The sequence below is a fragment of the Periplaneta americana genome, chromosome 8, assembly GCF_040183065.1.
Source record: "Periplaneta americana isolate PAMFEO1 chromosome 8, P.americana_PAMFEO1_priV1, whole genome shotgun sequence".
NCBI classification, from domain to species: Eukaryota; Metazoa; Arthropoda; class Insecta; order Blattodea; family Blattidae; genus Periplaneta; species Periplaneta americana.
The window spans coordinates 24,313,453-24,385,541 of record NC_091124.1 but is presented as its reverse complement, the minus strand read 5'-3'; the positions used below and the strand labels follow the sequence as shown (position 1 = coordinate 24,385,541).

Sequence of the window (72,089 nt, the reverse complement as noted above, 5' to 3'; positions counted from 1 at the left end):
TGATCTAGAGGATGCTAGTCTGTGAAGAAATTTAGGTCTCAAATTTCGCCCGTTTACCACAAGATTTCCTATTCTTTATGTACGTTCTCTTAATGACTATATGTTTACCATTGCCACACAACTGACAGAATGGACGACCTGCTCTTGAACAAAATCAAAATGAAGTCACCTGTAACCATCAAATGAGCATATTCCCGCCTAGAAGCATATCCATGGCAACTTCTCAGATAGGTGGTCGAGCAATTTCCCAAGCTAGATGACTCAGATGCACTGTAGAATCAAAATACTCAGGCAGAACAAAAGAGCATACCTGTACAAAATATTGAAATTAAGAAACATTCATTTCGCTTGAATTTCTGTATCAATAAATACTAAATTATTTTCAGACTTTTAGTCTAATAATTTGGCCAGAGTATAATGTAAGAATAGAATAAGACGTTTCATGAGATATTAATTCTTGTTAAATACAGTACACGACTTATGAAATCGTTAATTTCCTTAAAATTCTTGCCATAATCATTGCATTCCAAACAACTCGTTCTTGTGTATGTGTAAATAAATGTGAGACCTGAGACGTGTTAATCTTCATCCCATACAAGAAGACTCCGCATGTAAACTAATGTGTCTGAAGCTCTTCCCAACCTCTTTATTGCGCCTAGAACATGACATTAATTAGTTCCTTGTCTGGAAAAACACCTGTCATATATTTTTGAAATCTTAATGGCACACTTGCTGTTTTCTACACACAAGAAGGAAATACGATATTTTGAGCAGTTGGAAAGCTAATTACGGCTATCAAAAATTAGTTACTTTCAGTCATCACAGCTTCATAATTACTCATAAGCACGATACTAATCACATCTCAATCATCTTACGATCTATCATCAAACTTGATTCGTAAGTTCTCCGATCTTTATTTCAATGGACTTCATCTCCTCAGTTTTTTCTTCCAATAACATTAATTGTTTTTGCAACTGTAGCGGTTTTAGTTCCACATAAACAAAGATTAAAAATTAAATAAGTGAAGCAGAACAATATGCGCAATTTCGTTATACCCACAATCAAGCGAGTTAAAAAAAAAAATCCCGCATGCATTGGATGCTTATGTTAGATTGTTAGCTTAACATAATTGTATGTCACGTCATCTGGCATTACTTCACTTGTGTTGATGCACACTTCATTTTCCAGTACAAACACAGAAGGATTTTGCGATATGTTTGTTGATATCAGAGTCTTTTTGTATAGAATGAGGATGTCTGAAAACTTGCCACATATTATCAGTATAAATATTTATCAGTGAGTGTCCATGTGCATCTGAAGGTGACGATTTATAGTAAAGGATTGCCCACAGATATGGCAAAGGTATGGTTTCCAGCCTGTATGTTTGCGACTGTGTATTATCAGCAAACTTTCACGGACGAACTTTTCTCCACAGAAGTCGCATTTGAATGGCTTCTCCACTGTGTGCTTTCGTAAGTGCACTTCCAGATCAGTTTTATTGTAAAAATATTTGCCACAGATATCACACGTACAAGATTTCACCAGCATATGCAAACGCATGTGGCTTTCCCAAACACCGTGGAACGTGAAACGTATTCCACAAATGCCACATTCGAATGACCTATCATTTATGTGTAGCAGACTATGCTGCTCCAGCTGAACGTCACTTGCAAATTCTTTCTCGCACGAAGCACATTTGAAAGGCTTTTCTCCAGTATGATCAAGCATGTGAAGTTCGAAGTAGCTCGTTCCTGACACGAGCTTGCCGCAAATTTCGCAAATGAAACTTCTAAAACACTTCTGTATGCGCTCATGAGCAACGTAAGCCATGTAATTCCTGAAAATCCTGCCGCAATTGTCACATACATATGATTTCTCGAGAGAGTGTGTAGCCAGATGATTTTGGCAAGTACTGAATTGTGTGAAACATTTGCCACAAACACCACATTTATATAGCTTCGGCTCTGTGTGAAGAAAGATATGTCTCTTCAGATCACAATTTCGTTGAAATGTTTTACCACAGAAGTTACACTTATGTATGGAATCTCTATTCCGTTTGCGCGAGTGTTTCATTACATATTGGTCCGAAGTTAAGGGTTTGGACTTTTCTTCAGTTTGAACACAAGCATCACAATCCAAAGAGAAGTCTGTAGTGGAAGTCCTGACAGCGCTAGCAAGATAGTCACCCGCAGATTCTTCACACGAGTCGAATATTTGGCGCTTGGTACCACTCCAGAGCTCTGGTTCCCCAGTACTATGAAACAACAATATACAACTGCGAGTTTACTATATTTAAAAAGAAACATATACAGTGACATGCCCAACTTTACCTACTTATAATGACAAAGGCAGGTTGTCACAGATTTGTTTGGAAATTTCTATGGTGAAAATACATCGAAAATAGGAAGTGGATTCGTATCGAGTAATCTTTCACATAGATACTTGCTGTCCTCTAAAGAAAGCTTTTTTTTTTAAATTTAAAAAATCTGTAATACTTCCCACAATCCAGCTCATAATTTTGAAACAAAGTGTATTTACAGATATTATGGGTAGCTCAGTTGGTAGAGCAGCTGGCTACGGACTGGAAGGTCCGGGGTTCGATCCCAGGTGGTGTTAGGATTTTTTCTCGTTGCCAAACTTTCAGAACAGCCCCGAGGTTCACTCAGCCTCCTATAAAATTCAGTACCGGGTCTTTCCCGGGGGTAAAAGGCGGTCAGAGCGTGGTGCTGACCATACCACCTCATTTTAGTGCCAAGGTCATGGAAAGCATGGGGCTCCACCTCCATGCCCCCCAAGTGCCTTCATGGCATTTTACAGGGATACCTTTACCTTTTACTGGTATGTTACTTTTTTGGCATAAAATCAATACCGTTTTACCTTTAAATATTGCACAAATTTAGTAACATCAGGCCGCAGCGTCAGATTTAATGTTTTTTCAAAATGTTTAGTGACGAATTGTTGAAAGTTATGTTTTATTTAACGACGCTCGCAACTGCAGAGGTTATATCAGCGTCGCCGGATGTGCCGCATTTTGTCCCACAGGAATTCTTTTACATGCCAGTAAATCTACTGACATGAGCCTGTCGCATTTAAGCACACTTAATTTCTGTGACGAATTAGCAAAGCAAAGTTGACAATTAAAGAAAAACAGTATAATACTACACTCACCTGTCAGTACTGCCTTTATAACCATTGACAATTAATCCCAATCTCTGTTCACCTTCTATTGGACTCACATTATACTCTTCTTCCTAACAAAGAAGTGAACAATTAAATTACAGTAAATATGACATAGTCATTTGGAAATTGAAAAATGAAAGGCTACAAAAGTAAGGATATTTTTAGTACTTTTTAATAGTTAAGCAGCTTTCAAAAACCTTTAATATTGTATGGCATGAGTAAATGGTGTCATGGAATGCTTCCAGTTACTCACGGTACTGAACAAACATTATTAAAACTTATGTGCGTGACAGAACATCAAGAAATTCAAGAAAATAAAAAGGATATGAAAAATGGACTCAGAGGACTTGAAATCCGTGTTTCGTTTGTCTAGATTTGAAAAACAGGATGTTAGTGAATTATTAAAAAGCACACAACACTGGAAAACTACTAAAGGCTGCAAACAAAGTTTCTAATCGAAGAACAAAATAAGATACTGGGGGTGAATACAAGTATGAAGTTGTAATTTGGAGCGCTGTTTTATGGACCTACAGACATTCTAATTAACAGCATAGTAACCTTTGTTAAAGAGGCTATTTGTTCATGAATTAAGAACAGGAAGCACCATTATCTTCAAGGTCACAGTGGAAGAAGTCGGTTATTGATTATCGCCTTTATAACCTAATCCAGTCTAAAACACGCTCATGCCAGTACTACATCTAAAAACAGAAAATTAATGCTTATTTCACTGTTATCTATAATATTGAGGTTAGTTTAGTGTTTAAGAAATTACATGTAAGATAAGAGTGCCACTAATACAAATGCAGCAAAAGAAACATAAAAAGCCAATCAAAAATCACTTCAAATTTAAAATTGTTATAAAATATATTATAATATTCGAGGTATAAAATAACGGAGGTGGCTCTGTGATGACGCACTAGATTCGCATTTGGAAGGTCCCGGATTCGCCAGCCAATCTAGGTTTTTCATGGTTTTCCTCAGTCACAAAGGCAAATGCTGGACTGGAAATTTATATACCATGATTCATCACTGACTTAATCGCCATTATCATAATCATTAAAATTAGAATCAGCTAAATGAATTTAAGTCATTAATAACATATGACAATAGCCTAGAAACAGAATCATAGTAATAGTTCACGGCCTACTGATATACCGAAAAATCCCACACACGTGATATGATCTAGATGTTAAAGAATGCATAATTAAAAAAAAAAAATTGTGATGGTAAAAAAAATGGGGTTTTTTCATTTGTTACCTTTTGCATTTTCATAATTAACCATTAAACATTAATGATTTTATTAGTATTATTACAAGAATTTTGAAGTGTCAAGTAAGGATTCTACCATTAAAAAATGTTAGGATACTGTATTATGAAAGCAATATGAATCTTTCTAATTTCATTATGTATGAAGTTTCTGATAAGCAAGTTATAATCTTAAGTATTGAATAAATTAAACAGTCTGTGCTTATCTAGTATTACATTTATAACATTAACGTTTTCAGTACGTGTGTACCATTTTCAAATGCGAATACCTGCTACATTTAAATAGGTCTGCTTGACTGTGGAATTGGAACATTCATGAACATCATTGATGCTGTTAATAAACTACATGAAAACACAACTTGAGGATGAAATAGATAAAAATATATATGTTAACAATAGTTCACGTGATCACTTCGATGACATGTTGTTAGAGTAGTCTTCTCTTAATGTGGATCATCGTGGTTAAATATTATAAAATATCCAATAAAATTGTAAATGTTAAAATTAACTTGCACTGATAATCACTATAAAACACTGTAGTCTTGTTGAGTTGTTTTAATGTTCATTTATGTTCATATATGCTATATATTGCACTATTTCCCATTAGATACGTCGTACGTAATGTAGGTTTTGTATTACCTGGTTGTAGCTTGGTGGAAGAGTTGTTAAACAAGTACAGAATTCTTATTGACCTCGTGCGGTTTTCAGTCTAGCCATTGTGCAGTGCATATATGAACATAAATGAACATCAAAACAACTCAACAAGACTACAGTGTTTTATAGTGACTATTACACTCTTACTACGTCATACTACTTTTGACCAATAAAACGGTACGAAAGGACGTAATTCAACCAATCATGGCTGCTTATCGCACAATTTTATCGCGTCCCTAGCATTTGTTTAATTTTATCGCGTCCCTAGCATTTGTTTCTTTGTTTGCCAACATTTGAAACTGCGCTGGTCTGGACGTCAAAAAAAAAAAAAAAAATATATATATATATATATATATATATATATATATATATATATATATATATATATAATTACAAATCACTCCAGTCGATGCACAGCAGTTTCAAATATGACTCGCATTGGCATTCAAGAACAAGAATTACCGGTAATAAAAATCACTGATCATACCTATGCATCTTCTGAAATCCGATTTACAAATAAATGAAGAGCACCATTCGGAAATCCTGAATAAGTTGAATAGGCTATACCATGTAGGCCTAAATCAACGAGTTCCACTTCTATTATGCACACGTCCAATATAACATCAATTGAACCACCAACCACATTCAAATTTGAAAATTGTACATTCAATAATTATTCCTTTTAAAATTATTCATTCGGAAATTCTGAATAAGTTGAATACACCATGTAGGCCTAAATCAACGCGTTCCACTTCTATTATTCACACGTCCAATATAACATCAATTGAACCACCAACCACATTCAAATTTGAAAATTGTACATTCAATAATTATTCCTTTTAAAATTATTCATGTTTATTTTTTATGTAATCGTCGTTAATTAAAACTTTTCTAACACTTGTGTATATTAGGTTATGTTATAGCTTCTGCTCTGAGAGGATAAAAAGAACTTCTGCTATATGATATTATGGATAGTCACGTATCAGAGATTGTTTAATATTAAGATTTATTGAATAGTAATCATTACAATGTCTGTATAAAGACACTACTGCCATCTAGCATGCATCTAGCGTAATATTTGTAATGTTGAGATGGTACAATAATACATTTGAAGACAGTTGTATTTTCGTAGGTCAATTAATATTTTATTGTATTGGAGTACTTCGTTACTTCTAATCTTTATATACTTTTTTCTAATCGTGTAATAGTCAATTAAATCCCACTCGAGTTTTGATTTTCTCTAGATAAATCAAAACGTCTAGTGAGATTACTGTTGATTATCAGTGCAAGTTAATTTTAACATTTACCATTTTATTGGATATTTTATAATATTTAACCACGATGATCCACATTAAGAGAAGACTACTCTAACAACATGTCATCGAAGTGATCACGTGAACTATTGTTAACATATATATTTTTATCTATTTCATCCTCAAGTTGTGTTTTTATGTAGTTTATTAACAGCATCAATGATGTTCATGAATGTTCCAATTCCACAGTCAAGCAGACCTATTTAAATGTAACAGGCATTCGCATTTGAAAATGGTACACACGTACTGAAAACGTTAATGCTATAAATGTAATACTAGATAAGCACAGACTGTTTAATTTATTCAATACTTAAGATTAAGAATATGAATCTTTCTCAAAGTCTGAGAAAGATGGCGCACTGTTTCACAACAAAAATAATTAGGCCTATCTACAAAGAAAGTGGCGGTTCGGACTTCATAATCATTCAACAAAAGGAGCGATGAGGCACAATAAGCCCATGTGAGGCTAGGTGCTACCCTTTGGGCTCCTCCCCCATGCAAAAGGAAAAAAGAAAAAAAAATCAAGAAGAAATACAGCCTAGGCAGAATAACGATAACTTACCTCAATTTCATGCTTTATAATTGGAAATAAAACTGAAGCTGGAGTTTCTTTGCTTTTGACTTCAACTCCTTCATCTTTTACTTTTGATATGAGATCATGGTTAGAGTCACTGTGTTTAATTTTTATTTCACTGACTTGAAATGTCAAGACAATTCCTTCCTGCAGAAAATGTATACATGTAATGAAATTCTAATTTACATTTGAACATGAAAATATATTAGTTTCTGAATTTAAATACTATTATAGTCACAATCATGCCATGGTATGAAAGAAAAATTACACAACCTCGAGCGGGAATCGAACCTGCGACGATTCCCGCTCGAGGTTGTGTAATTTTTCTTTCATATCATGGCATGATTGTGACTATAATAGTATTTAAATTCATTAATATGTCACATCAACGGATGTATACACGTCACCAAACATCGTAAGATGAAGATTATATTAGTTTCTATTCAGGGTGAGTCAGAGAGTCTGCGAAAAACTCTGAGGAGCAATATATCTCACAATGAGGATAATTTTTTTAAACTACCCATGCTGTCTGGCAAGTCATTTATAAGCTACGCAACACTGAAGAAAAGGCTGGTTTTTGTGGTATTTACAATTGTGAAATGAATTATTTTAGTTCATAATTATTGTAAATGTTCACCACTGTGAAGTAAATGTTAGCATGTCTGACCGTGAGACGAATGGACACAAGTTCAAAGACAAGTTACCTGGTTGAGGTTTTTCTCTCAATCCATTAAGAGTAAATGTTGGGTAACTTTTGGCACTGGACCCTGGACTCATTTCTCAGGCATTATCACCTTCATTTCACTGGGATCTTAGATAAGTTGCAGTTAATAAAGTGTCGTAAAATAAATCAATTACAAAATTATTGTAAATGTCATAAAATCTGTCTTTTCTTCGATAACACAAAGCTTCTAAACGACGCATCAGAGAACTTGAGTTGTTTCACGAAAAATGATCTTCATTGTGAGATATAGCACTCTTCAAAGTTTGTCACAGAAAGCCTGATTCACCATGTATATGTGCTAAATAAGATTTACGGTAATTGAACAGTGATGATTGTTCAGCAAGTACTAACTGATTGGATCATCACTTTCTGTCCAACCATTCATCCACAGTTCATTATTAAAGAAATGCGAAGAAAATCAAGACTGAAGGAAAACAATAGTTGCAGGAAACATCTGAATCAATACAAAACTACGATGGGGATCCAGGAAATAACGACCGTTTGCACATACCCACCGCGCAGCTGACTCCCCTTCCTTGTTTGAAGGTCAACTGGCTTCCTTAACATGTGTTCCCATAATGTTGTGAGTACTGGTTGCAACAAGTCGCCATTGTGCATTTTGTGTTACTTCAAAATGAACGACGTGATTGATAATCCCGCTGACTGTGAGGTGAGGAGTGTGATTCGATTTTTGAATGCCCGACATTTGAAACCTGCAGAAATTTACCAGCAATTGAAAGAAGTGTATGGTGATACTGTAATGAATGAAAGAAATGTGAGAAAATGGTGCAAAATGTTCAACAATGGGCGAACAAATGTCCACGATGAAACTCGACCCAGACGCCCATCACTCTTCACAGAAGACCTGAAGACTAAAGTGAACGGCAGAATCTTGCAAGACAGGCGCACATCACTCGACGAATTGCATATTGCCTTTCCTGACATTTCTCGTTCTTTGCTTGGTGAAATTGTGTCGCAACATCTTGGCTACCACAAAATCTGTGCCCGCCCGCACACTGCTGCTTCTGCTGGATCAATTCAGTTGGGAAATCTTTGATCATCCGCCCTATAGTCCAGACCTTGCTCCTAGCGATTTTCACCTTTTCACTAAGCTGAAAGACTTTCTGGGTGGCACGCGTTTTGGAAGTGATGAAGAGTTGAAGAAGACAGTGAACACATGGCTCAATGAACTGGCGGCAGAGGAGTATAACACGGGAATTCTAAAGCTAGTGAACAGATACGACAAATGTTTAAATGTAGGTGGTGATTATGTAGAGAAGTAAAGGAAGCTTCAGTTATGTAACAGACTTTGTTTTTTCAAATAAATATATATTTTCTTAATTATTACAACAAAACGGTCGTTATTTCCTGGATCCCCCTCGTATAAAACATATAATTCCAAAATCTTTATCCCATAAAACATACGATGAAGAAAATGTTATTACTTCAGTTTTCACTTTCTTTTTTCTGAGATACAGCTCCTAATGGATGTTTGATTCATTGCAAATCAGTGTTTGAAAGAAAACAGCATTCTTTCCACCAGGGTTGGACAGTATAAAATACATAATCTACGTGTATGTTCTACTGTAGAATATATGTAACCTAAAATACTGCTTACTATAAAGTGACAAGGCATCCCATTTTTAATGGGACTGTCCCTTTTTTCAGCCTCTTGTCCCTGTCCCGGGAAAAGTATGCTTGAGGCTCCAAATGTCCTGTTTTTTTAATGACGTCCTGTTTATCATTGAAATATTTCTTTTATTTTATTTAATAATCACGTAAAACATTGATAAATTCTATATTGTTTCCATCAGATATCATCGTAATGAATTCAATAAAGGCTATATTAATCACGAAATATCATTTCAAAAATGTGTCTTGCATGGACTTCTATAGTTTCCTGAAGGAAAGACCAACACTTCTAGAGCAAATTCACTCATCAAAGAAATATGATGCTGATTGTACAGTTCATCTTCATGGAGAATGTTAAAATAGTTAAAAGGTAATAGGATGCAAAAAAATTTGTTATGAAACAAGAACAGAATAAAGTGACATGGATATAATGTAAGGTCCAATTAACCTGAAGTATTTTTAAACAGAAAAGTTAACCTAATTAATCCAGACTAGTTACAATATAAAAAAGTGGTTAACAATGACGTAAGCCAAGTATCCACTATTATGTATAATTATTATGACTATAGCCTAGTTATTGTAAACAGTGCAGTATTTATTACTTTAAAATAAATAAAACTGGATCTTATTACTTACTGACATTATATAAACACAAGTAATAATGAATGTTTAGATAAAATGTTTTTTTTTAGTTGGTTATTTAACAATGCTGTATCAACTACGAGGTTATTTAATTATAATTATAATTATAACTTCGAGATTTTTTGACGGAAGATTAGATGACAAGTTTCTCAACCGACTAATAACAGGCATTTCTCATATTTATTCTGCATTTAATTTTCTCCTGAGTATCATGTTACTGTTGCTCCAAGATATTTGAATTTTTCCACCTCTTCAAACGATAAACTTCCAATTTTTATATTTCCATTTCGTACAATGTTCTGGTCACGAAACATAATCATATACTTCGTCTTTTGGGGATTTACTTCCAAACTTCACTTTACTTGCTTCAAGTAAAATTTCCGTGTTTTCCCTAATTGTTTGTGGATTTTCTTCTAACATATTCATGTCATCCACATTGACAAGAAGCTGATGTAACCCATTCAATTCCAAACGCTGTCAGTTATACTGAGCTTTACTAATGGTATATTCTAGAGCGAAGTTAAAAAGTAAAGGTGGTAGTGCATATTCTTGCTTTAGCCCGCAGTGAGTTGGAAAGACATCAGATAGAAACTGGCCTATACGGACTCTGCTGTACGTTTCACTGAGACACATTTTAATTAATCGAACTAGTTTCTTCGGAATAAATCGTAAGTACAAAAAAAAAATACACATTCTTGTTACTTGTGTGGGAGTAGGCTATATCACGTCACATCCCCCATTTATGTCTGACACAATCTTCCATCTCTTGATCGACCTGGTTGGCGAGTTGGTATAGCGCTGGCCTTCCATGCCTTCTATGCCCAAGGTTGCGGGTTCGATCCCGGGCCAGGCCGATGGCATTTAAGTGTGCTTAAATGCGACAGGCTCATGTCAGTAGATTTACTGGGAGGGTAAAAGAACTCCTGCGGGACAAAATTCCGGCACATCCGGCGATGCTGATATAACCTCTGCAGTTGCAAGCGTCGTTAAATAAAACATAACATCAACATCCATTTCTTGTATTAGGGTGTACCAGTCAGATGAATCACTATGTATTGGCAGAGCCCATATTTGTTCTCATTTTGTATGTAGCTTAAAAAGAATTTAGAATAACATTTTTGCTAAATAGCTTTTTCGTAAATAACTGCAATATGATAATAAACAATCACTTTACCTCACAGATAGACATCATATTGTTATCTGAATCATGCGTTGTGTCTGTAGCCAACAATTCTACAGCAGATTCCTCTATCCCCTCGATGTGAGTGATAACTGAAAATGTACAAATGAAGAATAATCAACCAGATTGTTGCATTCTAAGAATCTGCCACTGCCAGAAACTAATGTACACTATTTACTCCCGGTATTACGAAATGTGTATTTACATGATATCACTGGTTTGTTTTGTGATGAAGCATATCGTGTACCACATTAGCCTAATTAATATAGATAATTACCGATCAATCTACATAAACAAGAGAAGTATCCTGATCGAATGGTTCGCAAAGTAAATTAGTTCTGGTTAAGTACCGGTACTAAGATTAGCATTTTAGGGTGCTATTCATAGACATTTCGCAGCACGCGCTATGAGCGTACTAAGCTAGCCCCGGCTATCCACTGGTTACTACTATAGAATTCAAATCATATCCTATCGCTAACACTGGTTTATGAATACGAAAAACGCTGATAATCCACTGAAAGCCCGCGCTAAAAAGTCTATGAATACGGCCCTTAAAGCTTAAATGCCTATGGAAGAACAATTTTCTCTCACGAGAGCAAATTTAACCTTTTCAAGTCCAATGGAAGACATATATGGTATAGTGACAGTAAAATTGTTATGAATCATAACAACTTGTTGCTTTCATATTGTAGAACACTGAAGTGGATCAGTGCTTGTTTGGAGTTATCTGAATGCCTTCAAAGTGGGTCAATTGCATTTTACTGCAGGTTGCACACAATGTATGTGGATATATTATTAAGGAAAGATCTTCATGCTAATGCTGGAAAGATAGACATTTAAAATAATTTCATCATTCAGCAAGATAAGGACCCGAAACAATGCCACATTCATACTCGTCCGTGACTTCTTTACAACACACCAAAAAACTTTATATGTCACTCTCTCCCCAATCACCAGACAAAAATGTTGAGTCAAAACCAAGCAATTTTTTCACAAAAGAAAGTAGAATTTCTAAATTAAGGCCGTGTCTCAAAGCTACATTTTCAGCTGAAGTGAACTAGATTGTTGACTAAATAGCCGGATGTGATGTCAGAAGTCATGATCCAAAGCTACATAGTGCATAGCAATCAAGTCCGTAGTAGCTAGTAAACGAAAATGCTTGCTTGATTGATGACTTGTTCACTAAACAAACATGGATACCTCATCAGCAATTGGGGTTATGAAATCTGAAAATGCTTTGGAAGTGAAATAATGTAAATGTAATGTAGAATAACACGTTAAGTTTGAACACTAACATTGTTAGTATCTTCTGTACAATGTTTTAAACTTTACTGTAATATATTAGGCCCTTATCATTTCCACATAACTCGTAATGAAACTGCATTAGGACACTGCCTTCTTAATTTAGTGCTGCACCGTGATGTCATGGTTTTTAGAAAAAATAATCTATGAAGAAGGCCATGTTTCAAGCATACATGTCCAAAGCTTCCTAGTGTGTAGTTTACAAGTCACCTAGTTGATAGTCACTAGTGTGTAGTATGGACTTGAGCTTTGAGACACAGCCCAATATTGTTTTTTTTGTTTTTTTTTTTTTTTTTTAACCACGTTAAGGTACAAATGTATTTCCATACTTGACTTCTAGTCAAGTCATATGTACCGTAAACAAAAGGGAAATTGAGTGCCAATACCAATTTCGCACTGAAATAAGGGTGGAAAACTGCTATGAAAGTGGGGGCCATTGGAGAGATGCAGGCAAGCGGAATTGCTCAGTCAAAATGGAATGGGTAGGTGGTAGGGAGGGACAGAACATGCATCTCATTTCTGTGTGTTTCCTTACTGATCACAGAGAAAAAGCGAGTTTTCGTAAGGTCGAATCAGTAACTTAGATTAGGTTAGTTTAGGCTTTTGGACTGCCTTGCATATACTCACAATTTTCTTAGAAATTTACTACCTCACAAAATCCCTCTTTCCCAAGCTATTCTACACTGTCTCTGATGGGGGGGGGGGGTATGTCTTGCTATCCGCCTTCCTTTTGGTACCAGTAACGCTAATGTAAAGATTTACCTCTATTTGTGTACCTATCTACCAAAATGCGTATATGCAAGTCATACCAAAAGCCTGAACAAACCAAACCTAATCTGTCACTGTAACTCGACTTTACGAAAACTCTTTTATTTACTTTCCAAATATAAGCAACACAAATCAGACATCAGTTCTGTGTGTAATGCGTAGCAAGATCGAAGATTCTGTAAATTTAAATAGCCTAAAATATAAATGTACCGTTATGTATGTACCCTGGACCTCTAATGCTGGAAGATGGTATGGTCGATGCTTACAACATAATTACCACAAAAGGTTCTCAGATACTTTGGCTAAATACCTACTGGTGTACGTACTTAAGAAGGAAACCTTCTTCCTATAGCCCTAAGATTTAAGAATGAGACTACTCCAGCCATGCACAGAGAGGTACAAAGTCGTGATTGAAAACAGGTTGCGAAAAAGGGAGAAAATAGGCTATAAGATGATTTCTACATATCAGGCACCATTAAGAAATATGAGTGGCTGAAGCAGGCGGCATGCAGTACAGTCATTTGGGGTAACTTTGTACTAGTTCCCAATTTTACTAAAAGATTTAATTTCGTATTTTCTAAGTGTGATATCTTTGACTGAGACTATATTCATAACCTACGACGTCTATGTTTTGCTTTCTATCATTTCCGGTCCCAGAAGAATATTTAAGGCTCCACATGGTTAACTATTGCATTCTATTTACAGCAGGTGGTTTATAAACGATTTTTAACTTTATATTGTATGCATATAATTTTATCTTACTTGTTACAATTATTGTAAACGTTAATGCTTATTCACTCTTCTTTAAAATATAATAACAAATTAGTGAGATACATAATCCTATGTTTTGTACATTATAAAATTAATCCGACAGTGCTGTTTTGGTTCGATTTCAGAGTTACTTTGTACAGCTACAAAGTTTGCATGATAAAATTTATTACCGGCATATTATATTTAAATCTGATTATGAATAAACATACCAGTAATTAGTTTATTAAATAACATGAGACAATTATTACATAAATTTAATATAAAATATAAGTAGGCCTACTAGATCTACTACAGGCACATTTGGAGTTTATGTTGAAGAATTAATTTTTTTTTATTAAGTTCCGCTTAGTTGGCTTATTAATGAAATTTCTTTGACCTTGTTTATTCAACTACTTTTTTCTAATTTTTACACTTGTCTTGAATTTCCATAATGCGTTCAAAATTTTATATGGCAACAGGTCAAAAGGATTCTCCAGAGAGAAGACAGTAGGCTATGCAATACAGGCTAGTCCCTATTCCAATGAAACGCTTAGCAGACACTACATGATATAAATAATGCAAATTTGGTCAACGAGAAGCTGCAAGTTTGTATTCCATCCCAAGACAAACACCAGTGAATAAATTGAGAAATAAACACAGAAATAATTTTGCCAGGCCAAATATGTTTTCACCGAGAATGTTTGTACTTTGTGCTATGACGACTTTTCTGGTAAGACTACAATCAATGCCATCGAACTGCATGGTCCCATCTCCAGATACAAAATCAGTTGTAAGGTCAAGAAGGCAAGGCATTGGATGTTGCCTGACCAGTTTGAAGTAATAAAAAGTGTGCAATATTCGTTCAGTGGCCGGTGGATAGTCTACCTTGTCCTAATTGTTACTCTTAAACATAAATTTCAATAGACACTATTTTAAGTAGGCTAAGTATAAAAATATGATAAAAACGGTACAAAGTTAACCCAAATGAATGTAGCGGGCCCTGCTGTGCACGGCATTTTAAGATCTAGGCCTAAAGAGGAAATGATGCCACGAACCCAGTTATCGTTGTGTGTGTGAAATATGTGACAAAGAGTGCGACCTGTATCACATATTTATCTGTGAACGAAATACCGGTAATCAAAGTAAGATAAACATGCGCACTGCGCGCAACACTCTATTATTGTTAAATACCATACAGTACCTATTTCAATCAAACTTGATACTTACAATCCATTGTCGAAGTTCCGTACACAAAAATGAATGCTCTACCATTCACTCGACCTCTGTCATCTCTACAAACGTCTAGACACGGTACTGCATGCTAAACAACACAGAATCTACAACAGGTCTAGACAATTACATATGGTCATCCAATAAATGGACCCCAATAAATTTCAAACCCTTTCAAACTCAAAGATGTCTGCCACTCACAATATTTGCAGTAATGATTAGTGTGGTGGCAATTAATCAAGAAGGCCATGATCACCAATCAGGTCTGGATTGTGAAATTCGAAATTGTCTCCATACCGTTCTGCATACACATCTTTTGAAATGCTTATAATTATAACAATTACCGGTATATAGGCTAACTACTGTACTACCAATAGCTTTTTCCATACTCATCGCTTAGTGACTAAATATCATCTTCGCTCAACTAGAACCCTTTAAGCCTATACCTGTACTCCTTTTATAAGATACAGTATGTTTGTTCTGGACATTTTAAGAAAGATTATACCAGGGAACGAAACTTGTTAAACGACGGGAGAAGGCAAGTGGTTTCAAGTTAACCATGTTCTAGGGTCCCTCTGCTCTCTGGTCTCTACTGTGTGCAATTGAAGGCGTCGTTGATCTCCGAGACATCCACACAATTTTTTTACATCTGCGAAGGAAGTAAATTCTTTGTTACACAGTGCAATGATTCTCATATTACGGAGTGAATTTCTCGTCATAATAAATTTTCCAACAGCTGTTCACAATATGGGGCTTTGTTCTGTAGGCTAAGTATTATTGCATCAATTCTCTTCCAAAGTTAAAAATCACAAGGCATTAGGTCCAAGGATTGAAGTGGCAACATATTTCTGCTTACTAATCTCTTATTGCGGAGATGAGTACTGTCTATATCTGTTTTGCGAATTCCCCAACAGTTGTTCAACAATATGGGAACCTATTCCGTAAATATTATTACATCACTTCTCTTCAGAAGCTAAAAATCTCGAGGGGTTAGGTCCAGGGATCGAAGTGGCAACAGATTTCTGCTTTCTAAATCTTATTGCGGACATGGGTACTGCCTATATCTGTTTTGAGAATTCCCCAACAGTTGTTCAACAATATGGGAACCTATTCCGCAAATATTATTACATCTATTCTCTTCCGAAGTTAAAATCTCGAGTGGTTAGGTCCAGGGATCGAAGTAGCAACATATTTCTGCTTACTAATCTCTTATTGCGGACATGAGTACTGCCTATATCTGTTTTGAGAATTCCCCAACAGTTGTTCAACAATATGGGAACCTATTCCGTAAATATTATTACATCAATTCTCTTCCGAAGTTAAAAATCTCGAGTGGTTAGGTCCAGGGATCGAAGTGGCAACATATTTCTGCTTACTAATCTCTTATTGAGGACATGAGTACTGTCTATATCTGTTTAGTGAATTCCCCAACAGTTGTTCAACAATATGGGAACCTGTTCTGTAAATATTATTACATCAATTCTCTTCCGAAGTTAAAAATCTCGAGGAGTTAGGTCCAGGGATCGAAGTGGCAACATATTTCTGCTTACTAATCTCTTATTGAGGACATGAGTACTGTCTATATCTGTTTAGTGAATTCCCCAGCAGTTGTTCAACAATATGGGAACCTGTTCTGTAAATATTATTACATCAATTCTCTTCAGAAGCTAAAAATCTCGAGGGGTTAGGTCCAGGGATCGAAGTGGCAACAGATTTCTGCTTTCTAATCTCTTATTGCGGACATGAGTACTGCCTGTATCTGTTTTGCGAATTCCCCAACAGTTGTTCAACAATACTGGAACCTATTCCGCAAATATTATTACATCTATTCTCTTCCGAAGTTAAAAATCTCGAGTGGTTAGGTCCAGAGATCGAAGTGGCAACATATTTCTGCTTACTAATCTCTTATTGAGGACATGAGTACTGTCTATATCTGTTTAGTGAATTCCCCAACAGTTGTTCAACAATATGGGAACCTGTTCTGTAAATATTATTACATCAATTCTCTTCCGAAGTTAAAAATCTCGAGGAGTTAGGTCCAGGGATCGAAGTGGCAACAGATTTCTGCTTACTAATCTCTTATTGCGGTCATGAGTAGGCTACTGTTTATATCTGTTTTGCGAATTCCCCAACAGTTGTTCAACAATATTGGAACCGTGGAACCTATTCCGTAAATATTATTATACATCTTGATTACACAACTTTTAACACTGTATCACTTCGGACACAAAAAATACATCACACTAACATACGAAAACAAAAACACATATAAAATTGCAACCTCATTCAAGAAATTAAATTACAACATCGCATACAGAACAAATAACACTCTACAAAAACATCTCAACACACAACACAAACAAACAAATACAACCACAAAGGTGTATACAAACTCAAATGTAACACCTGCAACAACTTCTACATAGGACAGACAGGCAGATCATTTCAAACACGTTACAAAGAACACATCACAGCCATAACAAAATTACAAAACACCTCCACATATGCAGAACACATCACAAATGCCAACCACACCTACAGAGACATCAACACAGACATGGAAATACTGCTCATCCAACCAAAAAGCCAGAAACTCAACACACTAGAACAATATGAAATATACAGACACACGAAAACACACCCCAACGATATTCTCAACACACAACTCAATTTCAAAACACATACACTCTTTGACTCTACACTACAAACGCACCCTCACAGGAAACAAGAGGCGCCAAGACCAACAACGACCAGTTCTGAAGATGACCCAAAATAGGTCGAAACATGTTAACAAGGTACGTTAAAATTTAACACAAGAAAGTTCTTATCATACATATTCCGAAATATTATTATATCAATTCTTTTCTGAAGTTAAAAATCTCGAGGAGTTAGGTCTAGGGATCGAAGTGTTAACATATTGCTGCTTACTAATCTCTTATTGCGGTCATGAGTACTGTCTATATCTGTTTTGCGAATTCCCCAACAGTTTTTCAACAATATTGGAACTTATTCCGTAAATATTATTACATCACTTCTCTTCCGAAGTTAAAAATCTCGAGGGGTTAGGTCCAGTGATCAAAGTAGCAACAGATTTCTGCTTTCTAATTGCGGGCATGAGTACTGCCTCTATCTGTTTTGCGAATTCCCCAACAGTAAGTTGTTCAACAATATGGGAACCTATTCTGTAAACATTATTACATCACTTCTCTTCCGAAGTTAACAATCACAAGGGGTTAGGTACAGGGATCGAAGTAGCAACAGATTTCTGCTTACTAATCTCTTACTGCGGCCCATATCTGCCTATATCTGTTTTGCGAATTCCCCAACAGTTGTTCAACAATATGGGAACCTGTTGTGTAAATATTACTACATCAATTCTCTTCCGAAGTTAATAACCACAAGAGGTTAGGTCCAGGGATCGAAGTGGCAACAGATTTCTGTTCATTAATCTTTTATCGAGGACACGAGTACTGCTCATATCTGTGTTGCGAAATCCCGATATATAGGTCTGTGTGCTATCTGGCTATGATCAAGGTCTGATATAATTTTAAAGATAAAAAGTGATAAATACAAGATAATGTATTCACTCAGTTCGTGGAATATAATTAATTTTATTATAAGTAATTAACTAATTTAATGAGTTTTACAAGACAAAGGTGTTATTAAATCATGTAGTTACGTTAAAGTAATAAATTGTAGCCTATAGAAGTATTAATTTTATTTTATTAAATATTTTTAAATTGAAGAACTGAATTGACAAACATCCCAAGTCCATTGAAATAAACTGTTTAGGAGAGCAAACAAAAAAAAAAGTATGCAGGCTTGCAATACAAGAGCACTGAAATAAATATTTCTATGGTTAAAAAATATAGACTTACTGTAGAGTCGAATTTGATACATTCTTTTTTACAGAATTGTAGCCTATATACAAAACAACATGTTGGGTAAAAAGTCGAATTCAATAGATTTTGGGCTTGGGATGTTTGTCAATTCAGGTCTTTAACTGCATTATTGTCCCTGATTAACTCGCACTACCTAATTGTAATTTAAATAAGAGCGATCAATGTTTTATGAGGTTTAGCTTCAACTCTAGCAAGCTCAAAGCTTGTATTGTATTATATTTATTTACATTCCATAGTATTCGTACGAATCGATGTTTATATTCTAAAATGGAAGAACAGTTGGAAGAAGAACAGTTTGGCTTCAGGAAGAGAAAAGGTACGAGAGATGTATCGGCGAAAGATACCTAGAGAAGAATAAAGAAGTGTGCTTTAAATAATATTTGTGGACCTAGAAAAGGCGTTTAACAGAGAGTATTGGAATAAACTGATGGGGATCCTAAAGAAAATTGGTGTGGATTGGAAAAAGAGGAGGGTATTCAGTAACCTTAATATGAAATAACGAGTCAAAGTCAGGTTAGGAGAAGAAATGTCAGAAGGAAGCGAAATAGGGAGAGGAGGACGCCAAGAATGCCCTTTATCACCTACCCGTTCAACATATACTTGGAGGATTTAGTGAAGAACTGTTTTCAGAATATGGGAAGTGTGATAGTAGGAGGAAGAAGAATAAAGTGCATAAGATTTGCTGATGATATGGCGTTGTTAGCAGAAGAGGAGACGATAGTAAGGGATATGCTACTGGAGTTAAATGACATCTGTGAGTAGTATGGAATGAAGATAAATGCCAACAAGACGAAGACCATGGTCATAGGAAGAAAAGTAAAGAACGTAAACTTGCGAATGCTAAATGAGGCAGTAGGGCTGCAGCAAGTGGGCAGCTTCAAATATTTGGGGTGCACTATAAGCTGTAACATGAGCTGCTGGGAAGAAGTCAAAAGGAGAATAGCAATGGCAAAGGAAGCTTTTAACAGAAAAAGGAGCATCTTCTGCGGACCTCTGGGGCTAAGATGAAGTTACAGGAGAATGCAGAAAGTTACACAACGCAGAACTGCACGCATTGTATTCTTACCTGATATAATTAGGAACATTAAATCCAGACGGGCAGGGCATGTAGCACGTATGGGCGAATCCAAAAATGCATTTAGAGTGTTAGTTGGGAGGCCGGAGGGATAAATACCTTTGGGGAGACCGAGACGTAGATGGGAGGATAATATTAAAATGGATTTGAGGGAAGTGGGATATGATGATAGAGACTGGATTAACTTGGACCGATGGTGGGCTTATGTGAGGGCGGCAATGAACCTCCGGGTTCCTTAAAATCCATAAGTAAGTAAGTAAGTAAGTAAGTAAGTAAGTAAGTAAGTAATAGTAATAATATTATGAAAGTAATAATAATAATAATAATAATAATAATAATAATAATAATAATGATGATGGTAATACCATCAAGGAGTAGAAATTAGCCTACGTCAGTCATGTCAATTGATGCCCATAGGAGCAAGCGCGCGCTTTAGAGCTCAGGAGAGCCTAAGCGCTTTACAGCGGAAAGGAAAGAGACAGACGAAAGAGGTATTACAATATATGCCGCTTTGTCGAGCTATATTTAGGGATGGCCAGCACTGATTCAAAAGATAAAGGGAAGACAACTTATTAAAACTGTTCCCATGTTAATTTTTAGATTTGTCTGAGAAGTATAAGTGCATTATAAGAATGTAAGTTTTAATTTTTCACAAGTTCGATTTTTTTATTCAAAAGAAATATTTTCTCTTTTTTTTTATAGAAAAGTGAAATTTTCAGATATAGGCCTATTTATTTAGTAGTATTACAGACTGTTTTCGTAAATCTAATAGGCACTATACCGTAAATACATATTACTGAAGATAGTGTATTGAACATTTTGAAAATATTCGCATGGAAATGAATTGAAAAAGCAGCTGCTGTTACATCATAAGCAAAATATACGTGCCCATGTGTTGTAAAAATGTCAGCTCTATAGCTTCAGCACATTTCGAGAAAATAATTTAATATTCTGATGATAGAAAGTTGCTCACCAATATCACCTTAAAAGCATAATGCGGTAAGAGTTTTGTTATGGAATATTAGTTACACTTAAAACACATAAAGCACCTAGACATCTTTGCTTTATACTGTAATATTGTTTTGATTAGTTTATTGATTACTTTTATAAGGCTAAAAGTACCATCAATATCAATTCCAACTTATCATGTCACATTCAATCTCTTTTTTTTTTTTTGGGATTTCACTTTCTTTATGAATGATGTGTTTCATCCATTTAGTACAGTATAATTGTACTACTATGGAATTTATGTGAATATTCCTTCTTAACTATTTGTTATGTTATTAAGATTTAAAACACAACTGCTATATTAAGAAATTGGTTTTAGTACTTTTGTTTTACAGACAATATAGATAATATCAAACAGAAAGAAACCATATAAAAATAACGACACAAAATTTCACGTTCCGTTTGAAGTTTGTGCACCACTGTTTTCATAATCCAACAGGCTGCTTATTCATACATATAACCCTTTCTCTTTCCATACTTAGCGCTTGATGCCCGCGCACGACGTCAAGGTCAGAAAAATGCGCTTGCTTTGACATCACTGGCCTACATGAGCGAGTATGCTCAGCATGCCCACTTTCTTTCCAGGGTATGCCCGAGTGATCGAGCGTGCTACGGCGGCGCACCAAGCATTTGGTTTCACGAAATAACGAATGACCTATAACGTGATATTTAAGCCGCGGGAAGTCTAGGGGTAAAGACAAAAAGATTTCCATCACGATGATCATAAATTCAACTGGGAAAATTTCCCGCAATTTCTAAATTCCCCTTATGCCACGGCCCCACTGCACCCCACCCCCTGGAATCCGCGGCCCTGAGCCATGACCTTGATTGGTCTAGTAATTAATCCGTCACTGAACAGTATCGGTATGCACGTGGTAGAGATATCATATCTCATCAGCTACTTGAATACAGATAAAATGGAAACAGTGATTTGCAGACATTTCTGCTTAAAAAATTGGGAACTCCAGTCTTCAGAGCGTAATCTTGCATTGAGACATCTACGTACCGGGTTCTTTAATACAAATTAGTTCAAGGGACATAGTACAAGGATTTTCATAAGAGAGAAACCATGATTGATGATTGTTGAGAAAGAAAGCGAAATTACAATATTGGAAAGATTAGACAAGAACCAAACACGTGTAGACTAGAGTTTTCATATGTCCCGTAAAATAGGAAACATCCTTTTTTTAGCTAATGTGTTTCATTGTCACGAAAAAGGTGACACGTTTCTGTCCCGTGCTTAAAAATTAGCTACTGAAAAATCAAAACTATTTTATTAAATATCAGTACCAATATCATTGTTGATATAGGAATTGGCAACATTGGAGGTAATACCAGCGAATAGGGATTATAAAGAATGGAAACTGAGCGAATTTTCCTGTGTTTTGTTTCTCTGTGCGCCGGCGTTTAGTTTCACTTTCAAACGCTAGAGGTTAGTGTAATCGAGCATACACTAAGATAATAATTGAGTATAGAGTTGAGACACAGGATTCAAACATCGCCTACCTTATTGCATAATCCAGTAACGCTTTGCTTCAAATAAATTCAAATTAACAGCTTTTCCTTCTTTCTCAGTAACGCACTAGTTGTAATAATAAAATTTTTTATATTTCAGATATAATAAATTATATTATAAAATAATATAATACATGATAAAATTAAGTATCGAATTCGTTTAATATTTGTATATAATATAATATAGGTATATGGTTTTACTTCTCATAAGAGTTTTGTTTTTCCATTTTCAGTGCTATGAAATCATTACATACTGTATTTTAATTGTTGTCGGGGTCAACGGCTCAACACTCACTGTAAAGGAACTCTAGAGTCTAGACAGTACAGTTAATGACGGATTTATTATTTTATGAATCCAATTTATTTTATTTGAGTACATAATGCACTTAGATGTATTAATTATGTGTGTTATATTTCCGCTGTGTCGACTGCTAGCTGGTGTGATGTCAGCGCCAACTCTAGGGAGGGAGCAGAATCTCACGCTTTAGCTGGCTTGAAGGTCATTGAAATCAGTCCGGCTACATCAAAGGTACCGACGCGAAGTGTCCATTCTTTATAATCCCTATTCGCTGGTAATACTGTATATAGCCTATAAAATGTTCTTAATTGAGAGAGTTCATAATCATACTATAAAACAAACTGCTACGAAATGAAACACTGCTGAATCTCATGAGATGAGATCGTAACAGTGTAAAATGTTTTGAATTCCAAAGAAGATAGTGAATTAAAGAAAATTCTTAAATCAAAACATATGCGAGTAGAAGGAAGTCTTGCTGAATCTATTCAGAATTGTCGATGAAAAGCTTCGCAGTTTAAAAAAAAGTGATCGAGTTCGTTATATTATGATAATAAATGATTAAAGAATTTTAATTTTGCCCTTCAAATGTGCAGAAATTTATTCGAAAAATGTAGCATTGTAAAATTTTTTGCAAAACGAAAAATTATATTTATTCGGATCAAATTTCTGCACATTTAAAGGGCAAATCTAAAATTATTTCTATCTTCTATTACCATAATACACTATTCTCTTAAATTGACTTGTGGGAATTAAATCAATGGTTTTCGCAGAACACGGTATAGTGTGTTTCATTTGAAACAATTTTTATCTCGGAAAGGAAATAAAAACTACCAAAATTGTATTATACTTTTTTGTTTGAAATATCTCATGGAATAACCTCCTGAAATAAATGATTTACTTATGTTCCACTTTGTAAAGGAATTAAGGTATTGGGATTGGGAAAAATTAATACTCGTACAATTTTCTCTAAAATTTAAGTGTGTCTAATGAACGAAATGAAATAATTTATGAATAACAGTGAGTCCAATAATAATAATAGTAATAATAATAATAATAATATTAATAATAATAATAATAATAATGCATTGCAACGGAATGTATGTACAGGGACATCATTTTATTTTTACTTCAATTTTTATTGTACCTGAGTTTTTGAATGTACTTCACTCCCACCCCCTCTACTAGTAAATATCCAACCGTTCTCCACACAGAACCAAGCGTATACAGTTAAAGTCGTCTTACGGTCATAGTAAACACAAACAGTACTGAGTTAGTGAGCATAGTACGTTCCAGAAATATGTTCGCTTTCAATATTGAATCATATTCTCGCACAGGTACTGTCGTCCGTTTGCCTATGTCGCATCCGGTTTCCCCCACCCACTTCTGCCCGTCCTTTTGTGGCTGGGCTGTCTTACCTCTTTTCTGAAAACATTAATTTCTCTTAGGAATTGGACATCTACGTAATATTATACAACTGTTTAAAATAACTTAAATAAGAGGGCCTCGTTAAGTAATTAACTGTCACGTGATTTCCCCCCTTTCTACGACCCTGTGACAAAACCACTTGGACGGACAGTAGATAGCATGTCTGAATAATTTTACCTTTTCGGATTGGGCAGAAGTGAAGATTGAATTTACAGTACGTAAGGTACTCTTTTATAGAGTACGTACACAATTATTTCAACATGAGTTACTAGTACGAAAGACGAAACTGGTAATTGGAATTAGGTATAATAGTCTATGTGCGATAATATGCAAAAAAGAACTGAAACCTGTATATAAGTGAACGACCATCATTTTCAAATATGTGTTTAAATACCCATATTATGATTATTTTTCAATTTAACTTCATTCTCTATATTGTACGCTAATGTGCTGTAGACAGTATAATATGCACTGCATAATGAATATGTCCGAATGGACAGCTCAATTCGAGAGTAAAAACATTTATTGTTAATACTGTACTTATTTTGATTAAAGAAAAACCTAATGAAAATTATCAAACTCAAAATCGCGATATTTTCTACTTTACGTAAATGGATGAACTACTTTTCATCCCTCCTATACCTAGTAATTTGATTTGTTTGTATCTTACGCCAGTATCATCGAACTCCAGCCGTGGAAGGGGGTAGCAAACGGTCTTTCCGGTTCACAACTTTAAGCCAAAGGTATAGCCAGGTTAATATTAGAAATGTTAGTAAAAATAAAATTATGTCCCTGTATTATTAAGAAGACAAAGAACTTTTTAGAGCCACAGACAATAAAAATTAACTGATATACTTTATCGCATATAAGGACATGAGAATATTCCGTAAATATTGATAATGCTATTTATCCATCTGTAAGCTTATGTGAGTAATGCTAAATTTATATTAACTTTCTATAGTTACGGATCTATTGTGCTCGTGTGTTTGGCGTCCGTGTCAAAGGACAACTGAATAACATTATTTGCTTTTTAGTATATTGCAATTCCCCACCCATGGACTATAATAAACTCTTCCAAGAAGATTAAAAATATATATTCGAACTCCATATATAGGAATGGACTCATTCAAATTGCTGTTTATCGGATATGACGTTAACATTTCCATGGCAACGTCGGTATGATTTCCGTCGTACAAAATTCTTTAATATTTTTTTCTATTAGCGCAGGCTATGTCGAATATAGACGTCACATGTAAAAAAAAAAACTTTTGAATCTCACGTTTATATTCTTTAAAGTAAAACTGTCCAATTATGAGAGTGAACCAATCTGCATCTTAGTAATAAAAGTAAATACTTGTTAACGAGATGTGATCTTTACTTAGAAATTCTGCTCTAGTTTGTTCATATTGATATCGTATAACCACAGTCTAGTATATATACAGTCACGAAGCTTGATTTGTGAGGGTGCTAGGAACAATAGACTGTGCTGGTACTATTTCGCATTGTCTGTAATGATGCGATATTAGCGATCCTAGTGGTTAGCAACTACAGTATCTATGGATGCATATTTATGACGTAATGAGCTTCGTGACTGTATATACTAGACTGTGGTATAATTAGTGTTGGATCTAGCTTGTTCAAATCGGCATCTCTCCTTCTCATACGACTTAGTATATGGAAGTCGCGAATTTTAGCCACCCAAAACAACAGGAACCATTTGCGCTTAAGCAATGCTCTACTACTACTACTACATTATTTAACCCTCGACATTTACCCGGGTTTTTTTCTGACCCCACACCATATTTTATTGCTAATATCTATAATATTCATATACTCCGAAACGTTCCAGTAACCTAGATATGCTATCCTTGGTTATTTTAGTTTCCTTTACAATTAAAATTATTATTACATAATCACATATGGATTTTTTTTTTCATATTTATTGCTTGGGTTCGTGGATAGTCTCAGGTAAAGAACATGTCTTCATTTTGTAGTCACAGTATATTTATTTTGCAGTGATAGTGTTTTATTTTCAAGCAAAGTGAACATGTAGTTTGAAAATGAATATCTTAAATAAATACGGCACAAACTGCCATGTAGGATATGGGTGAAAAGTTGTAGGTTCAAGAGTAATAATTTTTTGTATTTGTAAAATTAGGGTCTTATTTTTTCTACTGTAGCAAGTGATGGGGCTAAATTAATCAATTAATTGTCTAAACATAATTTAATACTTGATGTAATAACTATTTCATTGTTGTGTTTTATTTCACGGAAAGTGAAAGTGTTCCCTGATAAAAATATACAAAAACAGATACAGAAAAACTACTCTCCCATTAAAGTAATGTAATGTAATGTAATTAATTCTGTATATATAGTGAGTATAGTAAATGCAATAAGAACTTTGAATTCGCATATATATTAAAATGCATTAAGCTATAAAATATCCTACTTATTTACAACAAATATTTTTTGGGTCAAAAAAGACCCCAGATAAGTAGCATGAGATTCTAGAGCAGCTAAGTTACGAGAGTTAAATAGCAATCTAAATACATATTTAGCAATCATTTATGCACAATTTGTGCGCTTTATTATTATTATTATTATTATTATTATTATTATTATTATTATTATTAAATACATATTGAACTGTATGGCAGTTTATATTGCTACTGTGATTCTTTATTAGCAATTATTGTAGTACAGTAAAACCCTTCGTAACGGCACCCAAATAACTGGCAATACCAAAACAACAAAACAACGGCACTTTTGGCTGGGCAAAAAAAAAAAAAGTTTAAATCTGCCAGAGTAAGTTTTGCCACATTAGGAAGTATGCACGAACTTTCATTTTTAGTGAATATTCGAACCTAAAATTAGTGTATTATTTGTGTTGTGTTTTTAATAAAGTAAATTCATACAATTTTTATGTTTATTTAGTTATGTTCGGGCCGTCAGTGTTGCCACATTAGAAACTTCGCATGAACTTTAATTTTCAGTGAATATTCGAAACTAGAATTAGTGTATTATTTGTGTTCTGTGATGTGTTTTAATAAAGAAAATTCATACAATTTTTATGTTTAGCCTATTTAGTTATGTTCGGGCTGTCAGTGTTGCCACATTAGAAAATTCGCACGAACTTTCATTTTCAGTGAATATTTGAACCTAGAATTAGTGTATTATTTGTGTTATGTGATATATTTTAATAGGGAAAATCCACACAGTTTTTATGTTTATTCAGTTATGAGCAAGTGGTAGAGAAATAAGCTTCATATGGCTGCAGTTTCAATATTTGGCACCATGAAATACGAACTTTTTATGTATATAGCGATATTTATTCAATTATTCGGAAAAATATCACATCCGGAACTAGCCTGGCCCCTTCAGTGTCGGTTAAGAGGGATTCTATTGTAGTTTTTGTTCTGTTAATGTTAAATTTTAAACAGGATTGAATTTTTCGCCCATTGTCAGCTCATATAATTTATGTTTTATATTTTTACCGTTAACTGTCCAGATTAACAGTTCTTCATAAATTGATAAGATATCAGTGCGTAATAATACTACGTAACTAATATAGTATATCTACGTACCTTACAAATTGTCTAACGAATAACTAGTCTGAATTTCTATTAGCCTAATTGTCCACATTATATTGATATACAGTCAATTTCGGTTACAGTGAATCTCTGCGGACCAGCATATTTCGTTCACTATATCCGAGGTTTACTAAAACCGAAGTGTCTGTTTTTATACTACTGATGTTGCTGTATACACAGTATTAATGTCCTTTTGGGTCAGACCACGTTCAACATCAGTACTAATGTTTGCTATATCTTCTAACTTAAACACTTTACGCTTCAACATCCTGATATTCACACTTCGAAACTTGAATCTAATCTGGCCATATAGGCAGCAGGCACTGACCGATTTCGCACCTCTTCCGTCTAGACCTAGAGGCATGCTACTGTGTACTCGGCCTTGGAATTTCCTCGGATTCACTTTTACAAAGATGCAGAAGGAAGTGTTGAGGACCATTATACTGTAATCCTTCTTGTGTTTATCCTTTGGTCATCACTCTACTCCCTTTTACTAAAGAAAACATTTCTCTTCCTATTCTTCTAATAACCTCTTTTAAAGGGATCAGAACTAATCCTTCCTTTATCCCTCACTGCATACACTATTCCCTTTAACATGTTTCAAGCTGTCCAGGAAGCTGAACGAATCCTTTGTCTTTCAATGCGCTTAAGGAGTTGAAGGTTGAGATTTTGTTGTGAACATATATTCTTGGAAGGTATAGGAGAAAGAGTTTCCTAAAATACAATTTTGGCCATTTTAAAATTACATTTCCTTGGGAAAGTTATAGTTATAGGTTCACTATAACCGAAGCGAGTGTTCACTATAAACGGAAATATTAATGTACTTTTTAACGTATGTGGGTCGGTATCAACAATTTAGTTTCACTATAGCCGAATGTTCACTATAACCGAGTTCACTATATCCAGAGTTGACTGTATGTAAAAGAAACTGACAACAGCGTACATTTACAATGAATATTATATTAGGCTTAAGTATAATGTAGTCTAAATTATTTTTCGTCTGAACTGCAACTGGACATTAGTACAAATAGCACTGAAATACGCTGAGAAACGTACTTCCCGATAATAAAATTATAAATTTCCCAAGTACATCTTGAATTTTGTTATCTGCAAGGACAACTTTGTCGTTGAAAGATAAATCACATGTATAACAAGATAGAATTCCTTGGTCGATATTGTTTGTTGACGTAAGTGGTTCTAATTGTTATCTTAAAATTTAAAATTAACAAAACATATTTGTCACATATAATTATAGATTAAGCATTATCTGAGAAAGCGACAGAATATCATGATATTGGTACAGTGATTTTCAGATTAACGGTATATTTTATCAAGATGACTTAGTAAAAGTAGCTGAAGTGCTCTGATAAAGTGGGTTTTTTAGTGCTATATCGTGAATGAATTACTACAAGCTATAAATTGACCTGATTCAATTTTCTAAGACATTCTGTCGTCTGTCAGCAACATGAAGACATTTGTGGCTTTGGCTCTTCTGGTAACCTTCGGCCTTATGGTAAGCAATACTAAGTCATTTTGATTTCGTAAAAAAATATTTAGTAAACAGTATTTCACATTTCAACTTGTAACAATTACACTTATTAAATTTGTGAATTAAATAAGTACCGCACCTTCAAATTTTGTGTCCAGGCCGTAAAGCAATAAAAAGGAATAGGCTATAAACCTTAAGCAAGAGCTCAGTATTGTTTATTCGAACAATATATGTGAAAATAAATATTATTAAATATAAAATTTTAAAACGTCATTTACGTACCAAAATTCAGAAAGATTATTCTGAAATTTTGCCCGGTCATTCTGTAATCAGGCATAAAATTTTATGGTTAGATTTCAAAAGAACAGGTATAAACATATGATACTTTTCATACTTTCATTCTATAATGCAGGGCCGTCCATAAAGGAGGACGGAAACCACTCGAATTGGGAAGACCGGGAGCGAGAGATCCGGGCCCATTTTTTTTTTTAGGGAAAGAAGACGCAAAATATTCACAAAATTTTTTTACATAAAAGAAGAATTCTGCTAAATCGTATATTTCTGAAATAGTAATTATGTTTGAACAAGCTTTAAGAAGGAGGTTAATAACATTTTCTTAGCTTGTTGTCCTAATAGTGTATTTGAATGATAGAATTTAAACTTTCATTAAAATATTGGCAAGGGGGAGGTCCCTGACAAATGTTCGTGGGGAGGGGATGGCACAATTCCTATGGGTGACCTGTATAATAAATGTGAAATAATATTCTGGGACAGTTCATCTGAAGTCAAACATGTTTTTAATTACAAAAGAAAGCCCTAAGAATAATGACAAGTATGCATAAAGGACTTCATGTAAAACGATTTTACAAATTTTAGAAATATTAACCTTAGTTTGTGATGATATTTAATACTAATAAAACATTCATAATTTTAATACATGACATAAATCACATCTCGATCTACCTTCTGTCAGTCTTAGCTATTATAAAAATAGTGTTTCCTGTTCATGTATTACGGTCTTCAATGCACTGCCTAATAATCTTAAAACTCTGAAAATGCTCAGAACAGAATTAATCACATTTCTGAATATTCATACCTTCTAATCAACTGATGAATAAATTGTTGATGCTTGTAAATTCAATTACTCTACTTGCTATGTACAGTATATTTTTGTATAGCCACTAACATAGCTCAGTCGGCAGACTCACTTGCCTATTGATCCGGAGCTGCGCTCGGGCATGGGTTCGATTCCCGCTTAGGCTGATTACCTGTTTGGGTTTTTTCCTGAGGTTCCTCCCAACCATAACACAAATGTCAGATAATCCATTGCGAATTTTATGCTTCACCTCATCTCCCGCACCCAAAAAAACTTCAAATCTTGACTTGTTTCACATCTTAAAACTTCAAAGCTGAAGTAGATCAATAAATTAAATACAATGAAAACATTAATGACGGTGTAGGCTTATTGACCTTAATCTAGTTCTGTTATCGAAAGAGGCTTGGTTTTATCTCCATGAGTATGGAAAGACTAAAACAACATTTACCGGTACTGGAGCTCCGAAAACTCAACCCTCCGTGATGAGAAAATGGTATGTTACGTTATGAGAGGATAATACAGCCCATTTCTTAAACTCTTTAACATTCTGAGTATTTGGAAATGATTTTGCGTCTCCCTTTTTGTGAGTTAAAGGCAAGGGATTGTACTTTAACGGTTTTCAACAATATCGCAGCAGCATAGACGATTATTCTATGGACAGAGTTTATACAGAGTACGAGGACAGAATTATCTGCAGGAATGTGTGGCCACCTCGATCACCCGGTCTAAATCCCTCCACGCCAGAGACTTTTCGGAGTTGCCCGATTCTCTCCTAAATGTAGCCCCATTCTGTCTCATCTAAAATACAATTCATGGATGTCATGCACCAATTCCCTCAGGATTTAATTGTAAACACTGGTGTTTGGTAGCTCTGTTCCTTTCGTGCAATGGAAGTACAACTCCTTGTCTCACTTACAGACTGCGGACTGACTTAAATTCAAATTACACACACACACACACATACACACACACACACATATACAGTGTTCTGCCCAAGGGCAAGTTTTCACTGCAAACCCAGTTTTCTCCAATGCCTTCCACTTAGTCTTCGTGTATGATCCACATATCTTAATGTCGTCTATCATCTGATATCTTCTTCCGCCACGAACTCTTCTCACGTTCACCATTCCTTCCAGTGCATCCTTCAATAGGCAGTTTCTTCTCAGCCAGTGACCCAACCAATGCCTCTTTCTCTTCCTGATCAGTTTCAGCATCATTCTCTTTCCAACACAGCTTCATTTTTCATTCTGTCTATCAATCCTTCTCCATATCTACATTTCAAATGCTTCTAGTCGCTTCTTCACTTCGTCGTAATGTCCATGTCTCTTTCCCATACGATGCCACATGCCACACAAAGAAACTTCACTAGTCTCCTCTTCAGTTTTTTGTCCAAGGTCCGCAGAAGATGCTCCTTTCTCTATTAAAAGATTCCTTTGCCATTGTTATACTCCTTTTGACTTTCTGGCAGCAGCTCATGTTATTGCTTATAGTAAACCCCAAGTATTTGAAGCTGTCCACTTGCTCTACTGCCTCCTTTAGTATTCGCAATTTTATCTTCTTTATGAATTAATGTTACAAAATTTTCTCTTACATGTCCATCTTTGTATACCACCCTTTAATGTCTTTTGGGAACCGTATTTAAAACCATTACATATATTAAATCATCATTACTCTTCTAAATTAAAGCTTTCACTAGTTCAATCATGGTAGAAACTGCTCCAATGCGGGGAATGATTAAGTTGCCCAATTTCGACTTCAAGCTATAAGTTATACAACATCGATGATGCTGCAATCTTGTGGAAGTTTATTATTAATGAGACGATGTAGCTTACATCATCTTACATTTTACAAAGCTGGGATCGGAGGACTAAGAACAGAGGAGTCATCATATTCAATTGAGGTGGTCAGAAACAAAGAGATACAAGTGATACTTCTAAGAAGATGAATTAAGTGCATCCAGGGCAAGTTGAAACATCTAAAATTTTAGTGGCAATGAGATGTCTTTTTAACCACATCACACACTAAATTTTAAATAAAGAATTTAATGGAAATTACGAAAGCTTAAGTATTTTCAACCACATTTTCTAAAAAAAATAATTTAAGACCACTTAAACCACTTTGCTTCGGACCACCTCTATTAAAGTATAATACCGTACTTTATGCGAATGTAAATATCACAGACTTGTTGATAAATTTGCTTATGCCTATTCCAAGATAAACTCCATAAAATTGTTATTTTTAAGATTTCATATGCCGATAACTTGAATCTGATCTGATGTTTCAACAGGCCGAAGCCCGACTCTACCCAGGATTACTGAAGGGAATCAAACCAGGTAAGTTGATATCGTGGCTTCAGTTTTCAGTATTGCTAACTTAATTGTAAGAATATTATGAGGACTATAAAGTTGAGCTTTCCATTAATTAATTTTTATTTCTTCCTCTTTGTTTCAAATTCAGTTGGTAAAGTGCACGTGCGCGACGCAAGTTCTAGAATCACTAATGGTCAGACAGCAAGCCGTGGCCAGTTCCCCTGGCAGGCCGCTCTCCATGTTGACAACTCCTGGTTCTGCGGAGGATCTCTCATCTCAAACGAATGGGTCCTTACTGCAGCGCATTGCATGTTAGTACAGACAGCCATCAATTTTTAAAGTATTGTTTTGATTATTCATTTGTCTTGTAATTGCATATTAAAACATGAAATGATCACTTATCACATAAACAAAGTTTTTACATATTCAATGACGTTTTTAAAATAATATATACGTTTGTTTCTGAAATAAAGGAGAACAGTTCTCATTCTTACAGGCAAAGTAAGGCAGAAACAAGGGGTGGGAATATTTATAAGGGCATTCTTTAGCTCGTGAAACCAAATGTATGCGTGCGCTAATGAACATAATAAGAACCTGCTGGTCTTTTTTCCGAAAGTAATTTTCTCCTACTTCCTGTTTACCGAATACAAATTTTACGAAGGAAGATTTTCGAAAGGCAATAAATCCGAATTTATTAGAACTGCATTGTATTCACTGATATATTTTATAAGAGTTTCTACATATCTGCAAAAGCTGAATTACATTTCAACAGTAGTAACTGATAAAATCATTACAGCGTAAAATTGTGTCCTAACTGGAGAGGGTACTGTAATCGACGCCCTTCTTCCTTATAAGCTGGATATGCAAAAACTATATATTTTTTATCCTTTTCTGAATTTTTAGTTACTTCTTTCGCGGCGTTGCTTTGATTCTTCATACCAATCCGAATTCATATATCACGACTTCCGAATCACCCTGTTCTTCCTGTAATTCTAGCAGCAGAATAAATGTCTGGAGGATGTCTCTTCAATACTAATTGAAATCTATTGGTGAAGAATGGGTAGAACGGAGAAAAATTCGGGTTCGAAACCGGGTTTTCAGCTCTACGTGTTGACGCTTTATCCACTAAGCCACACCGGATTCGAGTTCCGATGCAGGATTGAGTCCCGGTGCCGGAAAGAATGTGTCACTTAACATAACTTTTCATACACGAAAGAATAATTTTGTGAATATTTCGTGTCCTCCTCTGCATAAGAAATAACTCAAAATTAGCCTAATCCCCTACCCCATTCGATTGGTTTTCATCCCTCCCTTAGGACGGCCCTGTGTGGAGCTATAATATTGTGTAAGTTCTTTTGTTCTAAATAAAATCGTAACGAGAAGATTAAAAAGTATTATCTCCGAGTCATCTTTAACACCTAGGCAGTATATTCTCTCCTTAATCTATACTAATAATAAATCTGTAGCCGAAATTTTTCTGGTAATTTTCGATTTTCCAAAACTGATTGGTCCTAACATATATAATTAACCACCCTGAAACCGAAAATCGCTTTTGCGAAATTTTTGTTTGTCTGTCTGTCTGTCTGTCTGCCTGCATGTTTGTTACCTTTTCACGCGATAATGGCTGAACGGATTTCGATGAAAATTGGGATATAAATTAAGTTCGTTGTAACTTAGATTTTAGGCTCTATGGCATTCAAAATACATTATTTAAAAGGGGGGGGGTTATAAGGGGGCCTGAATTAAATAAATCGAAATATCTCTCTTATTATTGATTTTTGAGAAAAATGTTACATAACAAACGTTTCTTTAAAAATAATTTGCGATAAGTTTTATTCCCTGAAAAATTTTGATAGGACTGATATTTAATGAGATAAATGAGTTTTAAAATTAAAATAACTGCCATCTAAGGGCGTGTAATGAACTAAAAAACAAATGACTTCTTCTATAAGGGGCCTTGAACAGCAACAATCGAAAGCTATGAAAGATAGCCTACAGAGAATGAAGTAATATCGGAAGCTAAATTAACCGATTTGTATAATTAATTATTATTTCACCATTGGAAAGTGTAGTTTCTCTAGATGGACATAATATAATATATATAATATAATATAATATAATATAATATAATATAATATAATATAATATAATATAATATAATATAATATAATATAATATAATATAATATAATATAATATAATATAATATAATATAATATAATTTAAGTTATTTGAAGGGTTCACAACCATAGTAGGCCAAGCGCCATTTACTGAATACGTAGAAAACAAGGGTTAAAATTAAGTTATTACCATAATTCAATGGAAACCTATAACAAGTAAAATAAAATATACACATTAAATCTAAATGATGTCAATCTTCATTAAACTATGGTTGCATGTAATAAAAATTAAGAAACATGTTAATGGAATTGTCATTGCACCAAATGAGTGTCTCTGGACCAAAATGATCGCATTTTAATTATTTGGATGCAATTTAAATTAAGTAACATATTAAACGATTTATCCTTCTATCAAACACGAATGTTCCCTAGATCAAACGTCCTATTTTAATTATGTAATTACTTTATATTTATTTCTAACGGGTACAGCGGAGCGCACGGGTACGGCTAGTTTATAATATAGCTAGAATTGATATTAACAATACATATTTATTCCTTATGAAATATAATTTTCTTGAACAAATTAAGCCATGAAACTAAACTACCATGTTTTTCCTGCTTAAAAATATTCAGTACACGGGTATCATTATCTTCTCTAATAAATTTATTGTAACAAAGAAACCAAACACCATTATTCCTATTGTTTCAGTGGTTCTACATATCGAATCACTCTGGGAGCTAATAATGTCAATAGCCCTGAGTCTGGTTCCGTAAGTGTCAGTTCATCAAGCAGTATCAGACATTCGGGTTACAACAGCGACACTCTTGCTAATGACATCGGTCTAGTGAAAATTCCTTCTGTGAGCTACAGCAGTAAGTATTTTAATTCTTACCCTATAACACACACAGAACGCAAACAAATTTAAATAAATAAGTTCTGAAATGAAGATCATGGTTAAAATGATTTCAGGTACGACAATAATTTAACTGCAGGGTTTAAAAGCATAAATATATTAAAAGAAATACATTTCAGGGACGAAAGTAATTAAACAGGAGAGTGTAAAAGAATAAATATAGCAGAAGAAACACATTTCAGGACGAAAGTAATTTATTGTAAGTGGAGAATCTAAAAACATAAATATATTAAGAAATACATTTCAGGAAGAAAGTAATTTATCTGAAGAGTGTAAAAGCATAGATATATTAGAAGAAATACATTTCAGGAAGAAAGTAATTTATCTGAAGAGTGTAAAAGCATAGATATATTAGAAGAAATACATTTCAGGAAGAAAGTAATTTATCTGAAGAGTGTAAAAGCATAGATATATTAGAAGAAATACATTTCAGGAAGAAAGTAATTTATCTCAAGAGTATAAAAGCTTAGATATATTAGAAGAAATACATTTCAGGAAGAAAGTAATTTATCTGAAGAGTATAAAAGCTTAGATATATTAGAAGAAATACATTTCAGGAAGAAAGTAATTTATCTGAAGAGTATAAAAGCTTAGATATATTAGAAGAAATACATTTCAGGAAGAAAGTAATTTATCTGAAGAGTGTAAAAGCAGATATATTAGAAGAAATACATTTCAGGAAGAAAGTAATTTATCTGAAGAGTGTAAAAGCATAGATATATTAGAAGAAATACATTTCAGGAAGAAAGTAATTTATCTGAAGAGTATAAAAGCATAGATATATTAGAAGAAATACATTTCAGGAAGAAAGTAATTTATCTGAAGAGTGTAAAAGCATAGATATATTAGAAGAAAAACATTTCAGGAAGAAAGTAATTTATCTGAAGGGTGTAAAAGCATAGATATATTAGAAGACATACATTTCAGGACGAAAGTAATTTACCTGAAGAGTGTAAAAGCTTAGATATATTAGAATAAATACATTTCAGGAAAAAAGTAATTTGTCTAAAGAGTATAAAAGCATAGATATATTAGAAGAATTACATTTCAGACGAAAGTAATTTATCTGAAGAGTATAAAAGCATAGACATATTAGAAGAAATATATTTCAGGAAGAAAGTAATTTATCTGAAGAGTGTAAAAGCATAGACATATTAGAAGAAATACATTACAGGAAGAAAGTAATTTATCTGAAGATTGTAAAAGCATATATATATTAGAAGAAATACATTTCAGGACGAAAGTAATTTATCTGAAGACTGTAAAAGCATAGATATATTAGAAGAAATACATTTCAGGAAGAAAGTAATTTATCTAAAGAGTGTAAAAGCATAGATATATTAGAAGAAATACATTTCAGGACGAAAGTAATTTATCTGAAGAGTATAAAAGCATAGACATATTATAAGAAATACATTTCAGGAAGAAATTAATTTATCCGAAGTGTGTAAAAGCATAGATATATTAGAAGAAATACATTTCAGGACGAAAGTAATTTATCTGAAGAGTGTAAAAACATAGATATATTAGAAGAAATACATATCAGGACGAAAGTAGTTTAACTGGAAAGTCTGAAAGCTTAATTATATTAGAAGAAATACATTTCAGGAAGAAAGTAATTTATCTGAAGAGTGTAAAAGCATAGATATATTAGAAAAAATAAATTTCAGGAAGAAAGTAATTTATCCGAAGTGTGTAAAAGCATAGATATATTAGAAGAAATACATTTCAGGACGAAAGTAATTTATCTGAAGAGTGTAAAAACATAGATATATTAGAAGAAATACATATCAGGACGAAAGTAGTTTAACTGGAAAGTCTGAAAGCTTAATTATATTAGAAGAAATACATTTCAGGAAGAAAGTAATTTATCTGAAGAGTGTAAAAGCATAGATATATTAGAAAAAATAAATTTCAGGAAGAAAGTAATTTATCTGAAGAGTGTAAAAGCATAGATATATTAGAAGAAATACATTTCAGGAAGAAAGTAATTTATCTAAAGAGTGTAAAAGCATAGATATATTAGAAGAAATACATTTCAGGACGAAAGTAATTTATCTGAAGAGTATAAAAGCATAGACATAATATAAGAAATACATTTCAGGAAGAAATTAATTTATCCGAAGTGTGTAAAAGCATAGATATATTAGAAGAAATACATTTCAGGACGAAAGTAATTTATCTGAAGAGTGTAAAAACATAGATATATTAGAAGAAATACATATCAGGACGAAAGTAGTTTAACTGGAAAGTCTGAAAGCTTAATTATATTAGAAGAAATACATTTCAGGAAGAAAGTAATTTATCTGAAGAGTGTAAAAGCATAGATATATTAGAAAAAATAAATTTCAGGAAGAAAGTAATTTATCTGAAGAGTGTAAAAGCATAGATATATTATAAGAAATACATTTCAGGAAGAAAGTAATTTATCTGAAGAGTGTAAAAGCATAGGTATATTAGAAGAAATACATTTCAGGACGAAAGTAGTTTAACTGGAAAGTCTAAAAGCTTAATTATATTAGAAGAAATACATTTCAGGACGAAAGTAATTTATCTGAAGACTGTAAACGCATACATTTATTAGAAGAAATATATTTGAGGACGAAAGTACTTTAACTGGAGAGTCTAAAAGAATAAATATATTTGGAAGGACCATAATTTTAATTAATGGAAACAAATAAAATTTATATAAGAATTAAAACCAGTACCAACTTTGTTAAAACAGCGAAGAGTGTATTGTTAATTGGAATTCCAGATATTCCAGATTTCGGTATTCTTGTTATTATACAAAGGGGAAAAGTGGAATTAACAGTTTTTTGATCACGAAGTCACTTTTCCTCTTTCCTGAAATGTAATATAATGTGTATATTATGTATGTATGTATTTATTCACACTGCAATGGGTATATACCCGGTGGCAGTGGTAACTAATTACACTCAGTAAATAATGTCCTAAATAATATCTTTATAATCTTTCCAGATTACATCAGCCCTATTAGTCTGGTCCCACGCTCCGATCAAGGCAATTCTTTTGCTGGTGAAAGTGTTCGGGTCAGTGGATGGGGAAAGAATTCTGACAGTGAGTATGATACTTTATGGCGCTACTATTTTAATTTAAAATACTACATCATTCTGATATATATATATATATATATATATATATATATATATATATATATATATATATATATATATATATAGCCGAACAACGGAATGTTGCACCAATAAAAATGACATTTACCTTTCCCCTTAAAACATTAATGATATGTTTACGAAACTTAAGCACAAACCATTTTGAAAAAAAAAGTACTAATTCTGTTCTTAAGACGAATTCTACAGCACTTTCCAATAGGTTTCAACTACTTATATAATAGTCCGAAGGTATTACATCCAACTACAATCCTAATTTTACATTTGGGTTGCCAAATCTTGAATTAATGCTCACCATACCATATATTCTATTGTGATTCCAACGAGAGTTGAGGTTTGACAGGAATAATAGCATTATGCTTCTATCACTCAACATTCATCTGCTATTTATTATACCTGCTTTCGAAATCAATCCATAATACGTAAACGTAGGTAAATCTTTAATATCTAAAACTGTACTTTCCATTTTTAACCTGTTTTCCTTATTCATAGATTACAATAATTCACAGATTCAAGATACAGCATGTTATTGTAGATTGTAGATAAATATCAGCATTAAAAATAAGAGACAGTGTCCATAAATAGCATTGGTTGCAATAGCAACATAATCAATTTATAGCTCTTATAAATTCCCAAAATTACGATGAGTAATTGCACTGATCTGTGAAATATTACTGGTACATCATTGGGGAGCATCAGTTGACTATAGCAAACCTGTATTTCGCAAACTTATATAGAAAATCAACAACATATTATGTTCAATCGTAGTAATAGCCTACCCAAAAAGAGAATGTTCATTTACGAATAAAATTTCGTAACATGGTACATATTTTAAGTATCATCTAACATATGAAATACGTACTTATAAATATTCCAAATATTAGCTAACACCACTACAGCTTAATACAAGCTTAATCTCTAGTATTATAAGCTAATTCTCTGCATAAGATAGAAGAAAAGCTCGAGTCTTTGCATTAATATTAACAGCCAAGTTATTTGGGTCCATACTGCATTTTCTCTAATATAAAATAGGGATAATTCTGTAATTGCATAATATTTCATGAACAACAATTTTATTGCACACAGTTATTTTCTATTTAAAAATGCACTGATGGTGATATAATTTGTTGCATATTTCAGGCGCTTCAGGTATCACTGCACAGCTTCAGTATGTGGATCTCACAGTGATCACAAACCAAGAATGCAATTCAGTCTATGGCATCATCACTTCTGGCATGCTCTGTGTCTCCACTCCTGGTGGTAGGAGTACTTGCAGTGTAAGTAAATTATTCAAGCTTTAGTTCAGAGTTGCATTAGCAGCTAGCATTTAGTTAGAAATATCATATTAGAAGCTATACATTAGCATCTAGTATTTGCATAGAAATATTACATTAGCAGCTAGTATTAGGATAGAAAGACTACATTATCAGGTAACATTTAGATAGAAATATTATATTAGGAGGTATACATTAGCAGCTAGTATTTGGATAGAAAGATTATATTATCAGGTAACATTTAGTTAGAAATATATTAGGAGTATACATTAGCAGCTAGTATTTGGATAGAAAGATTACATTATCAGGTAACATTTAGTTAGAAATATATTAGGAGATATACATTAGCAGCTAGTATTTGGATAGAAAGATTACATTATCAGATAACATTTAGTTAGAAATATATTAGGAGGTATACATTAGCAGCTAGTATTTGCATAGAAAGACTACATTATCAGGTAACATTTAGTTAGCAACATTATATTAGGAATTATACATTAGCAGCTAGTATTTGCATAGAAAAACTACATTAACAGGTAACATTTAGTTAGAAACATTGTATTAGGAACTATACATTAACAGCTAGTATTTGCATAGAAAGACTACATTATCAGGTAACATTTAGTTACAAACATTATATTAGGAACTATACATTAGCAGCTAGTATTTGCATAGAAAGATTACATTATCAGGTAACATTTAGTTAGAAACATTGTATTAGGAACTATACATTAACAGCTAGTATTTGCATAGAAAGATTACATTATCAGGTAATATTTAGTTAGAAACATTATATTAGGAACTATACATTAACAGCTGTATTTGCATAGAAAGACTATATTATCAGGTAACATTCAGTTAGAAACATTATATTAGGAACTATACATTAGCAGCTAGTGTTTGCATAGAAAGATTACATTATCAGGTAACATTTAGTTAGAAACATTATATTAGGAACTATGCATTAGTAGCTAGTATTTGCATAGAAAGATTACATTATCAGGTAATATTTAGCTATAAATATTATATTAGGAGCTATATATTAGCAGCTAGTATTTCGATAGAAATATCATATTATCATCTGGCATTTAGTTAGAAATATTATATTAGGAGTTATACATTAGCGGCTAGTATTTGGATAGAAATATTACATTATCAGATAGCATTTAAGCTTAGTTAGAAATATTATATTAGGAGCTATAGATTAGCAGCTAGTAATTGGATAGGAATATAACATTATCATGTAGCATTTGGATAGAAATTTTACATCAGCAGCCAGTATTTGAATAGGAATATTACATGAGCAGCTATTAGATAGAAATACAGTTAAACGTGTTTTTTGAACTGCCATTGATTATTTTATATAAAACTGAGTTCTACGTCGTCCTTGATTACCTGAATGAACATTTCCATGAGAGAGTACTCTCCAATAGTTAACCTTAACGATTTGATGAACGTGGCACAATTTTGGTCACCATACTTTCTGGAATTAAATAATTTCCTTTATTGCCTCTAAGGTTTCCCGAAGGAAACACCTACAGAAATAATCCACATCCCATTGAAGACCTAAAATACTGTTTGTAATTTTATGGAGAGTATCTCTAAACAAACATTAGCTCCAGTAGTAAAATCTTCGGCAAACGTTTGTAAAGAGTGTTGGATTCAAAACTATCACATATTGAAAATACTGTGATTTAAACTCCCAATTCTATAACGTTGCATGATACCAAAATTATTTGTATATATGGAATGAATAGAAAGATATCTACAATTGAAATAAAGAGTATTTTTTGTAATGACCCTGTACTTCTCTGAATTAGAAGTTTTCGTCTGCATACAGATGTAGAAATAGATAACTATTAATGTTTATCTTGAAACCATTCAAAATAAATATCTTCTCTGTTACAGGGTGACAGCGGCGGCCCCCTTATCCATTCCCAGAATGGTGGTTACGTTCAAATTGGTGTTGTGTCATTTGTTGCTTCTTCCGGTTGTGAATCGGGCTTGCCTGCTGGTTTTACCAGAGTGACCAGCTATTTGGACTGGATTCAATCCAACACTGGCATTGCCACTAAATGATTGACAGTACACTGACAACTACGATGCAAATATAACATCTTGCATGTGTACGAAGGGTATAATGTGAAATTCAATATGTACAAAAAACGAAATACTGTGATGTATTAAAATGTTTGATACAGAAAACTAGTTTTATTTTTTCTCAACATCCTACTATTAAATATGTGCTCCTATATCCCATTCAAAATCTTTAGCACAATTTCATAGGAGTAAACCTCGAGTCATTCCTAACACAGTTATTATACAGGGACATCGTTTTATTTTTACTAAAATTTTTAATATTAACCTGTCTATACCTTTAGAGAACCGGAAACACCGTTCGCTACCCCCTTCCACGGCTGGAGTTCGATGATACTGGCGTAAAACACAAACACATCACTTTACTAGGTATAGGAGGGAAGAAAAGTAGTTCGTCCATTTACGTAAACTAGAAAATATCGCAGTTTTGAGTTCGATAATTTTCATTAGGTTTTTATTTAATCAAAATGCAGTACTGTATTAAGAATAAGTGTTTTTATTCACGAACTGAGTTATTCATGCGAACGTATTCATTATGCAGTGTATATTATACTGTCTACAACACATTAGCGTACAATATAGAGAATGAAGTTCAATTGAAAAATAATCATAATATGGATATTTAAACACATTTTTGAAAATGGTGGCCGTTCATTTCGATACAGGCTTCAGTTCTTTTGTGCATATTAACGCACTATAGACTATTGCATCTAATTCTAATTGCCAGTTTCGTCCTTCGTACTAGTAACTCATGTTGAAATAATTCTGTACCTACTCTATAACAGAGTACCTTACGTACTGTAAATTCAATCTTCACTTCTGCCCGACCCGCACAGATAAAATTACTAAGACATGCTATCTACTGCAAATTAAGCTTTCAGGAATAACTCCCTGTAAAGTTAATTTGAATAATTTCGAGGGAAAAATTGTTCCGGGGCCGGGTATCGAACCCGGGACCTTTGGTTAAACGTACCAACGCTCTCCCACTGAGCTACCTGGGAACTCTACCCGACACCGATCCAATTTTTCCCTCTATATCCAAAGACCTCAAAGTGGGCTGACAACCGTCAAGCAACCAACATTTGAGTGCACACTAACTCTGTGTGACTTTAAATTGTGGTTTTCTGTTACGTACAGTGACGTGTATTATGCAAATTAAGCTTTCAGGAATAACTCCCTGTAAAGTTAATTTGAATAATTTCGAGGGAAAAATTGTTCCGGGGCCGGGTATCGAACCCGGGACCTTTGGTTAAACGTACCAACGCTCTCCCACTGAGCTACCCGGGAGTTATTCCTGAAAGCTTAATTTGCATAATACACGTCACTGTACGTAACAGAAAACCACAATTTAAAGTCACACAGAGTTAGTGTGCACTCAAATGTTGGTTGCTTGACGGTTGTCAGCCCACTTTGAGGTCTGTGGATATAGAGGGAAAAATTGGATCGGTGTCGGGTAGAGTTCTCGGGTAGCTCAGTGGGAGAGCGTTGGTACGTTTAACCAAAGGTCCCGGGTTCGATACCCGGCCCCGGAACAATTTTTCCCTCGAAATTATTCATGCTATCTACTGTCCGTCCAAGTGGTTATGCCGTAGGATCGTAGAAATCACGGACAGTTAATTACTTAACGAGGCCCTTTTATTTAAGTTATTTTAAACAGTTGTATAATATTACGTAAACGTCCAATTCCTAACAAATTAATATTTTCAGAAAAGAGCTAAGACAGCCAGCTTTTACAGAGGGGCGTGCAGAAGCAGGTGGGGGAAATCGGGATGCGACGTAGGCAAACGAACAGTACCTGTGCGAAAATATGGTTCATTATTGAAAGCACTTTCGTCACTGGAAAACGCGAACATATTTCTGGAACGTACTATACTCACTAACTCAGTGCTGTTTACTATATGCACCCTTGATTCTGTCTGGAGAACAGTTGGAACTTCATTAGTAGAAGGAGTGGGAGTGAAGTACATTCAAAAACTCAGGTGCAATAAAAATTGAAGTAAAAATAAAATGATGTCCCTGTATAATTTCAAGAAAAAAATATATTAGTTGATACGCAGGCGAGTCAGTCAGTAAGCTACAAATCGATGTAGAGATCTACATTTTTCGATGAAGAGCCTGAAGATATCACCTCTGGTTGCCAGTATTAACCCGGTGTCAACTGGCACAAGGCAAACAAAGCAGCAGTTGCAAGATGGTGGCACCTCTGCACGAGTGTCCTATTGCCGTGTATCGCTGCAATGTGCGATTTTTCTGGGGAAAACTTCTGGCGGTGAAGGTTAATATTTATAAGCAAATTCTGCCCGTGAATTGTGAGCATTTCTCGTCGTGTCAAGCTGTCGACAATTGGGTGCAGAGGTGGTATGAAAAATGGAGAAATATCGAACATCTTGGACAAGTCCCAGTGCAGATTGTCACGGAAGCAAATGTGTAGTAATTTGTCAATAATCTGATCTAAGCAGTTAGGATACTCAGACTTTATGAGCAGAGTTAGGAAGGTGGTACCGAAACTATTAAGTTGTATGAGCTTGGACTATATCTCTACCGAATGAATAGTAGTAATATGAGTCTAAACGTCAACAAACCAGCACAACAAACATGTACATTGGGGTGGCCACAGAACAAGAAACACAATAAGAATTTAATGTAAAAAGACACTAATTGTCAATTAGAACCTTCGTATCTATGTGAAGATTAATTTTGGTCCTACAGAATTTGTCTGTTATGGTAACAATTATGTTATTAGAGGAGAAAAAAATCTTTACATAGATTCTTCGCCCAGCAGTGAATATACTGTGGAATCCCGGCCACAATTGAGTGTGCTCCTTGTATAATAACAATTGACTTAATATATGTCAAACATGGAGTAAGGCCACAAAGGGAAAAACTTTACACTCGAGGAGGAGGATTCGATCCGGTGCTGTGAACTTCGGCGTAGCTCAGTGGTACATAGAAGTTTTCTTCTCTAACAGCAGTTGGAATCTTTGTCATTTTCAGTTTAAAGTAATTTACGTATAAAAATAAGAACTCATATACACAGTGATATGACCCTAGACTTGTTACAGTAGTTATTAATGTACGTTGATTTTCAGTTTATCAAAATAAATAATCCTATGTTCAGAACAAAAAAAAAAACTATTTGTATGTAAATGTTCCTTCTACGTCACAAGACGTGACTGAAGCAAATCTGAAATATGATACAGTATTTCTTAATAGGCTATATCAAGTGAACAATAGCTTTGTGAATCTAATAGTACATCTCGTATGTGGCACAACATATTAAAAGTCATAATTATGGTCAAGGATACTTTTCATACTTGCTTTCAGCACTGTTGGGACTTATGTGGATTGAACAGTTGAACAATATATTATTCTTCAACATATCTCACGGTTTCAATCTTTTCACACTTCTTGATTGCAGCAGAATAGACAATTCAATATTGTTTGAAGGGACATTGCAAAATACCAACATAATGTCCATACTGAAAACAATTATGTATACTTGACTAGGTTCTGAAGAAGACGGTTCTGTTCATTGCTGTATTTCCCATGTAAAGAGAGCCATTTCAAGTGATTTGTCACAGACAGTGTTCCTGAACTACTCTACGTTTCACAGATTAAATTTTAACATTACACAATTTCCTGTAAAGTGATCTTCCATTTCTTACTATGAACACCAGCATATTCATGAAGTATTGTATTCAACTTCTTGCGATTGGAGAATTTAACTTCGGTCACGTTCAAAACCGCTCATTAAACTACACAACTTCACTGCGAACGTTAGTACGTGATTAAACTTTTTCTCTACCATCATCCACCCATAGTTGCGGATATACTGGAGTTGTTTATATGAACAGAGTATAGTATGCTAGTGCAATAAATCTACATACCTGCTGCACTAAACCTGAAAACAATGTTTTGGTACTAACTTCCTAAGATTGGTTATGAGTCTTAGGTTCATTATTACCAGCCGGAGACAAATCAATCGTTAATAGTAGACTGATGCAAATGTGCCGCCATCTCGAAACTACAGCTTCTTTGTTTCGTTTCTGCGCACATTGACACACTTCATCCAGAGCTGATAGTTTCTTTGTCAGTAGCCACGCCCCCTTTGTCAATGGCACCGCCTCCTTTCTCAATGGCCTCACCTCCATTGTCAATCGCCCCGTCCCCTCTTCGTCAATGGCCCACCTCTTTATCGATGGCACCGACCCTCTTCAACTTTGGTCCTGCCCCTCTTCATCAATTGCACCGCCCCTTTGCCAATGGCACCGCCCCATTTGCCAATGTCCCCGCCCCTTTGCCGCTGGCCCGCAACCTTTTGCAACCTATTTATCAGTGGCCCCACTCCCTTTGTCATTGACCCCGCCCTCAGCCAATGGCTCCGCCTCTCCGTCAATGGCTCCGCCTCTCCGTCTATGCCTCCGCCTCTCCACCTATGCCTCCGCCTCTCTGTCAATGACCCCGTCTCTCTGTCAATGCCTCCGCCTCTCTGTCAATGACTCCGTCTCTCTGTCAATGACACCGTCTCTCCGTCAATGACTCCGCCTCTCTGTCAATGACTCCGCCTCTCTGTCAATGACACCGTCTCTCCGTCAATGGCTCCGCCTCTCTGTCAATGACTCCGCCTCTCTGTCAATGACACCGTCTCTCCGTCAATGGCTCCGCCTCTCTGTCAATGACTCCGCCTCTCTGTCAATGACACCGTCTCTCCGTCAATGGCTCCGCCTCTCTGTCAATGACTCCGCCTCTCTGTCAATGACCCCGTCTCTCTGTCAATGCCTCCGCCTCTCTGTCAATGACTCCGCCTCTCTGTCAATGACCCCGTCTCTCCGCCAATGCCTCCGACTCTCTGTCAATGACTCCGCCTCTCTGTCAATGACACCGTCTCTCCGTCAATGTCTCCGCCTATCCGTCAATGACACCGCCTCTCTGTCAATGACTCCGTCTCTCCGTCAATGACTCCGCCTCTCTGTCAATGACTCCGTCTCTCTGTCAATGACCCCGTCTCTCCGTCAATGGCTCCGCCTCTCTGTGAATGACTCCGTTTCTCTCTCAATGACTCCGCCTCTCTGTCAATGACCCCGTCTCTCCGTCAATGGCTCCGCCTCTCCGTCAATGACTCCGCCTCTCTGTCAATGAATCCGCCTCTCTGTCAATGACTCCGTCTCTCTGTTAATGACTCCGCCTCTCTGTCAATGACCCCGTCTTTCCGTCAATGGCTCCGCCTCTCTGTCAATGACTCCGCCTCTCTGTCAATAACCCCGTCTCTCCTTCAATGCCTCCGCCTGTCTGTCAATGACTCCGCCTCTCTGTCAATGACTCCGCCTCTCTGTCAATGACTCCGCCTCTCTGTCAATGACTCCGTCTCTCTCTCAATGACTCCGCCTCTCTGTTAATGACCCCGTCTCTCCGTCAATGGCTCCGCCTCTCCGTCAATGACTCCGCCTCTCTGTCAATGACTCAGTCTCTCTGTTAATGACTCCGCCTCTCTCTCAATGACCCCATCTCTCCTTCAATGGCTCCGCCTCTCCGTCAATGAATACGCCTCTCTGTCAATGACCCCGTCTCTCCTTCAATGCCTCCGCCTCTCTGTCAATGACTCCGCCTCTCTGTCAATTACTCCGCCTCTCTGTCAATGACTCCGTCTCTCCGTCAATGACTCCGCCTCTCCGTCAATGACCCAGCCTCTCCGTCTGTGCCTCCGCCTCTCTGTCAATGACTCCGTCTCTCCGTCAATGGCTCCGAATCTCCGTCAATGACTCCGCCTCTCCGTCTATGCCTCCGCCCCTCCGTGAATGACTCCGCCAATTCCCAGTGGTCAAATCCCTGTATATTGATAGAAACTTCCACTTAATCTAAAAAAGATTCCCTTTATTTAAAAAAATAACTAACTTTTGCGAGTATACACAGATTTTGATGTTTCTACCATGACTCAAAGTCATCAAATTTTTCTCAACCTTGAACGATTCGAGCTGTTTTGTTTAAACGCCATTAAATGGAACTGCTAAGGTTTTATATCAAATGTGTTTTCTGTACTCAAATATTTTTAAGTTCCGAAGTTCGACACTGAAGCACAATTGTACAGTCTATTATACAATTTGTGAAAGAAAAATTTAAAATTGTTTGGATACATGAAAAGAATGGATGCAAATAGGTTACCAAGGAAGAATGTGTCAAAACTGGGAAGAAAACATGGTTGGAGGGTATTATTGGTATGATAGAAGCCAGTGGATTGTAGGATGGTGACTGGAAAGATAGAAATTAACAGAGGAAGAAATTTTCAAATGTACAAAAATTGAACACAGGAAGATTTAAGTTATTTACGTTTAAAACCTATCCTCCTGAGACCTGAGACATTGAAGGAAGAATATTTCTCCGTGAAACGCACTGTAACCAATCGGATGTCTTACTTTCACAGTTTCTTTCTTCACTATAGAACAGTTTGTTTGCATTCTTCTTCAATCGGTACAAAAGATAACCGGCTAACATTTCAATCAATTTACTTTTTTCATAATTATTTCCTTTAAGACTTCGATTTGACTGCCATTGTTAACCCCGCCCGTAAATTTTAAATCTTCTGATACTGTTGTCCTAACTCCTTTTCCAGTTTCCGAAATAAATACAGTGTATAATAAATGATTCCTCATTAGTTTCAGCGCGTGCGATATATCACACAAACCTCAGATTCTACGCCCAGATGTCACATCATTTGAAATATGTCTGACTTAATTAATTCCTAAGTCTTTCCGTAGTCTCTGGTTTTGAGGACCCATGTCACTAACGAAAGCACGTACCGTCATTTCTCGTAACTATGGTCCTGGAACATAACTATGGTCCATTCAAATGTTGTACCTCGTTTATCTATATTTTTGCTGTACTTTAGTTTGAAATCAAGTCACTGCAGCTGTCTACGAACGGTCTATGATACTTCTACAATGTACTTTGAATGATTCTATCGTAGACGATATTTGTGTTCCAGGAACATAGTTATGGGAAATGACGGTACTTTAGAACCAAAGGCTTGTAAAGAGATTATTTTTTTATAATAATGAAGGCGTGATAGTACAATCAAACATATAATTCATTGACTGCCTCCATTTCCCCGTCAAACTAGGAGCAAGTATGACCTAGCCATAATTTTACTGTATGGCCCATAGAAACAGTTCCTTGTTGGGTCCACTGCCTATTTTCATTCTGTCGTAACACAAGACCACATTTTTCTCCATTTTAATTAAAGCCTGGCGGACATTCAGTTGTCGAAAGACGTTTACGTAAAGTATGTGCACTGGGTAAGGGGTAATATTCTTACATATTCTAAACGTCTTTTTGAAATTGCATGAAGTGTCACAACTACTGAAATATCGTACGATGAAAGAGTAGTGGAACGGAGAAAAATTCTCTCCGGCAACGGGATTTGAATCCGGGTTTTCAGCCCTACGTGCTGATGCTTTATCCACTAAGCCACACCGAATTCCCATCCCGGTGTCGGATCGAATCGTCTCAGTTTAAATTCCACCTCTTGGGTTCCCTGTAGTGGCCTGCCCTCTGCACTACGTCATAGCTGTCTATGAACGTAGGACTAACGTCCACATATGTGCTGAGGTGCACTCGTATGAGTGACTGATTGGCCGGGATCCGACGGAATAAGCGCCGTCTTAAATCACAAAGTGATTTACGCATATCACATATATTATTTTAATGTACCAAGTACATATGATGTTTCCATGCAGATATTGTGCGTCATCGTACGATGAAAGAGTAGTGGAACGGAGAAAAATTCTCTCCGGCAACGGGATTTGAATCCGGGTTTTCAGCCCTACGTGCTGATGCTTTATCCACTAAGCCACACCGAATTCCCATCCCGGTGTCGGATCGAATCGTCTCAGTTTAAGTTCCACCTCTTGGGTTCCCTGTAGTGGCCTGCCCTCTGCACTACGTCATAGCTGTTTATGAACGTAGGACTAACGTCCACATATGTGCTGAGGTGCACTCGTATGAGTGACTGATTGGCCGGGATCCGACGGAATAAGCGCCGTCTTAAATCACAAAGTGATTTACGCATATCACATATATTATTTTAATGTACCAAGTACATATGATGTTTCCATGCAGATATTGTGCGTCATCGTACGATGAAAGAGTAGTGGAACGGAGAAAAATTCTCTCCGGCACCGGGATTTGAACCCGGGTTTTCAGCTCTACGTGCTGATGTAGTGCACTATGACGTAGTGCAGAGGGCGGCCACTAGAGGGAACCCAAGAGGTGGTACTTAAACTGAGACGATTCGATCCGACACCGGGATGGGAATCCGGTGTGGCTTAGTGAATAAAGCATCAGCACGTAGAGCTGAAAACCCGGTACCGGAGAGAATTTTTCTCCGTTCCACTACTCTTTCATCGTACTATGACGCAGAATATCTGCATGGAAACATCATATGTACTTCGGTACATTGAATAATAAATAATATATTTAATATATACTGAAATATCGTTACTGTCCCAAAATTTAACATGACCCACGAGTTGCGGTTTTACATTGGCATTTTGGAAAATGTTGTTCATATTTAACGAGAAATTATTTAGATTTTGAAAGTAATTTCTCAAGTTCTGAAATGTTTTGTTCCAACTGCAATATTTTATCATTTGCTACTTGTACTTCTTTTTGCAGTTTATCGTTCATTGCTTGAATTTTTATAACTTTTAATTTATTTCCCTAAGGTATTTTCACTTCGAATATATATATATCCAGGGACATCATTTTATTTTTACTTCAATTTTTATTGTACCTGAGTTTTTGAATGTACTTCACTCCCACCCTTCTACTAGTAAACTTCCAGCCGTTTTCAACACAGAACCAAGCGTATACAGTCAAAGTCGCCTTACGGTCATAGTAAACACAAACAGTACTGAGTTAGTGAGTATAGTACGTACCAGAAATATGTTCGCTTTCAATATTGAATCATATTCTCGCACAGGTACTGTCGTCCGTTTGCCTATGTCGCATCCCGGTTTCCCCCATCCACTTCTGCCCGTCTCTTTGTGGCTGGGCCCTTACCTCTTTTCTGAAAACATTATGTCTACGTAATATTATACAATGTTTAAAATAACTTAAATAAAAAGACCTCGTTAAGTAATTAACTGTCACGTGATTTCCCCCCCCCTTCTACGACCCTGCGACAAAACCACTTGGACGGACAGTAAATAGCATGTCTGAATAATTTTATCTTTTCGGATCGGGCAGAAGTGAAGATTGAATTTACAGTACGTTAGGTACTCTTTTATAGTTATTTCAACATGAGTTACTAGTATACCTTATTTTATTTCAAGGAGTGCAGTTCTGTGGCTCCTTTGAACACCGAACTGCACTCCTTGAAATAAAATAAGGTAAACGAAAGACGAAACTGGTAACTGGAATTAGTTATAATAGTCTATGTGCGATAATATGCAAAAAAGAACTGAAACCTGTATAGAAATGAACGGCCATCATTTTCAAATAGGTCTTTAAATATCCATATTATATTATTTTTGAATTTAACTTCATTCTCTACATTGTACGCTAATGTGCTGTAGACAGTATAATATGCACTGCATAATGAATACGTCCGAATGGACAGCTCAGTTCGTGAGTAAAAACACTTATTGTTAATACTGTACTGTATTTTCATTAAAGAAAAACCTAATTAAAATTATCAAACTCAAAATCGCGATATTTCCTACTTTACGTAAGTGGACGAACTACTTTTCATCCCTCCTATGCCTAGTAAAGTGATTTGTTTGTATCTTACGCCAGTATCATCGAACTCCAGTCGTGGAAGGGGGTAGCAAACGGTGTTTCCGGTTCACAACCTTTAAGCCAAAGGTATAGCCAGGTTAATATTAGAAATGTTAGTAAAAATAAAATGATGTCCCTGTATATACAGGGTGTTTCAATAATACGGGGCATAATTTCAGGTATGTATTTCCCACATGTAGACAATCAAAATAGTTCATTACAACATGTGTCCGGAAATGCTTTATTTTCGAGTTATGGCCTTCACAACATTGAAATTCACCGGATCGTTTTTCTTTCCGCAGGTCGTTGCCGTCAAAGGAGACATTAAAAGGGCACTCTGACAGTTCATTCCGAGGCGAAGGTTACATTCAGTGTTGTGTAGGCGTTACACTGTGCGACATGTATTCAAATCAAGAGCTGGCAGAGATACACTTCATGTACGGTAAGGCGGACGGCAATGCTGCGCTGGCTCGTCGTTTGTACCCGGAGAGGTACCCACAGCGACAATGTCCAGATCGGAAGACATTTGTACGTCTCCATTACCGTCTGTGCGAATATGGAAAATTTAACTCTCCTGGTTTGGGAAGGGGACGACCAAGATCTACAACTCCGGAAGTAGAGGAGGAGATTCTGGAGGCTGTGAACATGACTCCTTCTATCAGCACACGAAGGGTAGCGTTGCAAGTCAATGTTCCTCATACGACTGTCTGGAGACTGTTGAAAGAGTAGGTATCAATTGTAAACTTATCATTTGCAACGTGTACAGGCCCTGTCACCAGCAGATTACCCTGCACGAGTTAGGTTCTGTCAGTGGTCCTTGCAGCAGTGTGGTGTAAATCCGAACTTTCCTGCCTTAGTATTATTTACAGATGAAGCAAAGTTCACACGAAATGGCATAACAAATTTCCACAATCAGCATGTATGGGCGTATGAAAACTCACGTGCAACTGTTCCATCTATCTCATCACCAGGTGCGGTTCTCCCTCAACATGTGGGCCGGTATCATTGGTGATCGATTAGGTGGACCCCATGTACTTGTAAACAGACTTACGGGGCAGGCGTACACCAACTTCGTGGAAAACACCATACCTCATGTTTCAGAAGACACTCCACTGATCAATCGTCAACACATTCACTTCTTGCATGATGGCGCTCCTGCACACTTCAGTCGTACGGCTCGCCGGTACTTGGATCGAAGGTTTCCTGATCGATGGATAGGTAGAGGTGGCCCAATTGCTTGGCCTCCACGCTCACCTGATCTGAACCCTCTCGATTTCTACTTGTGGGGCCATTTAAAATCATTGGTTTATTCGTCTCCGGTGCCTGATTTGGAATCCCTTCGGAATCGAATTGTGGCATGTTCTGAGGACATAACGCAATACTCCTGGAGTTTGGGATCGTGTTCGCAGGTCAATGAGACATCGATGTGAAGTCTGTATTCAAGCAGGAGGTGGACCTTTTGAACATCTTCTGTAATGACAACGACCTGCGGAAAGAAAAACGTTCCGGTGAATTTCAATGTTGTGAAGGCTATAACTCGGAAATGAAGCATTTCCGGACACATGTTGTAATGAACTATTTTGATTGTGTACATGTGGGAAATACATACCTGAAATTATGCCCCGTATTTTTGAAACACCCCGTATATATATATATATATATATATATATATATATATGATGTACCTGGCTTCAAAACTTCACACAAAAGATTTTCCTATTGCTTAAATAAAATCTTGCATCACGTTCATCCTTTCGGATATCATACTGCGCATTACTAGATAAGAATAAATGAGGTTCGGCCGAATTCTTTCGTTTCAGTTTTTGTGGTAACCTTAATAATTCTGCTTTAAAATTGCTATGATAATCAGAATTATCGAAATGATCTAACAAATATACGGTATTTGAGGTCTAAACCTATCTGCAGTATTACGCAAATATATCCACTTTTCACGAACAGCTTGAGCCTTTGGATATCGATTGTAAATTACGTTTTATCAACACAATTTTCCCCTCTGTTTTTACATGTTGCTATTGCACAAGTGCAAGGAGTATTTATAAATTAATCCTTTTTACACTCACTAATCCTGTACAACTGCACTACAAACTTGGCAAAGTAAAATTGAGAAGAAGTTACTTAACGTGTCTATAGGAAGTAAATCGATTATAAATTACGTTTATATAAACAGTAATCTCACTAGAGATTTTGATTTTATCGATAAATCTGCGAGTGGAACTATTACACGATTAGAAGAAAGTATATACAGATTAGAAGTAACGAAATACTCCAATACAATAAAATATTAATTGACTTACGAAAATACAAAACTGTCTTCAAATTTGTACCATCTCAATATTATAAATATTGAGCTAGTAGATGGCAGTAGTGTGTTATGAATAGTTGTTTTCTTATCAGTTGTGCCAACTATGGAATCTTCATTGAACACTGTGGACGGTTACTGGTCAAGAAGGCTTTGTTGATTCAGTTTCATTTTTATTAAAATAGTTGCATTCCACTTCAATTATCCAGATCTCAGTAATCAACGTCACTTGACAGATGATTTTCAATAAATCTTAGTATTAAACAATCTCTGGTACGTGACTATTCATAATATTACATAGCAGAAGCTATAACATAACCTAACTAATATAAACGAGTGTTAAAAAAATTTAATTAGGGATGATGAAATGAACAAGAAACATTTAGTTAACGATGATGAAATAAAAAATAAACATGAATAATTTTAAAAGAAACAATTATTGAAAGTAGGTACAATTTTCAAATTTGACTCTTTTAGTGGTTGGTGGTTCAGTTGATGTTATATTGGACGTGTGCGTAAAAGAAGTGAACTCGGTGATGTACATGGTGTATCCCTCAACTTATTCAGGATTTCCGAATGGTGCTCTTCATTTATTTGTAAATAGGGTTTCAGGGAAGATGCATAGCTATGACCAGTGATCTTTATTAATTCTTATTCTTGAATGCCAATGTGAGTCATATTTGAAAGTGCTGTGCATCGACTGGAGTGGTTTGTAATTTTCTGTTTTTTGACGTCCAGACCAGTGCAGTTTGAAATATTGGCAAACAAAGAAACAAATGCTAGGGTAGTGATAAAAATAAACAAATGCTAGGGACGCGATAAAATTAAACAAATGCTAGGGACGCGATAAAATTGTGCGATAAGCAGCCGTGATTGGTTGAAAGACGTCCTTTCGTACCGCTTTATTGGTCAAAAGTAGTAAAAGTGTAATAGTCACCACAATTTTTTCTTCTGTTTTACATGTTGCTGATGCACAACTGCAAGGCATTTTTATAAATGAATCTCTTTTGCACTCACTAAGAAACACTGAATTATCAAACATCACTAAAAAAAAAACATACGATTATTAACGAATTTAACACAAACAGTTAAATCGAAGTCTTAAAGTAAATGATTATTTAAAAAGTGAATTGATTGAAATGTTAGCCGGTTATATTTCGTACCGATTGAAGAAGAAATATCTCTGTGTGTATATACTGCAAACAAACTCTTCTATAGTCAAGAAAAAAACTGTAAAAGTAAGAAATGCGATTGGTTACAGTGTGTTTCACGGAGAAATATTCGTCTTTCTGTTGACTAGCTTCGTGTGGTTTACGACTTTGAAAAGTGTTTTGAGAAGTAGCGTGGGACTACATTAAAGAAGTTCAAAAACGAAACACAAACATTTGCTAATATACTGAACGAAAAGATCTCTACTGGGTGTTCAGTTCAAAGTGTGTCATGGCTCGCTGTATGCAGTCATGTGGCTAGCCGATGAGCCTAGAGAATTCAATCTTCCTACACTTCCGCAGAGGTGTATTACTTATCTGCCAGAGAAGTTGCCTAGCAAGTACGGCGTTCATTCAGAAGAGTAGTTACCGATACGTACGGTAACGCCGGTAGTGGCAGGAATGTGAACTGTTTCGAAATATGTAGTGAGGTGAATTTTTTCTTACTGTCGGGATATGGGGAGAGGGTTAAGACGAATACTTACGTACAGTATTTGTTGACATTAACTTGGACGGTCAACATGGACACGGAGCATTTGATTTGCATTGTGGAATGTTGCCGTACGCAACCGATGGTAACAAATACCCTGCGTACTACTCGGACGCGCAAAACACAGTTCGAAAGATTTTATGGTAGCACGCAGACGTACAGACCGCCATCTGTTGCTACGACGTTCAAGTCATACCGTACACGTTCTCAAGTTCAGATTGAACGCCTTGTTTAATAGGCAACTTCTCTGGCACTAAAGCTGAAACTCGCTTCAAATCGCTGACTCATCAACAGTGACGTCATGACACACTTTGAAATGAACACCCAGTAGTAGGCCTATAGATCCATTCGTTATTGAAGATACTCCACAACTCGATCATCACGAAAGGTCTCAACTAACGCCAACAAGGGCAGAAAAGTAAATCGTCTACAAGTACTTGTAAAACAGAGAAGAAAATTAAGAAAATCGTAATCTATATAATGTGAGCACAATAACATAATATTCTTCTTAGAGAGTCATTCTGCATTATTTTCATATCCTCATTGTAAAGAAATAAGTGTTTTAACAATGTCTAAAGAGCCCACAATAATTGAAAAATTGTTTGGGATCACAATGGTCCTTTTAAGAGTGTCATAAAATATCTTCGGTGCATTGCTTTCCATAGTACGAGGTAATTTAAAGGCCCAGCCTTGACGGCAGATGACGTCAGGAGCAGAGCTAAGGGGTGTGATGGCCCCTACCTTCTATTCTATTTTCCTTGATCTGAACCTCTATTTGTCCACATTACCTCGATATACATTACGCATATACAGGGACATCATTTTATTTTTACTTCAATTTTTATTGTACCTGAGTTTTTGAATGTACTTCACTCCCACCCCTTCTACTAATGAAGTTCAACCGTCCTCCACACAGAACCAAGACCGCATATACAGTCATAGTAGCCTTACCGTCACAGTACGTTCCATAAATATGTTCGCGTTTTCCAATGACGAAAGAGCTTTCAATATTGCATCATTTTCGCACAGGTACTGTCGTCCATTTGCCTACGTAGCATTCCGGTTTTCCCCACCTGCTTCTATTCGCCTCTCTGTAAACGCTAGTGGCTGGGCTGTCTTAGCTCTTTTCTGAGAACATTAATTTATGTTAGGAATTGGACATCTACGTAATATTATACCCATACAATTGTTTAAAATAACTTAAATAAAAGGGTCTCGTTAAGTAATTAACGGTCACGTGATTTCCCTCCTTTCTACGATTCTGCGACATAACAATTGGACGGACAGTAGATAGCATGTCTGAGCAATTTTATCTTTTCGGATCGAGCAGAAGTGAAGATTGAATTTACAGTATGTAAGGTACTCTTTTACAGAGTAGGTACAGAATTATTTCAACATGAGTTACTAGTACGAAGGACGAAACTGGTAATTGGAATTACACACATTAGAATTGAAGCCTGTATCGAAATGAACCGCCACCATTTTGAAACATGTGTTTAAATATCCGTATTATGATTATTTTTCAATTTAACTTCATTCTGTATAGTGTACGCTAATGTGTTTTAGACAGTATAATATACACTGCATAATGAATACGTCGGTATGGATAGCTCAGTTCGTGAGTGAAAGCACTCATTGTTAATACTGTATTGTATTCCGATTAAACAAAAACCTAATGAAAATTATCAAACTCAAAAGCGTGATATTTCCTAGTTTACGTAATTGGATGAACTACTTTTCTTCCCTCCTATACCTAGTAAAGTGATTTGTTTGTATATTACGCCATCGAACTCCAGTCGTGGAAGGGGGTAGCAACCGTTGATCCAAAGGTATAGCCAGATTAATATCAGAAATGTTAGTAAAAATAAAATGATGTCCCTGTATAAGAAACTGGCAATAGTATACATTATTTACGCAGAACATTATATTAATTATACTGTAATTATTTTTCGGCTATAATCACGAAAGGAGAAGAAATGTCAGAAGGAAGTGAAATAGAGAGAGGAGTACGACAAGGATGCCCTTTATTACCCACTTTGTTCAACATCTACTTGCAGGATTTAGTGAAAAACTGTTTTCAGAACATAGGAAGAGTGGTAGTAGGAGAAAAAATAATAAAGTGTATAAGATTTTATGATGATTTTTTTTTATTTTATTGGGTTATTTTACGACGCTTTATCAACATCTAGGTTATTTAGCGTCTGAATGAAATGAAGGTGATAATGCCGGTGAAATGAGTCCGGGGTCCAGCACCGAAAGTTACCCAGCATTTGCTTGTATTGGATTGAGGGAAACCCCCGGAAAAAACCTCAACCAAGTAAATTGCCCCGACCGGGATTCGAACCCGGGCCACCTAGTTTCGCGGCCAGACGCCCTGACCGTTACTCCACAAGTGTGGACTTTTCTGATGATATGGCGTTGTTAGCATAAGAGAAGCTTATACGGTACTAAGGGATGTGCTACTGGAGCTAAATTACAGCTGTGAGCAGTATGGAATGAAGATAAATGCCAACAAGACGAAGATCATGGTCATAGGAAGAAAAGTAAAGAAGGTAAACTTGCGAATTCTAAATGAGGCAGTAGAGTAAGTGGACACCTTCAAATACTTAGGGTGTACTATAAGCAGTAACATGAGCTGCTGCCAAGAAGTCAAAAGGAGAATAGCAATGGTCAAGGAAGCTTTTAATAGAAAAAGGAGCATCTTCTGCGGATCTCTGGAGAAAGAACTAAGGAAGAGACTAGTGAAGTGCTTTGTGTGGAGCGTAGCATTGTATGGGGTGGAAACATGAATATTACGAAGAAGTGAAGAGAAGCGAATAGAAGCATTTGAAATGTGGATATGGAGAAGGATGGAACGTATGAAATGGACAGAGTAAGAAACGAAGCTGTGTTGGAAAGAGTGTATGAAGAAAGAATGATGATGAAACTGATCAGGAAGAAGAAAAGGAATTGGCTGGGTCACTGGTTAAGAGGAAACTGTCTACTCAAGAATGCACTGGGAGGAATGGTGAACGGGAGAAGAGTTCGGGGCAGAAGAAGATATCAGATGATAGACGACATTAAGATATATGGATCATATGCGGAGACAAAGAGGAAAGCAGAAAATAGGGAAGACTGAACAATGCTGAGTTTGCAGTGAAAGACCTGCCCCTGGGCAGAACACTGTGAATGAATAGTGCACAAAACAATGAAGTGTAATGAGAAACGTATTTCACATTGTTATATAGGCTATCAGTACTTCTGAAGTACATATTTAGACCTCGAGTTTTCTTATCTGCAAGGACAAATTTGTCATCCCCTTATTAAAAAATATGCCTATTGTTTTGCAAGATAGAGTTCTTACCCAGATTTTGTTAGCCGAAGTAAGTGGTACTCAATTCATCTTATAATTTAAAATTAACAAAACATATTTATCACATTTAATTACAGATTAGGTATTATTTATACAATTAGAGATTAGACCTGATCTGAAAATCTTTAGAACTTGAAGCACGAATTGGTACAGTGACTTTCAGATTGTTCTATGAAGATTACGTGGGAGAAGAAGCTGAAGTGCTCTGATAAGGTGGGTTTTTTTAGTGTTGAAATGCACTGATGGATAGGCCTACTAGCTATAAATTGGGCCGATTCGGTTTTCTAAGACATTCTGTCGTCTAACAGCAGTATGAAGACATTTGTGGCTTTGGCTCTTCTGGTAACCTTCGGCCTTATGGTAAGGAATGTTAATTCATTTTCTGTTCACGAATCTAAATACTGATCTTGCTCATAGACTACAGCGTGTTCACAATATCTGTGTTCGTTTCTTTTGTAACATTAGAAAATTCGATCACATAACACCTTCACTAGAATTGTTGTCTTGGAGTCCACTTAAAGAAAGAAGATTCTTCAATTCTCTCTTATTACTGTTTAAAATCCTCCACACCTTCTTACCTAGCATCTCGTTTTGTTTGCCTTTCACTACCTCGAACCCGGAACATGTACCTTCTCTCTATTCCTCTGCACAGAAATCCTTCTACTCATCATCTTTCAGCATATCTATTCCACGCCTCTGGAATTCTCTCCCTGACAATGTCAGAGACTGTCGGACAATATCAACTTTCAAATTTAAATTAAAAAATCACATTCTAGTTCATGGAATTGCTTGTCAGGTTGCGCAACTTGGGCTTAACTCATAACATTTAGTAAATATTGTAACTATGCTGTTGTAAAATTTACAGTTGATATGTAATGTATTTATTATTATTATTATTATTATTATTATTATTATTATTATTATTATTATTATTATTAATTATCACTATCATCATTGCTATCTCTGTTTTTCTTTCTTTTTTTTTTCTTGTATTAGCTCGATGAGAGCTCTATAGTGTTCTTTTGACCCTGTTGACCCTCTATAGGGCTTTATTTTAATATGTATTATTTTCATCACCGTCTGTATTTCTTTTTTTGCATTTAAATGTGCTATGTGGTAGGATGGAAGAGAAGGTCTTATGGCCTTAATCCTGTCAGATTAAATAAATAAACTATTATTATTTATAATCTAATAATTATGCGAACAATATTTTACGTTTTCACTTTAACAATCACTTTTTCTTTTAATATGTATTAAAGCAGTGACAAATCTTTAAATGTTTGGTCCCCGTAATAAAAATAATTTATTAATATCAACTTCTTCTTTAGGATTTAGACTATAGGCCCAACTTATTTTTATGAAACGTTACTCTAAAATATCCACCAAGGTATTTAGTGTCAGAGCGCTGGGCTTATAAGCCACGGGACCCGGGTTCAAATCCCGCTCTACCTTGAATTTATAGCTTACATATGTTGGAGAAGCCCGTAGTCCAAGCAACACGAGTTTTCTCCGGGTACTCCGTTTACCATGTGACATACCAACAATTGCACAGCGTTCATTACGAGTGTATTGTATTGTATTGTATTGTATTTATTTACAATCCACGGTATTCGTACATCGCTTCACAGCTAGAATATGTAACGTGTCAAACAAAAATCTTAGTATTATTATATAGTCTTAATTATAGTCAGAGTCTAGTTTAAATATATACAGAAGAGTTTTACAATACAGTCTACTAGTATAATACACAGTTTCAGTAGCCTATCAATACTTATGAACAATACAAGACAGAAATATTCATGAAGTGTTGTTGAATGTCATAAATTCACCTACAGAATAGGAGGCGTGAGAAATTAGGTACTTCTTTAATTTGACCCTAAATAATCTTATGTTTTGAGTATTATGTTTTATATCGATACGGAGGCTATTAAAATTTTTACTGCTATATAACGCACTCATTTTTGATAGCACGATACGTTTGAACCGAACCGCCATTTTCAGTTGATTGTCCATGCGGTGAACAAATTACGATCGCAAAGCATGTTTTGTAGTACCTTAAAGAATTTGCAGTTTGAAATGTTGGCATACAAAGAAACAAATGCTAGGGAAGTGATAAAAACAAGGAAATACTAGGGAAGTGATAAAATTGTGCGATAAGCAGCCATGATTTGTTGAGAGACTTCCTTTCGTACCGTTTTATTGGTCAAAAGTAGTATGACGTAGTAGAAGTGTAATAGTCAATGTAAAGAAAGCGACACTGACAAAATAAGTAATTGAATAAGATTGCAGAATTTTGTTTCCTAGATCAATTGTAATGTTACCAATAATTTTATTCTCAACGGAATATAGATATTATAAACGTTGATCTTAAGAATATAAAAAAATTATACAAGAACTAATGACATTTATTTAAAGAATAATACTAAGTTTATATACGAATTTAAATATCTTCCTTACGTTCATAAATTTGCTTACATCTATTTTAAGATGTTTTTATTATTATAACTAAAGTGGTTATTTTTAAGATTTGATGTAATATAAATCTTATCTATCTGATGTTTCAACAGGCCGAAGCCCGACTCTACCCAGGACTACTCAAGGGAATTCAAGCTCCTAAAGGTAAATTGTTATCGTGACTTCAGTTTTCAATATCGTTGAATTAATTGTGCGAATATTGTGAAGACTATAAAGTAGGGTATTCCATTAACTAACCTGTACTTTTTGTCTTTGTTTCAAATCCAGCTCCTAAAGCGCACATAAAGGACATAAGCTCTAGAATCACTCATGGTGAGACTGCAAGCCGTGGCCAGTTCCCGTATCAGGTTGCTCTCTCAGTTGACAACTCCTGGTTCTGTGGAGGATCTCTCATCTCAAATGATTGGGTCCTGACTGCAGGACATTGCATGTGAGTACAGACGACAATCAATTAAAAATAATTTATTTACAAATTTAAGGGAGTGATGGGTGGAATTTTGTTCATTTTCAGTCAAAAATTGCATTTTCGTTTTGTTTGTAAAAATGAATCAGCAATCTCTTATTAATATTTTATTTATTTTGCTTGGTTACTTAACGACGCTGTATCAACTACGAAACCTCGTATCGTCGATGGGATTTGTGATAGCGAGATAGTATTTTGGCGATATGAGGCCGAAGATTCGCTATAGATTACCTAACATTGCCTTACGACTGGGGAAAACCTCGGAAAAAGCCCAATCAGATAATCAGCCCAAGCGGGAATCGAACCCGCGCCCGTACGCAACTCCGAATCGCCGACAGAGCTACGCCGGTGGCCTCTTATTAATATGTTAAGCAAGTTTGAATGCTGTGCGGCGATAGAAAACATAAACATTATGCAAAATATAAATCTGCACCCTTAAACTTCAATTTCACGTAAATTTTACAAGCTGTTTTGTCACAATTTTTTTTTCAGGTCATTTCGTCAGTTTCCAAGTGTAAAAACTCTTACAATTTTGATGCTAGGAACATGAAACTTTTACTGCGTGTTCTATACCCAGTGGTTAACGCAACAGCGTATGGGTGTTGTGATTAAATTAATACGTCTTGAAATTAAAAAAAAATGAAAAATTTATAGTGCCAACGTAAAATTTATATTTTTAGATATGCATTGGTTATACATTTATTTTCCAGTCTTTTGTAGTAAAGACATAGAAAAATGATGCGTGGTGTTGTTCTAAATATGCCACTGGTCATGAAAAAAAATTCAAACTCTTCCTAAAAACTTGAGCTACACATTTCATTTTGAAATAAGCTAATTTTTTAGAACATTTTTGTTAATAATTCAGGAAATGACTCCGAGAAATGAAACTTCGCCACATCATTATCTATTGCACTGTGAGTATATGTACAAAAATCAAGGATGTAGCTTAAAAAATGTTGAAAATAGAAACTTAATCCATCACCCACCTAAATCCTGTAATTGCACATTAAAGCATAAAGTAATCTGACAAACAAAGAATTTGCTCAGAAAATAATTTACGTCATTTATTATGTTTGCTTCTGAAATACAGTAAAACAAAACTGTCCTCAGTCTCATAGGGAAAGTAATGCAGAAGAAGGGGGAATATTTACACGATCACTGAACGAAGTTTCATCTTCGGTATTTTAACACAAGATATCAAAATTACTTTAAAACTGTATCAATTATTTGAACAAAATTTTTTTGAGCTAAAAATTTTGATTGTGTAGTTTTATTTTACAGGTGCTGAGGTAATATAACAAATTTTTTTCTCTTCCCCAGGAAGAAACTCTAAATTTAGCGATACGTGGATCTCTATTACGATGACATTACGGTGGCTGAGAACCAGACTGTTCTAAGTACAACTTTTTGTAAGCAAGGAATTTGTAATTAAGTGTGTTTCAGTTCTTGTCTGCATATATGAATCGAACAAAATTGTAAATATTCCTCTGCATAAGATTGCTATGAAGTTATTCCAAATTGTTTCATGAAGCTTTGAATGTCAGGAGCTTAAAATAACTCTTACTTACTTACTCGCTCTTCTAAGGAACCCGGAGGTTCATTGCCGCCCTCACATAAGCCCGCCATTGGTCCCTATCCTGAGCAAGATTAATCCATTCTCTATCATCATATCCCACCTCCCTCAAATCCAATTTATTATTATCTTCCCCTCTACGTCTCGGCCTCCCTAAAGGTCTTTTTCCCTCCGGTCTCCCAACTAACACTCTATATGCATTTCTGGATTTGCCCATACGTCCTACATGCCCTGTCCATCTCAAATGTCTAGATTTAATGTTCCTAATTATGTCAGGTGAAGAATACAATGCGTGTAGTTCTGTGTTGTGTAACTTTCTCCATTCTCCTGTAACTTCATCCCTCTTAGGCCCAAATATTTTCCTAAGCACCTTATTCTCAAACACCCTTAACCTATGTTCCTCTCTCAAAGTGAGAGTCCAAGTTTCACAACCATACAGAACAACCGGTAATATAACTGTTTTGTAAATTCTAACTTTCAGATTTTTGGACAGCAGACTGGATGATAAAAGCTTCTCAACCGAATAATAACAGACATTTCCCATATTTATTCTGTGTATAATTTCCTCCCGAGTATCATTTATATTTGTTACTGTTGCTCCGAGATATTTGAACTTCTTCACCTCTTCAAAATATAAATTTCCAATTTTTATATTCCATTTCGTACAATATTCTGGTCACGAGACATAATCATATACTTTGTCTTTTCGGGATTTACTTCCAAACCGATCGCTTTACTTACTTCCATTAAAATTCCCGTGTTTCCCTAATAGTTTGAGGATCCTGAAAAAAAAAATAGTAAAATGGACTTGGAACAGTCCGATTCTGAGCCTTCGATTGTTTAAAAAGTAAAAACGTTGTAACGGATGTACGCTTGGAAACAGGTTTTGCGTAGAACGGGCAAGTAACAGGCGGATTAGAGATGAATCTGCGAGTCAGCATTCGTGAATAAATTCTCGTTATTTTTACAGTACATTACAGATATAACTTATTGGAGTATCTTATAATATGTGTTGGAACTATCGCCTAACAACTGTAATGCACATTCCACATCTTCTTAAAATATTTCTACACACACGCTAGATCCTCTGATTGAGGTTCTGGCTGATATGTAGATTATTATCAGGCAGTACATCTCACTTGACGATGTGTGTCAAAGGAAGAACAATTGTTTGAATGCATCTGAAGTCTGATTAGTGTACTGACAAACACCAATGCTGTTATTGTTTCAGTGGTAATTCATATCAAGTGCTTTTGGGAGCCAATTCTGTGAATAACCCTGAATCTGGTGCAGTAGTCGTCACTTCATCAACCAGTATCCAACATGAGGATTACGCTAACGACCATGACATTGGTCTAGTGAAAGTCAGTGTGTCTTACAGCAGTAAGTATTTTAATTCTTAGATTTTAATACACGTAGAACGCAAACTAATCGAAATAAATAAATTCTGATTTAAAACGCAACGAGGGTAAAAGTGATGATGAATGTATCAGAAGAAATACATTTCAGAGGCAAAAGTAATTTAACTGAAGAAACTAGAAGCATGAATTTTGAAAAACCAGCATTGCAATATTAATGAAAACAAAGTTAAAATTAATAGATACATGAATTAAGACCAGTACTAACGCTATTTAAGCAACGAAGAGTGTATTGTTGATCACAATTAGAATAGAAAGATGTAGAAAGGGCACATCGAACAAAAAATTACGGTTTCTTCCCCCCCCCCCAATTACATAATAGATGTTTAGGTCTATCAAATTGCGTAAAAAGTATACAGACAACTGCACAAGAATCTGTTTAAAACTTATGTGAAAATTCTTATAAAATGCAGAATGGTCACATCTACTGTAAAGGGTTGTTTCCGATGTCTAATAACGTTTTTTGAATGACGTCATATGCGTCAGCAGCCACACGACAACTGAACGGTGGTCAGAGGTGACAGACCAGTAATTAGTGATTTCACAATCAGAGTGTACGGTGTCTCACAGCACCAATGTCCAAGAAAATAGAGCCTTTTTGGGAGGGGTACATTAAAAACCTTTGCGATGCCAAGTATCGTTAAATGAAAACCATAGGAGCCTGCAAGAAACGTGGTTTTGCTATTTCCAAGAAAGGCATCTTTTGTGCACTTAATACGACTGGCAAACTCGAATGAGATTAATTCCAGAGGGGGAAAAGCAAGAAAATCCACCCCTAATCTCATCCGAGCTTTACCAGTCTTATTAAGTACAAGATGATGTCTTTCTTGGAAATAACGAAACCACGTTTTTTCCAGACTTCTATTAGGCCTATTTTCACTTAACTATACTTGGCATCGGAAAGATTCTTAACGTACCCCTCCCAAAAAGGCTCGATTTTCTTGGGCATTGCTACTGTGATACACCGTGCACTCTGACTATGAAATCACTAACTACTGGTCTGTCAACTACTGCCACAGTTCAGTTGTCGTGTGACTGCTGACGCACATGACGTCATTCAAAAATCGTTATCAGAGATCGGAAACAGCCCTGTAGATATACTCTTTATGTAAAGTAGGGACATTTCATAATGAAGTTGTTCATGTGTGCATCTTTCTATTCAATTATATTTCAGATTTATTTCTTAGTGTTCTTATCGAATTTGTTTATTGCACTCACTTAAAGCACCTACCCGTATCTTTTAGTGGAGAAATTGCACTTATATTCTGGTTAATCACGAAATACAATTTTTCTGAGTGCTGAAATTTTAATTTAAAAATCAGACTATGTAGGCTACAAAATATATCTGTGTAATCTTTCCAGCTTACATCAGCCCTATTGCTCTTCCGTCAAGGTCTGACCAAGGTAATACATTTGTTGGTCAGACCGCTCGAGCTAGTGGATGGGGATTAACTTCTGATGGTAAGTACTACACCATTTAATGGTACTATTATTTTAATTTAAAAACAGTAGAACCACAGTCTAGTGTATACAGTCACGAAGCTCAATACGTAGTAAATATGCATTTATAGATATAGTTGCTAACCACTAGGATCGCTACAATCGTCTCATTACAGACAATGCGAAATAGTACCAGCACAGTCTATTGTTTCTAGTACTTACTTACTGGCTTTTAAGGAACCCGAAAGTTCATTGCCGCCCTCACGTAAGCCTACCATTGGTCCCTATCCTGAGTAAGATTAATCCAGTCTCTACCATAATATCCCACCTCTCTCAAATTCATTTTAATATTATCTTCCCATCTACGTATCGGCCCCCAAAGGTCTTTTTCCCTCCGTCCTCCCAACTAACACTCTATATGCATTGCTGGATTCGCCCATACGTGCTACATGCCCTGCCCATCTCAAACGTCTGGATTTAATGTTCCTAATTATGTCAGGTGAAGAATACAATGCGTGCAGCTCTGCGTTGTGTAACTTTCTCCATTCTCCTGTAACTTCATCCCTCTTAGGCCCAAATATTTTCATAAGAACCTTATTCTCAAACACCCTTCATCTCTGTTCTTCTGTGAAAGTGAGAGTCCAAGTTTCACAGCCATACAGAACAACCGGTAATATAACTGTTTTATAAATTCTAACTGTCAGATTTTTTTGACAGCAGACTAGATGACAAAAGCTTCTCAACCGAATAATAACACGCATTTCCCATATTTTTTCTGCATTTAATTTCCACTCGAGTATCATTTATATTTGTTACTGTTGCTCCAAGATATTTGAATTTTTCCACCTCTTCGAAGGATAAATCTCCAATTTTTATATTTCCATTTCGTACAATATTCTGGTCACGAGACATAATCATATACTTAGTCTTTTCGGAATTTACTTCTAACCCTATCGCTTTACTTGCTTCAAGTAGAATTTTCGCGTTCCTCCTAATCGTTTGTGGATTTTCTTCTAACATATTCACGTCATCCGCATAGACAAGAAGCTGATGTAACCCGTTAAGTTCCAAACGCTCTGTGTCATCCTGAACTTTCCTAATGGCATAGGCTACTCTAGAGCGAAGTTAAAAAGTAAAGGTGATAGTGCATCTCCTTGTTTTAGCCCGCAGTGAATTGGAAAAGCATCAGATACGGACTCTGCTGTACGTTTCACTGAGACACATTTTAATTAATCGAACTAGTTTCTGGGGAATACCAAATTCAATAAGAATATTATATAGGCCTAAAACTTCTCTCTTAACCAGATCATACGCCTTTTTGAAAGCTATGAATAACTGATGTACTGTACCCTTAATCTCCCATTTTTTTCCTCCAATATCTGTCGAATACAAAAAATCTTATCAATAGTCGATCTATTACAGCTAAAACAACACTGATGATCCCCAATAATTTCATCTACATATGAAGTTAATCTTCTCAAAAGGATATTCGACAAAATTTTGTATGACGTCAACAAAAATGATATTCCTCGAAAGTTACTACAATTAGTCTTGTCCCTCTTCTTAAAAATAGGTACGATTATGGACTTCTTCTATTGTTCTGGTACAATTTCCTTTTCCCAAATAGCAAGTACAAGTTTATAAATTTCGCTAGATATTGCACTTCCACCTTCTTGTATTAATTCTGCTGGAATTTGATCGATACCTGGAGACTTGTAGTTTTTCAGATTTTCTATCGCGATTTCGACTTCAGAAAGTGTGGGTTCGGGTATAAATGGCTCAGCAGTTTGTATTTGAATTTCGTCCCTATCATTTCTATTTGGTCTATGTATATTTAGTAGTTGCCCAAAATAGTTTTTCCATCTGTTCAGGATTGAATGAGAGTCTGCAAGCAAGTCACTATTCTCATCCTTGATCACGTTCATCCTTGCCTAATATCCGCTTTTAAATTCCTTTATGCCCTTATATCAATCTCGAATGTTTTTATTCTTACTATTTATCTAACATACGACGTGCATACTTATAGATATTTCAAATATTATTGTTAGCCTCCATCTGCAGGTTTATACAAGATCAAACTTTTGTATCAAAAGCCAATTCTATATATAAGATAGAAGTAAATCTTCAGTTGCTGAATTGATATCAATACCCATAAGTTATTTACACATTTTCTCTAGTATAAACATGGACAATTCTATTTATGGATAACGTTCTAAGAATAAAAATTTTATTTAAAAGTATTGTTTTAATATTGACTTGCACTGACCTTGGTATTATAATTTGTTACATATTTCAGGCTCATCGAGTATTGCTGAGTTGCTTCAGTATGCGGATCTCACCGTCATTACAAACGACGAATGTAATTCAGTATATGGCGGCATCCATTCTGGCATACTCTGTGTCTCAACTCCCGGTGGCAAGGGTACTTGCAGTGTAAGTAATAAGAAATATTTCAATTTTAGTTGAGATTTACATAAAGAGTTTGCATTTGAAAGGAAATATTACATTAGTAGCTAGCGTTAGGACAGAAATACTAGCTAGTACTTGAATAGGAATGTTATATCAGCAGCAGGCATTTGGGTAGATATAAGATATTATATTACATTGACAGCTAGCATTTAGATAGAAACAGTTTATTGGCAGCTAGTAATTGGATACAAATATTACACTTACAGCTAGCATTTGTACAGAAATATTACACTTGCAGCTATCATTTGAACAGAAATATTACACTTGCAGCTACCATTTGGACAGAAATAGTGCACTTGCAGGTAGCATTTGGTTAAAAGTATTACACTTGCAGCTATCATTTGAACATAAATAGTACACTTGCAGCTACCATTTGGACAGAAATATTGCACTTGGAGCTAGCATTTGAACACAAATATTACACTTGCAGCTAGCATTTGAACAGAAATATTACACTTGAAGCTACCATTTGGACAGAAATATTGCACTTGCAGCTAGCATTTGGTTAAAAGTATTACACTTGCAGCTAGCATTTGAACAGAAATATTACACTTGCAGCTAGCATTTGAACAGAAATATTACACTTGCAGCTACCATTTGGACAGAAATATTGCACTTGCAGCTAGCATTTGGTTAAAAGTATTACACTTGCAGCTAGCATTTGAACAGAAATATTACACTTGCAGCTACCATTTGGACAGAAATATTGCACTTGCAGCTAGCATTTGGTTAAAAGTATTACACCTGCAGCTAGCATTTGAACAGAAATATTACATTTGCAGCTACCATTTGGACAGAAATATTGCACTTGCAGCTAGCATTTGGTTAAAAGTATTACACTTTCAGCTAACATTTGAACAGAAATAATACACTTGCAGCTAGCATTTGGATAGAAATATTACACTTGCAGCTAGCATTTGGACAGAAGTATTATACTTGCAGCTAACGATTGGACAGAAATATTACACTTGCAGCTGGAATTTGGACAGTAATATTGCACTTGCAGCTAACATTTGGTTAAAAATATTATACTTGCAGCTAACGATAGGACAGAAATATTACACTTGCAGCTAGAATTTGGACAGAAATATTATACTAGCAGCTAACGATTGGACAGAAATATTACACTTGCAGCTAGAATTTGGACAGAAATATTATGCTTGCAGCTAGCATTTGGACAGAAATATTACACTTGCAGCTAGAATTTGGACAGAATATTATGCTTGCAGCTAGCATTGTACAGAAATATTATACTTGCAGCTAGCATTTGGACAGAAATATTACACTTGCAGCTAGAATTTTGACAGAAATATTGCAATTGTAACAAGCATTTGGTTAAAAATAGTACACTTGCAGGTAGCATCCGGACAGAAATATTACACTAGCAGTTAGTATTTGAATGGAAAATATTACACCAGGAACTATTATACAGAATGGTTGAGAAGTGATGTCACAGACGAATAAGGTAGATAGAAGGTGTTAATACAAACACATTTTATTAAACGCTAGATTATCTATTCAGTTGTGACTTTGGCAACAGACAGCGATGAGGGCCAATAGATAGAGGAACCATACAGTGGAATACATTAATTACATTAGCTATCAGGTGCTTCTTGTTTACATCTACTTATAATAACAGCGGTACAAGAATGGAAGTTGTCATCGGCAAAGAGTTGTACATATTAAACGGCAGATATAGAGACCTCTTAATGATTAATTTAAATCAATTCAAAATGAATGTCTTCTCTGTTACAGGGTGACAGCGGCGGTCCTCTTGTACTTGGTGGCATCCAAATTGGTATTGTGTCATTTGGTGCTGCTGCAGGATGTGAAGCGGGACTCCCCGATGGTTTTGCTAGAGTGACCAGCTATTTGGACTGGATTCAGAGTCACACAGGCATTATCATTAACTAAATGACATTACTGACGACTATGACACAGAAATAACAACTTGTATGTGTATTAAATGCATGGGCACAATGTTAAAATGTACAAAACCCAAATACTGTGATGTATTAAAATATTTGACTTAGTAAACTAGTTTCATATTTTCTCAATGTCATACATTTTAAATATGTCCTACTATTTTTTATTTAGGATCCCTAGAATAACAGCATAAGACTAATCCTCCAGTCATTCGTAACAAAGTTATTATTTAATTTCAAATTAAAAATATACGAGTCGATAGATTTTATTGAATATACACAGATGCGTCAGTAAGCTACAAATTGTTGTAGGGGCATAGATTTCTCAAAGAGTCCCTGAAGCTATCGCTGCTGGATGACAATATTATTCAGGTGTCAAGGTGATCGACGTGAGCATAAATGAAACAAAGAAGCAGCAGTTGCAAAATGGTGGTACTTCTGCATAAATGTACTATTCTGGAGCAGCTCTCCACCGTTCGATTTTTCTGAGAGAAACGCCTGCCAGTGTATGCCGAGCATCGTATGTTATGTCAAGTTGTCCACAGTTGGGTGCCTGTAGTCGGAGATTGTCATGGAGGCAATTGTGTTACAGGTTAATAACTTAAGTGATTATTCTTGTGTGTTTCATTATCAGTCGGAAACTAAGCTTGCATCAATGCTCTGATAAAAACGCCAATAATACATTCATACTATGATGGCGCTGTCTTTTA

At 35.5% G+C, this 72,089-nt stretch overlaps 2 protein-coding genes across 6 annotated transcripts in view; one reads left to right on the top strand and one right to left on the bottom strand.

Moving 5' to 3' along the window:
• The window catches only part of LOC138704589 (zinc finger protein ZFP2-like), a 34,667-nt gene extending 18,890 nt beyond the window's left edge, over positions 1–15,777 (bottom strand). The window contains exons 1-5 of one of the 5 annotated variants that reach the window (XM_069832643.1): positions 15,213–15,773; positions 11,160–11,257; positions 6,976–7,134; positions 3,169–3,251; positions 1–2,254 (exon numbers count right to left, since the gene is read on the bottom strand). The exon at positions 1–2,254 is cut by the window's left edge and continues 2,394 nt beyond it. In XM_069832643.1, the coding sequence (XP_069688744.1) occupies positions 1,294–2,254; positions 3,169–3,251; positions 6,976–7,134; positions 11,160–11,257; positions 15,213–15,219 (1,308 nt within the window). In that variant the 5' untranslated portion in view covers positions 15,220–15,773 and the 3' untranslated portion in view covers positions 1–1,293. Of the gene's footprint in view, positions 2,255–3,168; positions 3,252–6,975; positions 7,135–11,159; positions 11,258–15,212 lie in introns of all 5 variants that reach the window. The other 4 variants (XM_069832647.1, XM_069832642.1, XM_069832644.1 and 1 more) reach the window with 4 other exon arrangements.
• Positions 15,778–29,392: 13,615 nt separating this feature from the next.
• LOC138704388 (transmembrane protease serine 9-like) lies at positions 29,393–71,511 on the top strand. Its single transcript, XM_069832216.1, has 13 exons — positions 29,393–29,541; positions 32,901–32,946; positions 33,071–33,233; positions 35,751–35,914; positions 38,935–39,033; positions 40,245–40,381; positions 42,287–42,454; positions 62,184–62,235; positions 62,359–62,521; positions 65,359–65,510; positions 66,908–67,006; positions 69,282–69,418; positions 71,210–71,511. The coding sequence occupies exons 1-13, from the start codon at positions 29,494–29,496 to the stop codon at positions 71,366–71,368; spliced, it is 1,587 nt and encodes a 528-aa protein (XP_069688317.1). The 5' UTR covers positions 29,393–29,493; the 3' UTR covers positions 71,369–71,511.
• Positions 71,512–72,089: the final 578 nt, after the last annotated feature.

Bases quoted from the DNA above. Each gene is read 5' to 3' on its own strand.
- LOC138704388 (XM_069832216.1), top strand. From the start codon at position 29,494: ATGAAGACATTTGTGGCTTTGGCTCTTCTGGTAACCTTCGGCCTTATG. The intron at 33,234-35,750 runs GTTAGTACAGAC...CTATTGTTTCAG, and splicing joins CTTACTGCAGCGCATTGCAT to TGGTTCTACATATCGAATCA. The intron at 65,511-66,907 runs GTAAGTATTTTA...TAATCTTTCCAG, and splicing joins AGTCAGTGTGTCTTACAGCA to CTTACATCAGCCCTATTGCT.